This window comes from Lontra canadensis, unplaced genomic scaffold, assembly GCF_010015895.1.
Source record: "Lontra canadensis isolate GAN:19392208 unplaced genomic scaffold, GSC_riverotter_1.0 scaffold56, whole genome shotgun sequence".
In the NCBI taxonomy this organism is placed as follows: Eukaryota; Metazoa; Chordata; class Mammalia; order Carnivora; family Mustelidae; genus Lontra; species Lontra canadensis.
Genome location: NW_022631050.1, coordinates 1,812,808 through 1,879,538, shown reverse-complemented (window position 1 = coordinate 1,879,538; position 66,731 = coordinate 1,812,808). Strand labels below are relative to the sequence as shown.

Here is a 66,731-nt window from a genome sequence, read left to right as displayed (position 1 = left end):
ATTCCTAAAACACAGAAGACAGAGAACTAGACAAAATGCCAAGGAGGAGGAATTCATACTAAAAGAACAAGAAAAGCTCACAGCCAAGGATCTAATCAAAGCAGATATAGGTAATATGTATGATCCAGAATTTAAAACAACAATCATAAGGGTATTAGCTGAGCTTGAGACAAGCATAGAAGACATCAGGGAGTCCTTTACTGCAGAGATAAAAGGTGTAAAAACTAATCAGTCTGAAATAAAAGATGCTATAACCAAGATGCAAAACTGAATTGTAGTGACCACAAAGATAGAAGAAATGGGGGAATGAATAAGTGATATAGAAGATAAAATTATGGAGAATAATGAAGCTGAAAAGAAGAGCGAAAGAAAAATATTGGATCATGAATGTAGACCTAGGTAACTCAGTGACTCTATAAAGCATAACATTAATATCATAGGAGTACCAGAAGAAAAGAGTGGAAAGGTGGTATAAGGTTTATTTGAGCAAATTATAGCTAAAAACTTCCCTAGTCTAGAGAAGGAAACAGACTTCCAAATCCAGGAGGCACAGAGAACTCCCATCAAAATAACAAAAGCAGGCCAACACCAAGATATATTGTAGTAAAATTTGCTAAATATAGAGTTAAGGAAAAAATCCTAAAATTATCAGGGGAAAAGAAATCCCTAACTTACAAAGGAAGACAAGTAGGGGTAGCAGTGGATCTTTCCACAGAAATTTGGCAGGCCAGAAGGCAGTGGCATGATATATTCAACATACTGAGTGGGACACATCTGCAGCCAAGAATACTCTATCCTGCAAGGCTGTCATTCAGAATAGAAGGAGAGATAAAGATTTTCCCAAATAAACAAAAACTATAGGAGTTTGTGACGACTAAACTAGCCCTACAGGAAATATTAAAGGGCCTCTGAGTGGAAAAGAAAGACCAAAAGTAGCAAAGACGAGAAAGAAACAGAAAATCTCCAGAAACAGTTACTTACACAAAGTAACACTTTGACAGTAAATTCATATCTATCAATTATCACGTTGAATGTAAATCGACTAAATGCTCCAATCAAAAGACATAGGTTATCAGAATGGATTAAAAAAAAAAAAAGAAAGATCCATCTATACTCTGCCTACCAGAGACTCATTTCAGACATAAAGACACCTGCAGATTGAAAATGAGAGGATAGAGAACCATTTGCCATGCTCTGCTAATGGACATTAAAAGAAAGCTGGGGTAGCTATACTTATATCAGACAAACTAGATTTTAAACTAAAGACTGTGACAAGGTATGAAAATGGGCGCTGTATCATAGTAAAGGGGTCTATCCAACCCTTTGGTTGGAAGTAATCCAACAAGATCTAACAATTTTAAATATTTATGCCCCCAACTTGGGAGAAAACAAATATATGAACAATTAATAATGAACAATACAGAAACTCATCAATAATAATACAATGATAGTAGGAGACATTAACAACCTACTCATATCAATAGACAGATCATTTAAGCAGAAGATCAACAAGGAAACAATGGCTTTGAGTGACACGCTAGACCAGATGGACTTAACAGATATATTCAGAACATTTTATCCTAAAAAAGAATACACATTCTTTTCAAGTACACGCGGGACATTCTCCAGAATAAATCACATACTGAGTCACGGATCAGGCCTCAACAAGTAAAAGAAGATTGAGATCATACCATTCATATTTTTCCTACTACAACACTATGAAACTTGAAGTCAACCACAAGAAAAGATTTGGAAAGACCACAAATACTTGGGGGGTAAAGAACATACTACTAAAGAATAAATGGGTTAACCAGGAAATAAAAGGAGATTAAAAAAAAATACATGGACACAAACGATGATGAAAACATGACTGCCCAAAGCCTTTAGGATGTAACGAAAGTGGGCATAAAAGGGAACTATACAGCAATACAGGCCTTCCTAAGAGGCAAGAAAAGTATCAAATGCACAACCTAATCTTACACCTAAAGAAGCTGGAAAAAGAACAACAAATGAAGCCTAAAGTCAGCAGAAGAGAGGAAATAATAAAGATTGGAGCAGAAATAAATGATATAGAAACAAAAAACCAAAAAAACCTAGTAAAACAAATAAATGAAACCAGGAGCTGGTTCTTTTAAAGAATTCATAAAATTAATAAACACCTAACCAGACTTATGAAAAGGAAAAGAGAAAGGACCCAAATAAATAAAATCATGAATAAGAGAGGAGAAATCACAAGAACACCACAGAAATACAAGTAATTATAAGAGAATATTATAAAAAATTATATGCCAACAAATTGGGTAATCTGGAAGAAATAGATAAATTCCTAGAAACATATAAACTACCAAAACTGAAACAGGAGGAAAATTTGAATAGACTGATAACCAGCAAATAAATTGAATCAATAATCAAAAATCCCCCAAGAAACAAAAGTCTAGGCTCAGATGGCTTCCCAGGAGAATACTACCAAACATTTAAAAGTTGAGTTAATATCCATTTTTTTTTTCAAGCTGTTCCAAAAAATAGAACTGGAAGGGAAACTTCCAAACTTATTCTACAAGGCCAGCATTACCTTGATCCCAAAACCAGGTAAAGACCCAATAAAAAGAAGAATTACAGACCAATATCCCTGATGAACATGGATGTAAAAATCCTTAACAAAATTCTAGCAAATTGAATCCAACAGTACATTAAAAGAATCACTCACCATAATTAAGTGGGATTTGTTTCTGGGCTGCAAGGTGATTCAATATTCACAAATCAATCAACGTGATATACTACATTAATAAAAGAAAGGATAAAAACCACATGATCCTCTGAATAGATGCAGAAAAAAGCATTTGACAAAGTACAACATCTCTTCTTGATAAAAACCCTCAGTGAAGTAGGGATAGAGGGAACATACCTCAATATACCATTTACAAGAGACCTACAGCTAATATCATTTTCAATGAGGAAAAACAGAGCTTTTCCTCTAGAGTCAGGAAAAAGACAGGGATGTCCACTCTTACCACTGTTATTTAACATAATACTGGAAGTCCCAGTCTCAGCAATCAGACAACAGAAAGAAACACAAGGCATCCAAATTGGCAAGGAAGTAATCAAACTTTCACTATCCACAGACAACATGATACTCTATGTAGAAAACCTGAAAGACTTCACCAAAAAATTGCTAGAACTATAACATGAATTCACCAAAGTCATAGGGTACAAAATTAATGTACAGAAATCTGTTGCATTTCTCTATATCAAAAATGAAGCAGCAGAAAGAGACATCAAGGAATCAATCCCATTTGCAATAGCACCAAAAAAAATAAGATACCCAGGAATAAACCTAACGAAATAAGTAAAAGATCTATATGCTGAAAACTATAGAACGCTTAGGAAAGAAATTGAAGATGACACAAACAAATGGAAAAATAATCCATGCTGATGGATTGGAAGAACAAATATTGTTAAAATGTCTATACTGCCCAAAGCAATCTACACATTTAATGCAATCCCTATCAAAATACCACTAGCATTTTTCACAGAGCTAGAACAAACAATCCTAAGTTTGTATGGAATCACAAAAGACCCTGAATAGCAATCTTGAAAAAGAAAAGCAAAGCTGGCAGCATCATGTTTCCTAACTTCAGGCTATAGTACAAAGCTGTAGTGATCAAGATCGTATGGTACTGGCACAAAAACAGACACACAGGTCAATGGAACAGAATAGGAAACCCAGAAATGGACCCACAACTATATGGTCAGCTAAAGTAGGAACAAGTAGGAAAAATAGAAAAGTAGGAAATAATCCAATGGTAAAATGTCTCTTTAACAAATGGTGTTGGGAAATGGAAAGCAACATGCAGAAGAATGAAACTGGACCACTTTATTATACATTACAGAAAAATAAATTCAAAATGGATGAAAGACCCAAATGTGAGACAGTAAACCATTAAAATCTTAGAGAAGAACACAGTCAGCAACCTCTTTGACACTGGCCGTTGCAACTTCTTACTAGACATGTCTCTAGAGGCAAGGGAAGCAAAAGGAAAAATGAACTGTTGGGACTTCACCAAAATTAAAACCTTCTGCACAGTGAAAGAAACAATCAACAAAAATAAAAGGCAAACTTCAGAATGGGAGAAGATATTTGCAAATGACATATCTGATAAAGATATGACATACTGATAAAATGGACAGAAGACATGAATAGACATTTTTCCAAAAAGACATACAGATGGCTAACCAACACATGAAAAAATGCTCAACATCACTCATCATCAGGGAAATTAAAATCAAAACTACAATGAGATGCCACCTCGCTCCTGTCAGAATGGCTAAAATTAATAACACAGGAAACAACAGATGCTTGGGAGAACGTGGAGAAAATGGAACTCTTTTACACTCTTGGTGGATATGCCAACTGGTATAGCCACTCTGGAAAACAGTATAGAGTTTCCTTAAAAAGTTAAAAATAGAACTACCCTATGACCCAGCAATTGCACTACTAGGTATTTACCCAAAGGATCCAAAAGTACTGATTCAAAGGGATACATGCACCCCAACATTTATAGAAGGGTTATCTACAATAGCCAAATTATGGGAAGAGCCCAGATGTCAATTGACTGATGAATGGATAAAGAAGAGGTGGTATATATACACATTCAGCCATAAAAAAGTGAAATCTTGCTATTTGCAATGACATGGATGGAGCTAGAGTATATTATGCTAAGTAAAATAAGTCAGAGAAAGACAAATACCATAGGATTTCACTCATATGTAGAATTCTAGAAACAAAAGACATTAATATAAGGGAAAGAAAAAAGAAGAGAGGGAGGCAAACCATAAGAGACTCAACCAGAGAGAACAAACTGAGGTTTGATGGCGGGAGGTGGGTAGGGGATGGGCCAAGTGGGTATTGGTTATTAAGGAGGCACTGGTTGTGTTGAGCACTGGATGTTATACATAAGTGATGAATCACTTAATTCTACTCCTGAAGCTAATATTACACTGTATGTTAAAGAACTAGAATATTAAAAACTTGAAACATTGGGGCGCCGGGTGGCTCAGTGGGTTAAGCCTCTACCTTCGGCTCAGGTCATGATCTCAGGGTTCTGGGATCGAGTCCCACGTCGGGCTCTCTCCTCCTCAGTGAGCCTGCTTCCCCTCTCTCTCTGCCTACTTGTGCTCTCTCTGTCTCTCTTTAAAAAAGAAAAACTTGAAACATTGAAAAATAACTTTTAAAGGGATGTGTCATTGATTTGCTCATAAAAATGATGAGGTTTGGTATATTCAAAGGATAATTAATTTGGATGAGAATCTCATTTAAATTTATTTTTCCATTTTTACTCTGCATACTCTTTTGGTATTTTTCATAGCTTTTATAAACGTTTTCAAACATACACTAGAGAAAATAATAAATGAACCCTCATATACTCAGCATCTCATTTTCAATAATTATCAAGCCATATTTTACTTGCTTTCTCTTCTCTTTTTCCTTCTGCTCTCTCACCCTCCCTTACTTCCTTTTATCCTTTTCTCTATTGTCTTAAGCATTTTAAGAAGATCGCAGGTCATTTCACTCCTACATAATTCTCTATAGAACATGGGCATTTTCTTACATGAACATATCATTTTCACACCTAACATAAAAAGAACATTAATGCCTCGATATCATCAAAGACACACATTTCCATCTCCTAAACATCATTTTTCAGTTAGTTTTTTCAAAAACAAGATCCAAACAAGGTCCATGATGAAAACTAATTGTCATGTCTCTTTAGTCCCAATTAAGCTCCAGAAATCCCCTTCCCACACGTTTCATATCATTGATTTATGGAAGATGAATTTGTTTTTTACTTTCATATATTCAAATTTTGTTAGAATCAGATCTCCAAAAACTTGCACTTTACAGAAACTTTTCTGCTCTTAGTCTTTGCCAGTTTACAAAAAGCAGGCAGAGTTTCAAAACAAAACAGCCAGCCTTATAGTGAGAGGGGTAATGGGGAGGGGGGAGGTGGAAATTACTCTGTTTTTATTAACTTATTTGGCTTCATGATAAAAGCAGATTCAGAAATCTCATTTTCCAAGGAGAAACTAAACATTATTGGGTGCAACATAAGTAATTCATTCCCATTTCTGTCCCATTTCCCCAGCTGATCACTATTAACATTTCTTGCTTCTTTGGCTCCTTCACTTTTTTATCTCAGTAAGGACCTTTGAAAATGAAAGGTTAAATGGAAATCAAGATGAATTGGAACTGAGATGTTCAATTCTCTATCTTGCCTTCTTCCTTATGAACTAAAATCCTTGACTCGACTTGACTTGAGTTCGAAATGTGTTTTCCAGCTCCTTCCTTGAAGGCTCCTTCCTTCCAGCTCCTAGTATCGTGAGGAGAAACAAGAAAAGTTTTTAAGAAATGGAGACAGAATGGTTCACAGAGAAAGAAGTAGAAATGGTCTTTAAACATATAAAAAATGTTCAAATTAAATCATAACAATATAAATACAAATTAAAATTACCTTGAGCTATCATTTCTCACTGTGAGATTGGTATAAATCCAAAAATTTGAAAGTAAACACTTTTGGAGAGGTTTGTAAGGAAACAGGCAATTTCATGAATGCAAAATGATACAGCACCTGGGGAAATATCTGGACAATATTAGCAAAATTACAGATAAATTTGCGATTCAGTTGATAAGTTCCACTTCTAGAAATTTACCCTTAAAACATACCAGTACAACTATGAAGTCACATATGCACAAGGTTTGTTTGTATGTGTGTGTGTGTGTGTTTGCGCTAGCCTTTTCCTAAGTTTCTTAAGTCATATTTGATTATTGAACCAAAAATCATAATATTATCTAATGTGGTGCATATTGTATATAAAGGAAATACGTAAGATTTACTATATTTAAATAGTGGAGAGGGTAAAGGGACCCAAATGACATATGGTTTTTACGTTTCCCCCAAAGTGGAAAACATTCATACCAGTAGGCTATGGTAACTTGCATATGCATATTCTAATACACAGAGCAAACACTAAGAAAACCATACAATGCAATATACTAAAAAAATATTTCAAATAAATCCAGATGGAATCCCATGTGTCCAAATAATCCATTGGAAGGTAAGAAAAGGGAAACACAGGAATGAGAAACAGAGGAAACAGAAAACAAATAATACAATGACATACTTAAGCCCTTATATATCAATATTTACTTTAAACATGGGCGGTTTAAAAATATCATTAAAAGACTAGTGGGTGGCTTCAAATTGTTTTTGATCCATGGGGAGTAGGATGATCAGCAAAATGAGTGAAGGGGAATGGGAGATACAGGCTTCCAGTTATGGAGTGAATAAGGCCCAGGAATAAAAAGCACAGCATAGGAAATAAAGTCAGTGGTACTATGATAGTGTTGCATGGTGACAGATGGGAGCTACAGTTGTGGGGAGCATAGCATACTGCATAGAGAGTTGAATCACTATGTTGTACACCTGAAACTAATGTGATATTGTGTGTCAACTATACTAAAATAAAATAAAATTTGATCCAACAAGATGTTGCTTATAAGAAACTTACTTCAAGGGGCGCCTGGGTGGCTCAGTGGGTTAAAGCCTCTGCCTTCAGCTCTGGTCATGGTCCCAGGGTCCTGGGATGGAGCCCCCGCATCAAGCCCCCGCATGGGGCTCTCTGCTCAGCAGGGAGCCTGCTTCTCTTTCCCTCTCTCTGCCTGCCTCTTTGCCTACTTGTGATCTCTGTCTGTCAAATAAATAAATAAAATCTTTAAAAAAAAGAAAAAGAAAAAACTTTTAGATGTTGGAAAGGAGGCTCCAAGGGAAATAGCTGGGTCCCAGCCTGATCACCCTTTAGTGAAGCCCACATTTAGCTTCTAACGAGGTTTTTTGTTTTATTTTATTTTTATTTTTTATTTTTTTGTGCCATACTCTTAAACAGGGACAGAACCTGAGGTTCATGAGAGATTTAAGAAAATAATTTAATATGAAAGAGAAAATGAAACATTCAAGAAATCTAGAGGAAAAGAGACAATCCAAGGTGAAGATATTATTGAATCCATGCAATAAGAAAAGGGTGCCCTGAAAATGAATATTCAGTGTTCAGGAAAGAGGTTTTTAGAAATTAAACACGTATTAGCTAAACTAAAAATTAATAGAAGCTTTGGAAGATAGACTTCTCCTGAGAAAAGTGAGGGAAAAAAGAGTGGGAGAAAAAGGGGTAAATAAGGAGAGGAAATATAAGAAAATAAGTGAGTTCTCAAAAGAAGGAACATTAGAAAAGAAAAGAGAAAAGAATCAAGGAAAAAAGTACAAGAAAATTTTTCAGAACAGAAGTGTGTGAGTCTCCAGATTGAAAGAGTCTCTTGAGGACCCAGCAAATTGAATGAACAACAACAATAAAAATCCCACACAAAGACAAAGCATTGTGAGATTTTAAAACATTAGGGTTAAAAAGAAGATTCTAAAACTCTAGGGATGAGAGGGGAACAGATCACAAACCAAGGAGATGGAAGTTGCACCACTGTAAAGCAACACCTTCAAAATTCCAAGGGAAAATGAAATCCAATCTAGAATTCTACAGCTACCAGACAAATGTGAGAGCAGACTTAAGAATCTTTACTCCAATGTGCTCCTCTTCAGGAAGCTCTGGAGATGTACTCCATTAGAACAAGTGAGTGAATCCGAAGTGAAATATGGGGGCTCCAGTAAGTCAGGAATACAACATAAGGGAAAGGAGAAGGATGATGGGATGGGTGTTGGGAGAGATAATCCCCAGAGCACTATAGCATAGCAGGCCTAGAATAGAAACAACTCAGATTAGAGCAGGAAGGGGGAGAAATTGAGACAAAAGTACATTTAAAATTAAGTAAGTAAACAGATAAACTAGTAAGTAATTGTATTTTTAAAGATTTGTTTATTTATTTGAGAGAGAGTGAACGGGGGGAAGGGGCAGAGGAAGAGAAACAGAGTCCCTGCATCAGGCTCCCTGCTCGGTGGGGAGCCTGCTTCTCCCTCTGCCTGCCACACCCCCTGCTTGTGTTCTCTCTCTGACAAATAATTATGATCTTTAAAAAACAAAAACAAAAACAAAAGGATATGGAGAGGGGTGAAGGAAAGTAATGCAGTTGTATGTTAGAAGCCTAATAAAATGATTTAACTCTTAAAAACATATACATATATTACTTTGATAAGTAAAACATTATTTAAAAAAATCACAATAACTTATACACATGAAACTAATATAACACTGTATGTTAATTACACTGGAATTTAAATTAGAAAAAAATAAAATCAGGAAAACAAATGCAGCAGGAGAATTAAAAAAATAAAATTGGACTGGCAGATTATCTCTTATGTTTGAACACATTGAAAGAGTTTTCATAGTTCTGAGATTTTGAAATAGGTAAATAAGAAATTTCTAAACAAACATTAATGGTTGTTATTCTAAATTAAACCCAAAGAATGCATATATAATTGTGGTACTTTTTTCTCAGCATATTATCACAGTATGTTATTCAGTATCAGAGAATGTTATTTAATCATAATAATGTAAACACTGGAGAGTGAAATTTTTTAACAATGATGTAATTCTTTCAAGAGGATAAGGAGAGGTAGAAGTTATGCATAGTGAAATGAGTTTTTGAGTGCTGAGTCCTCATCCATTGCAGAAAGTTAATAAATAACCTCTAAAACTGATTCAAAGATGGTAGTCTAAATATATAGAAAAAGGGAGGTAAAAAATAGATCAAGTAGTGAAAAGGCAATAAGGGATGGGCCTTCGAAGTGGGGCATGGCAGAGCAGGGATTGCTATTTTTCTGTTTTTAAATCTAAAGTACTATTTGATCTTTTAGGGACATATACATCTATCACTTGGGTAATAATCAAAATTTAAATCAAGTCTAATAATTGCAAGAATCAAAACAAAAATAAGTATTGAAAATAATTGAGGACTTAACGTAAAAATAAAATCATAATAACTGAGAAAGGAAGGTAGATAGGAGAAAGCAACTGGACCCACGAAGCCATCTGTGTCCCTGTCTCTCTCTCTGGTCTGATGCTGTCTGTGGTCTCATTCGTTTTCGCTCACAGCATATCACAGTTATTGGTGCTCAGTGGGGACAGAGGTGGCTACTAGACAGGGGTGTGGCTATTAGCAACCACATCCTAGCTAGGGATGGCTCCTAACAGTTCTGGACTCATTATTTTCAGAGTTTTGCTGATTGAGAACAAAGGATTCCTCCAAGTCTTGTTAAAGAATGACTTATGCTTTTCTCTCCACAGCTCTCTTCTGTATCTGTGAAGGCTATTTTAGTGTTTATGTGAATATATAAACACTAGTTTATTCACATAAAATCACTAGCGATTATGGAATTATTTGTAAATAAAGATTTTACTTCTTATATTTGCAAATATATTTCATTTTTCATAACAGCTCAAAGTCTTCTTAATGCTTTCCAGTATTAGCTCTTGCTATTACCACTTTGGTGAGGAGATAAAAAAGAAAATAACAGAATTAGTAACTAGTTTTCTTGAACATAATAACCAAAGCACCGACTTGGGCGATACCACATCTTTTCAGTCTTGTGATGCTCCTTTCTTGGCAGAAGTTGTTTTTTGCTGCTGCTGAGATCTTGTAGAAATGCAGAATCTTGGGACACCTGGGTGGCTCAGTTGGTTAAGCAGCTGCCTTTGGCTCAGGTCACGATCCCAGCGTCCTGGGATCGAGTCCCACATTGGGCTCCTTGCTCGGCGGGGAGCCTGCTTCTCCCTCTGCCTCTGCCTGCCATTCTGTCTGCCTGTGCTCGCTCTCTCTCCCTCTCTCTCTGACAAATAAATAAAATCTTAAAAAAAAAAAAAAGAAATGCAGAATCTCAGGCCCTAGAATCTGAGAATTGTCGGGTCAGAATCTGATGTAGTTAGCCTGGGCTATTTTTGTTTTGTTTTGTTTTTTTGCTCCCCAGGTAACTAGGTTGCTAACTAATGTTCTGAACAAATCACGATTCTATTCGTGCCTATTTAATATTTGTGACTCAGTTAGCGGAGTCAGTGCTTTTCAAATATTTGTGTTCATATAGGTCACCTGGGGGTCTTTTTTTTTTTAACTTTTTATTTTGAAATAGCTGTAGATTCACAGGAAGCTGCAAAGACAATACAGAGAGGGCCTGGACCTCTCCTTCAGGTTCCCCCAATGGTTACGTTTTGTGTAATGTTAGTATAGTAGCCAAACCAGGAAATCCGTATTGGTACAATGTATTTGTGTTGTCCCATGCCATTTTGTTACCTGTGGAGACTCCTGTAACCATCTCTGCAGTAAAAATAAAGAACTGTTCCAGAATCCCAACGATCTCCCTTATGCTATCTCTTAATAATCACATGTCCCCCTTTTCCTACATTTACCATTAATCCTCTGACAACTAATCTGTGTTCCAGCTCTATATTTTGGTCAGGTTGAGAATGTTGTATAAATGGAATGATACAGTGTGTGGCCTTTTGCGTTTGGCTTTTCTCACTCTGCGTAATACCCTTGAGACCTATGCAAACTGTTGTATGAAGCAATAGTTTTTCTTTTTCTTTTTTCTTTTGAAATTATTATAGATTCACAGGATATTGCAAAAACAGTGCAGAGAACACCCGTTTCCTTCAATGGTACTATCTTAGATAACTATGTACAATATGAAAACCAGGAAACTGACACTGGTACAATCCACAGACCTTATTCAGATTTTACCAGTTTTCTGTGCACTCATTTGTGTGCCTTTGAGTCCATATATTTCTTTTTTTTTTAAGATTTTATTTATTTATTTGACAGAGAGTGAGAGAGAGAAAGCGAGCACGTGCTGGGGAGCAGCAGGCAGAGGGAGAGGGAGAAGCAAATTCCCAGTAGGCAGGGAGCTCAAAACAGGGCTTGATCCCAGGACCCTGGCTGGGATCATGACCTGAGCTGAATACAGACACTTAATGGACTGAACCTTGCAGGCACCACAAGTCTATGTAATTCTATGTAATTTTTTTTTTTTTTTTTTTTTTTTTTTTTTTTTAGTGCATGGTGGGTGGGAAGGGCAGAGGGAGAAGGAGAGACAGAGAATCTTATTTTTAAAAAGTTTTACTTATTTTTTTAAATTTCTTTTCAGTGTTTCAGAATTCATTGTTTATGCACCACACCCAGTGCTCCATACAATACGTGCCCTCCATAATACCCACCACCAGGCTCACCCAACCTCCCACTCTTCTTCCCTCCAAACCCTGTTTGTTTCTAAGCCACAGTCTCTGATGGTTCATCTCCCCCTCCAATTTCCCCCAACTCCCTTCTCCTCTCCATCTCCCCATGTCCTCCATGTTATTCCTTATGCTCCACAAATAAGTGAATCCATATGATAATTGACTCTCTCTGCTTGACTTATTCCACTCAGCATGATCTCCTCCAGTCCCGTCCATGTTGATACAAACGTTGGGTATTCATTCATCCTTTCTGATGGAGGCATAATACTCCATTGTATATATGGATCATATCTTCTTTATCCATTTGTCCATTGAAGGGCATCTTGGTTCTTTCCAGAGTTTGGCGACTGTGGCCATTGCTGCTGTGAACATTGGGGTACAGATGGCCCTTCTTTTCACTACATCTGTATCTTTGGGGTAAATACCCAGTAGTGCAATTGCAAGGTCATTGGATAGCACTATATTTAATTTCTTAGGGAATCTCCACACTGTTTTCCAAAGTGGCTGCACCAACTTGTACTCCCACCAACAGTGTAGGGGGGTTCCCCTTTCTCCACACCTTCTCCAACACTTTTTGTTTACTGTCTTGTTAATTTTGGCCATTCTAACTGGCATAATGTGGCATAATGTGGTTTTGATTTGAATCTCCCTAATGGCTAGTGATGATGAACATTTTTTCATGTGTCTGTTAGCCATTTGTATGTCTTCTTTGGAGAAGTGTCTCTTCATGTCTTCTGCCCATTTTTTGACATGATTATCTGTTTTGTGTGTGTTGAGTTTGAGGAGTTCTTGATAAAACTTGGATATCAGCCCTTTGGATATCAGTGTCATTTGCGAATATCTTCTCCCATTCCATGGATTGCCTCTTTGTTTTGTTGACTGTTTCCTTTGTTGTGCAGAAGCTTTCCATCTTGATGAAGTCCCAAAAGTTTATTTTCACTTTTGTTTCCTTTGCCTTTGGAGACATGTCTTGAAAGAAGTTGCTGTGGCTGATGTCAAAGAGGTTACTGCTTATGTTCTCCTCTAGGATTCTGATGGATTCCTGCCTTATGTTGAGGCCTTTTATCCATTTTGAGTTTATCTTTGTGTATGGTGTAAGAGAATGGTCGAGTTTCATTCTTCTATACATAGCTGTCCAATTTTCCCAGCACCATTTATTGAAGAGACTGTCTTTTTTCCACTGTTTATTTTTCCCTGCTTTGTCGAGGATTATTTGACCATAACGTTGAGGGTCCATATCTGGGCTCTCCACTCTGTTCCACTGGTGTATGTGTCTGTTTTTGTGTCAATACCATGCTGTCTTGGTGATCACAACTTTGTATTAAAGCTTGAAATCAGGCAACGTCATGCCCCCCATTTTGTTTTTCTTTTTCAACATTTCCTTAGTAATTCAGGATCTCTTCCGGTTCCATACAAATTTTAGGATTATTTGCTGCAACTCTTTGAAAAATGCCAGTGGAATTTTGATCGGAATGGCATTGAAAGTATAGATTGCTTTAGGCAGTATAGACATTTTAGTAATGCTTATTCTTCCAATCCATGAGCATGGAACGGTCTTCCATCTTTTTATGTCTTCTTCAATTTCTTTTATGAGTGTTCTGTAGTTCCTTGAGTACAGATCCTTTACCTTTTTGGTTAGGTTTATTCCCAGGTATCCTATGGTTCTTGGTGCTATAGTAAATGGAATCAATTCTCTAATTTCCCTTTCTGTATTTTCATTGTTAGTGTATAAGAAAGCAACTGATTTCTGTACATTGACTTTGTATCCTGCCATGTTGCTGAATTGTTGTATGAGTTCTAGTAGTTTGGGGGTGGAGTCTTTTGGGTTTTCCATATAAAGTATCATGTCTTCTGTGAAGAGAGAGAGTTTGACTTCTTCTTTGCCAATTTGAATACCTCTTATTTCTTTTTGTTGTCTGATTGCTGTAGCTAGGACTTCTAATACTATGTTGAACAAGAGTGGTGAGAGTGGGCATCCTTGTCATGTTCCTGATCTCAAAGGGAAGTCTGTCAACTTTTCCCCATTGAGGATGATATTCGCTATGGGTTTTTCATAGATAGATTTTACGAAGTTGAGGAATGTTCCCTCTATCCCTATACTTTGAAGCATTTTAATCAGGAATGTATGCTGTATCTTGTCAAATGCTTTTTCTGCGTCAATTGAGAGGACCATGTGGTTCTTTTCTCTTCTCTTATTGATTTGTTCTAATCACATTGATTGATTTGCCAATGTTGAACCACCCTTGCAACCCATGGATAAATGCCACCTGGTCATGGTGGATAATCTTTTTAATGTACTGTTGGATCCTATTAGCTAGGATCTTGTTGAGAATCTTAGCATCCATATTCATTGGGGATATTGGTCAGAAATTCTCTTTTGCCTAGTTTGCCTGGTTTGGAGACCAGGGTAATGCTGGCTTCATAAAAAGAATCTGGAAGTTTTCCTTCTTTTTCTATTTTTTGAAACAGCTTCAGGGGAATAGGTATTATTTCTTCTTTGAAAGTTTGGTAGAATTCTCCAGGGAATCTGTCAGGTCCTCAGCTCTTGTTTTTTGGGAGGTTTTTGATCACTGCTTCAATCTCATTACTAGATATTGGTCTATTCAGGTTGTCAATATCTTCCTGATTCAGTTTTGGAAGTTTATAGGTTTCCAGGAATGCATCCATTTTGTCTAGATTGCTTAACTTATTGGCATATAACTGTTGATAATAATTTCTGATGATTGTTTCTACTTCTTTGGTGTTAGTCGAGATCTCTCCCTTTTCATTAATAATTTTATTAATTTGGGTCCTCTCTCTTTTCTTTTGGATTAGTTTGACTAATGGTTTATTGATCTTATTGATTCTTTCAAAAAACCAGCTTCTAATTTCATTGATGCATTCTACTATATCTCTAATTTCTATCTTATTGATCTCTCCTCTGATCTTGATTATTTCCCTTCTTGTGTGTGGGGTTGGCTTAATTTGTTGTTGATTTTCCAGTTCTTTAAGGTATAAAGACAGCTGGCGTATTCTGGATTTTTCAATTTTTTTGAGGGAGGCTTGGATGGCTATGTACTTCTCCCTTAGGACCACCTTTGCTGTATCCCATAGGTTTTGGACCGAAGTGTCTTCATTCTCATTGGTTTCCATGAATTGTTTAAGTTCTTCTTTGATTTTCTGGTTGATCCAAACATTCTTAAGCAAGGTGGTCTTTAGCTTCCAAGTGTTTGAATTCCTTCCAAACTTTTTCTTGCGGTTGAGTTCCATTTTCAAAGCACTGTGGTCTGAGAATATGGAGGGAATAATCTCAGTCTTTTGGTATTAGTTGAGACCTGATGTGTGACCCAGTATGTGGTCTTTTCTGGAGAAAGTTCTATGTGCACTCAAGAAGAATGAGTATTCTGTTGTTTTAGGGTGGGATGTTCTGTATATATCTATGAGGTCCATCTGATCCAATGTTCTTTCAATGCTCTTGTTTCTTTATTGATTTTCTGCTTGGATTATCTGTCTATTATTGAGAGTGGTGTGTTAAAATACTCTACTATTAATGTATTTATATCAATATGATGCTTTATCTTCATTAACAGTTGCCTTATGTAGTTGGCTGCTCCCATATTGGGAGCATAAATATTTACAATTGTTAGGTCTTCTTGGTGCATAGACCCTTTAAGTATGATGTAGTGTCCTTCTTTATCTCTGACTACAGTCTTTTTTTTTTTTTTTAAAGATTTTATTTATTTATTTGACAGAGAGAGATCACAAGTAGGCAGAGAGAGAGAGAAGGAGAGAGGAAAGCAGGCTTCTCGCTGAGGAGAGAGCCCGATGCGGGACTCGATCCCAGGACCCTGAGATCACAACCCGAGCCGAAGGCAGTGGCCCAACCCACTGAGCCACCCAGGCGCCCCTCTGACTACAGTCTTTAGTTTAAAATCTAATTTATCTGATATGAGAATCACTACCCCCCCTTCTTTTGAGGCTCATTGGCATGAAAGATGTTTCTCCATCCCTTCACTTTCAGTCTGGATGTATCCTTAGGTTCAAAATGGGTGAGAGAGAGAATCTCAAGCAGATTCTGTGCTGAACAAGGAGCCAGATGGGGGCTCAGTCTCACGACCCTGAGATCATGACTTGAGGTGAGATCAAGAGTGGATCCTTAACCGACTGAGCCACACAGACATCCACATTATATGCAGTTTCAACATGTGTAGATTCATGTGACCAACACCAGAATCAAGATGCAGAACTACTCCATCACCACACAGATCCCTGTGTTACCCCCCTTATAGCCACACCTATTCCCCTTCCCTCTTCCACCCCATCTCTAAGTCCTGGCAACCATTCATCTGTTCTCCATCTCTGTAATTTTGTCATCTTAAGAATGTCATACAAATGGAATCATGTACCTGTAAACTTTTCAGATTGACTTTTTTCCCCCACTCAGCATAATGCCCTTGTTGCTGGTATCAAGAGATTGTTCCTTTTTACTGCAGAGTGATACTCCATGGTATGGGGGCACCACAGTTTATTTAACCATTCGTGCATTGCAGGACATTTTGCTTGTTTCCATTTTGGGACTATTACAAATGAATCTACTATGAACACTCATGTACAAAAAGTTTGTTTAAAAAAGAAAAAGAAAAAAAAAAAAGCCCAGGCTGCAGACTAAGTAAATCAGGATCTCAGGGGTGAAGGCCAGGCATCAATTTTTAAAAAGTTTCCCAGAGAGTTTCATGTGTATCACAGATTTCTGGAACCTAATTTGGAACTTAAAACCAAAAACCTAAAACCAAGTTAAGTTTTAGAAATCTGTAAATTCTGTAGAAATTATTTTTCGTGACAGTAGCATTATTATGCACCTATGAGATGCTAGGCATTATATGCATTTAAGCCTCTTAACAACCATGTGGGGTGTATATTATTACTCTCTCTTTACATATGAGAAGGCTGAAGGGTGGGTAAAATGGATAAATGAGGTAAAAGGGTATAAACTTCCTACTATGAAATAAGTAGGTCCTAGGGATATAATGTACAGCATGGTGACTATAGTTAATTATATTGTATTGTATATTTAAAAACTGCTAAGAGAGTAGATCTTAAAAGTTCTTATCACAAGAAAAAAAATTTGTGACTTTGTGTGGTGATGGATGTTAACTAAATTTACTGAGGTGATCACTTTGCAATTTATATAAATGTCAAATCCTTATCTTTTATATGTGAAACTGATATAATACATGTCAATTATTTCTTAAAAGAAAAAAAAAATCTTTCCTTAGAGATGTCTGTTAAACATCCTGTATCATAAATTAGTTGTGGTTCAAGAGAGAAAATTTTCAAGAGATATTTTCTTTTCTTCTTTTAATTCAAGAAAGTATTTTAGGATAAGACTTCAAAGAACTTTACAGGGAAAAAAATCCCACAACTCATACGTTATAAAGAAAAAAGAGAACTTTGTCTTTATTTTATTTTTTAAAAAGATTTATTTATTTATTTTAGTGGGGGAGAGAGAGAGAGAGATACAGCAGGAAGGGGCAGAGAGAGAGGGAGAAAGGGAATTCCAAGCAGACTCCCTGCTTAGCCCAGAGACCAAGGTGAGGCTTGGTCCCAGGACCCTGAGATCATGACCTGAGCTGAAATTAGGAGTCCATTGCTTAACTGACTGAGTCACCCAGGTGTCCCAAGAAGGATTTGACTTTAAAACAGTATCTTATGCATTTTGGAGCCAAGTAAACTTAATTACCATGTGAATGATCCAGAGAGGCAAATTAATTGCAATAGGATAAATTTTGCTCTATATCCAAATTTTGGCTCTCTGTATCCATGCAACTCAAATGATATGTGGCAGGGGCGGTGGAGGGGGAGAAATGATCTCTGTCTGGGGATAGCCATATTCATTGACTAAGCTTACTAAAGTGTGTGGATCAGAAGAAAGTGAGGGAGATAGACTCACAAATTTCTTTGAGGGGTGCCTGGGTGGCACAGTTGATTAAGCAACTGATTCTTGATTTCGGCTTAGGCTCAGGGTAAAGAGATTGATCCCAGACATGAGCTCTGTGATCAGGGGCAACTCTACTTAAGACTCTCTTTCCCTCTGCCTCTGCCTCTCCCCTCCCCTTCCCTCTGTGTGTGTGTGTGTGCTCTTTCTCTTTCAAATAAATAAATCAATCTTTAAAAAAAGAGAGAAATGTCTTTGAGTTGAAATTTTTTTTAAAGATTTTATTTATTTATTTGACAGACAGAGATCATAATTTGGCAGAGAGGCAGGCAGAGAGAGAGAGAGAGGAGGAAGCAGGCTCCCTGCTAAGCAGAGAGCCCGATGTGGGGCCTCATCCCAGGATCCTGGGATCATGACCTGAGCGGAAGGCAGAGGCTTTAACCCACTGAGCCACGCAGGCGCCCCTATGAGTTGAATTTTTGAGAAGGTTGTTCTAGTGTTTGACAATAACAAATGCCAGCATGGAATGTCCACTGAATAATTTGATTAGTGAGATGGCCTGAGAGAGAGAGAGAGAGAGAGAAATTATGGCTTCAGCCTGCACCTATGGAGTTCAAAGTTTGAGCCTGCCAGATCTTCCTTTTCTGACACTCTGTCTTGTAGATTTTGCATCTGCTTTGATAGCCCTCATAATCAAATCAGCTAATTCCTTGTGATAAATCACACACACACACACAGAGAGAGAGAGAGAGAGAGAGAGAGAGAGAATCAAAGGATTGTATTGGGCTGGAAACATAAGTTTTGGGAGTCATGATTATAGAGATGCTTATTTTAAACCATAGATTTCACGAAGTTGGTTGGGGTCACTGAAGGAGAGAGTATATATAGAGAAAATATGAGGAACAATGATTGAGCCCTGAGTGGTCCAACATTTAGAGCTCTAACAGAACAAGGGAAGCCAGAAAAGAGCGTGGAATAGGAGAGGTCCTTGAGGTAAGAGAGAATGAGGGGAGTATCATGTCACAGAAGCCACTAGAAGACAGTGTTTCAAAAAGGGAGAGGCCAAATGAGTCTAGTGCTGGTCAGCTGTTGAGTAAAATAAGGTGACCATTGGATTTGATAATAACAATGACTCAGTGTTTGTGTAATACATTTTGGAGCACATTTATGGAAACTGGAATGTCAGTTTTTTCTCACATGAGTCATTAGGAGGTCATTATGGTCATTATTATCTTTTTTTTTCTTAATGAGGAATCTAGGCTCAGATTTTGGGGAACTGTTCAAGCTTAAAGTAGCTGGTTATGTCAGACCTGGTTGAGAACCAGATTTCTTTGTTTCAGCTCAGTTCTCTTATTCTAAATCCTGTTTAGCATAGGAATCACCTGTCAAACTTTCTACAAATGCAGATACTCTAAACCTACCACAAAAACGTCTCAACAAGAAGCTCTGGGATAAGGGCTGGGGAATGAGCATTAAAAAGAAAAGAAATACAATTCAATGAGAAGTTCTAGTAAGAGGCCAGGGTTGAGGATGTTCTGTGTTCTGAGCAACCTTTCAATTAGACTTCCTAGGATTAAAGTCTATGCAGGGTTTGGTTAGCCTAGTTCACAAAGATCAACTGAACTGTCTTTGATCTTCCTCAGGGTGGAAATGTTAATTAACCCAACATGTTAATTCGTCAGTTCAATCTGCTAAGGTGTTTTCTTCTAATTAGTCTCCTGCTTCTGAGTGGAGAAAGCACTTCCCCAAAGACAATTCTTTCCTTTGCAATTGAACTTCCAAATTAAACTTAGTTATCTCATCAGGTGAATTTCCATGACCAGGTTTTCCAAGTTAAGAATCATTTGGCATAAAAAATACAACTGATGGGAATGTGTGGAGATAACTATCTGCTATAAGTTTATGAAATAAGAATGGTTTCCAAAGCATGAGTATTTTTGCCTATTACAAAAGAGAAAAATATACTTTATAGGTAATTTGTTTTTAATTTATTTTTATTTTTTTATAGATAATTTAAAACAAGTACTCAAGCTGATTGCATTCTGAGGTATTTTTTCTAAAACTTTAGGAACCTATGCTTATTAGGCATTTCCAGCCCTTCTGTAAGGGGTCCTGCTGTACCTCTTCTTTTTCCTGGGTGTAGTCAGTCCACACTAGAGCAATACCAGAGCCAATCTTGTTTAGACATCATGCCTTAGAATGACACACTTGCCTTTGCCTTTCATTCATTATTCTGCAATGTCTCTTCTCATCTCTTCCTCTAAGGGCTTACTGCACAATAGAATCACCTGTGAGTTTAAGAAGGATTGATGCCTATTCCCCTACCTCCAGAAGTTTAATTTCCTCAACTGCTGTTTCTATTACCATGTGTTTGGACTTGTACAGTAGCCTCCCCACATTTAGTCTTTTAGACAACTAGTCCATCCTACATATTCCTGACAGGACAATCTTTCTAAAACCCAACTTGGTGCATTTAAAAAATTAAACATAAAAAAAAATGACCTCCTGCCTCTCCTCACCATGCACAAAAATTAACTCAAAATAGATCAAATACTTAAATGTAGGAGCTAAAGCCAGGGAGTGATGGTTAGGGGTGTGGGGTTTCTTTTTAGGGCAATGAAATGTTCTAAAATTGACTGTAATGATAGATATTCCACTGTAGGAATATATAAAAAGGTGCTGGATTGTACTTTTAAAGACATTACCTTCTGAGTTTTTTGAATGCCTTAGCCTGGTTTTCACTATTATCTATGGTTAGGGCTTCTACTCTGTTCAAACTTTCAGTTTCATCTCTTTTTATCCTTCTCCCAGTGCTAGGTGACAGTGAAACTAGTCCTCTCCAAGTTTCTCCAACAGGTCTGCTTTCTTCTTGTAATGCCCTGCTTGCCCTCTTCTGCCTGTCCTGTGGTATCATCGAAAGTCCGCAGGATGCCTTCCCCTCCATCTCTGCCCGTCTCAATTCCTATGCAAGTTTTGCTCAGTCTTCTAAGTGCTTAGTTATGGCAGAAGATGGGAAACCTTGCCTCCCCTCTTCCACCTTCTTATTCTCCAGGGTGCGTCCATTTAATTGCTTTCACTCTCCTTAATTATTACAAAATATGTGAGAAATAGAGTGCAAATTCCTTTGGCAGGAGAGGGGAGAGTTCAAAGTACATTTGAATTTTTTCACTTGTGAAGATGCCCATATGTTTGTTAGTGTGCATCTGGAAGCTGGCCAGGTCAGGTTGCTCCAATCAGAACATACCTGGGATGGAGAGAAAGCTGGGCGTGAGTCAAGATTCCAGATGTCAGCTTATAACAACCCCCACTCTTTCTGAAGAGAGTGGGATGGCGGGCACACAGAGACCATTCCTCAGCAAGGGTCCTCCCACACCATCTGCTGCGCCTGGTCACAGGAGGCCGTGGGCAGCTCCCAGACACAAGAGGGGAGCAAGAGGACTACCTCTCGATGGCTTTGCCTGTGGTGTCCTCTTCTTCTTTTATTCAGGACACGAGGGGTACTTCCTAGGTGGTGGTAATAAAGTACAAGAAGGACCCAATTATTTGTCTTTAATAATATGTGTTAACTGTGAAATTAGAAATTGAAGAGCAGAAGCAGGAGCACAAAACCCTGCTCAGGAATCAGAAAGAAAATTTGAAGTATGTCAAGTGTGCATTATGGCCCCCATTTTTACAGAAGCTTGAGAATTCAAGAGTTGTTTTGGTTGAATTTATCTTTCCATTCTTAATGTTCCTAAATTACGATTTTGGAAGATTATAATTTCAGGTTAAGGTAATCTAAACTGAAGTTTGCCCTACATTCCAAAGTCTTATGCTTTTTTCTCATTAAAAATTACTTAAGGAGAGCCCAGGTGGCTCAGACAGTTAAGCGTCTGCCTTTGGTTCAGGTCACGATACTGGAGTCCTAGAATCGAACCCCGCATTGGGCTCCCTCTCCCTTTGCTCCTCCCCCTGCTTGTGCTCTCACTCTTTCTGTCAAGTAAATAAATAAAATCTTGAAGAAAAATTACTTAAGTAATACATGGTGTAGTAAGAAATTCCATCATTAAGGAACTGAACACCCTTCAGTATCTGGTTTATATGTATGGCTTTAGCTTATCCTCTCTTGTGTCCTGTAGCCAGAGAAGCACCATATCATGTGTAAAAAGCATGGGCTGTGGGGTCAGCCAAGGCGAAGCTCTAGCCTACTACATGTTTTCCCTGGGGTAAATTGTTTAATCTCTCTGAGTCTCTTTCTGTATATGCCAACCTCCTGAAAGGATTGTTTATGAGCATTAAATGAGAGAATGATTAATGATTTAGCATATAGTGTTTGGCACTTGGTTAAGTCTCGATAATTGGGAGCTAACTACAGAATGCATACACATGTTCTTTTCTATTCAATTATAAGGCCTTTCAGGATAGCAACCAGGTTGTAGTCCCACAATGCCTAACAGAATTGAGACTCAATAAGGTTTGTTGAATGAATGAGTGAGCAAGGGAGTGAGTGAGTGGAGTGATCTTGGAGTCCCCGATGTAAATAAACAGTAAACTTTCAGTAGTGAGTTTTTGTTTTGCAATTTTTTCCCTTTTTTCCCCTGCATGGTTTTCTTTTTTCTGAAGTCAGTCTGCTTGCTTTTTTCTTTTTTTTTAAATAATTTTTTATTTTTTTATTAACATATAATTCTTTTTTTTTTTTTTTTTTTAAGTAATCTCTACCCCAAATGTGGGGCTTGAACTCAGACCCTGTGAAATCAAGAATTGCATGCTCTTCCAATTGAGCCAGCCAGGAGTTCCCGCTTGTTTGTTTTCATAAAAGATTTGATTGTAGTTTTTTGCTTTTTGAATGAAGTTTTATATGCTCTGAATGCTTCACTTGGAAGTGTTCTTTCCCCACTATTTTCCCTTACTGCTGAGTGATAGAGACGTAGAGAACACAGGGATTTATATCACAGACTTGACAATGAAATTAGCACTAGAATATTTAGGCTTCACAGTCATGGAATTAACTTTTTTTTTTTTTTTTGTATTCTGCTAAACTCTATTTTCTTCTGTTTTTCTATCATGTATAGATAATCTATTAGATAAAAATCATCTCTGAAGTCCTTATTTCTTTTTTTTTTTAATTTTAAACATTTTATTTATTTATTTGACAAAGATCACAAGTAGGCAGAGCAGCAGGCAGAGAGAGAGGCAAGCAGGATCCCCGCTGAGCAGAGGGGCTAGATCCCAGCACCCTGAGACCATGACCTGAGCCAAAGGCAGAGGCTTAACCCACTGAGCCACCCAGGCACCCCTTAAATTCTTATTTCTTCTCAAAGAAAGCACATCCGAGGTGAGAAATGGTATTCCAAATAAGAAATAACAAAATAAATAGACCATCCAGGTGAAAGGTGAGGGAGATGATTGATGGTGCTATTTAGCTTGGTTCCTCCCACCCCCTTTTAAAGCACTTTTATGGCAAAATACTGCACGTTTGTTCAGAAGCATGCAGCAATTTTTTTTAAATTTATTTATTTGACAGAGAGAGATCACAAGTAGGCAGAGAGGCAGGCAGAGAGAGAGAGGGAAGCAGGCTCCCCGCTGAGCAGGACCCAGGACCCTGAGATCATGACCGGAGCCGAAGGCAGCGGCTTAACCCACTGAGCCACCCAGATGCCCAGCATGCAGCAATTTATTAGCAAAGCTTAACAAGCATTTATAAAGCAAACCCCATGTAACTGGTACCAGGGTTATGAAGCTGAACATAGTGAACACTTCATCCCAACATGGATCCATTTCTGGCCTGAATCCTTATACTCTCCTCAGAGGTAACTGTCATCCTTCTTTTATGTCAGTCATTTCTTGCTTTTCTTTATCATTACACTGCATATGTGGGCAATATCCTTAAACAATATTGTGCAGTTTTTGCCTGCTGTAAGACTGTGTATAAATCATACTGTTTATATTCTTTTGTATCTTGCTTTTTGCTTAATATTATGCTGTAAGCCACCCATATTGTTGCATGTAGTTGAAATTCATTAATTTCGTTGCTGAGTGATATTCTTGCATGGATATTGTATATGTATGTGTGTGTGTGTGTGTGTGTGTGTGTGTGTGTGTATTGCATTCTGCTGAAAATAGATTGCTTCCTGTGTACATTTTCATGTATATGTACATTTCATATGTATTCTAGTTTATACGTATATACTTTTTCTAGGATACATACCCAGGAACATAATTGCTACATCCCTGGGTATGTAGATCTTCAACTTTACTAGATACTACCAAGTTGTTTTCCACAGTGATTGTACCAATTTACAACCTCACCAGCAATGTATGAATAGAGTTCCAGTAGCTCTGCATCTTTATCAACATTTGGTATTTCTTTTCCCTTTTCCCTTTTTTCTTTCTTTTCTTTTATTTCTTTTAGTAGCAATTCCAGTGCCAGTATAATGTATATCATTGTGGTTGGAATTTGCATTTCCATGATGACTAATGAAATTTAGTACCTTTTCATTGGCAATTTGGATTTTCTGTTTTGTGAAGCATCTGTTTAAGTCTTACTCATTTTATTTATTGGATTACATACCTTTTTCTCAGTAGATTTGGCCTGTCCTTCCTTTCATGAGTAATATAGTGGATGTTGACAGAGTGGAGTTTTGTGGTCATAGCCAACCTTTTTGAAAACTGCCCAAAGCAGTTTAAGTCATTGGGGAAGAGGTTGTAATCAGTTCTCCTTTTCAGATGTTACCTCCACGTGGTACATGAATTTTTTTCTGCCCTTGAGCCTGGCAAGTGAGTCTTGGTAAGATTTGAGTAAATGCCATCAAGAGAAGACTCAGGAAGGAAATTTCCTACTCATTGCTATCAGGGGATCATTTAATGGAGGGCGTCAAAGGATGTCCATTGCTTGGGGAAGGCCTCCAGTTAATTATTACCTAGAAGCTGAGGGCAGAGCATGGTCCACTCAATCCCCTAAACTGGTGAGTCCCCTTTAATCAGTGTTTTGAAAACATTTAAATTCCCATCAGGCTAATTAGTTCATCTGGAAAATAATGTTTACTTGGAAATGGGCCAAATGAGAAGGGGATTCTCTCAAACAATTTCCTGGAGGAATGTCTTCCCTCTCCTTACGGAAAGATAAAGTGAAAGATAGAGAGGAAAGCAGGAGAGAGTTTACTGCATTTTCTAACCAAAAGCTGCTGGAACATTTCTGCATGTGTTCAATGTTGTTTTAACAGCATAGATGGGCTGATTTTGCAATACAATGACTGGTAGTTTCTACATGTGAACATTTTAGTCTTTCCAGAGGATTAATCTTGTGAAGAGTTGTTTGTTTTTAAATAGTGCTTGAGGTGGTTGGAATTCTGCAAATCCTTATTTCTCAGACAAAAGTGGAATTACAGCTTTTGATAAGCTCCACAAGGGCAGGGATTATTTGGCTGTCTTGTATTCATCACTGTTTTTCCAGAACCTAGAGCAGTTCTGTACATGGCAGGCAGTCAAGTATTCATTAGATGAATGAACAAATGATTTTCTGGCACTAGAGGTGTACTGAAAGCTACTAGCCCAGTAACAGAAGGAGAAATGATGCTGCTTGTCATTATGTGAACATATGCAGGCACACACACTCACTGCTTTGATTTGACCATGTTTATGACTTACCAGGGAAAGAGGTGCACAATTTCTGCCCTTTTGAGGATAGTGTATATAAATAACTATTGAACATGAAAATAGTTTTATTGTCATAAAACTCAAGCAATAGACTTAAAGATAAGGTTTAGTTATGAGGGCAAAGACTGCTTTCCTCTCCTCTACTTCTAAGGATCCTCTGACTTAGAAATGACTGCCAAAGGCTCTGTACCTAGGAGGTTCTCAAAAAAGTGCGCAAAGTGTAAACATTGTTTCAACACAGTTTACCTGGAATTGTAATTTAATTTATTGCAAGTCAATACATTCTTTGCAGCATTTTTTGCTGGTTGGAAGTAAGCCCTGAGGCAGGAAGTGAATGGGTGGGGCAGCATCATCTTCCTCTGCACTTTCAGTGTACATTGCCAGGTATATAATAGGACGAAATCATGTTGGTTAAATGCATGAATCAATCCTATAGAGATGAGTTGAGGAGCAAGGAGAGTGTGAATTACTTGGAGAGGGAGAGGTCTTGGGGAGGAGACAAGATGGCTGTCTTTGGACGTCTGAAAGCCCAACCTGTGGCAGAAGGAGAGCCAAGTGAGGACACTGTGTGGAAGCGTCTAATAAGCAGATTTTTATTTGTCACATATCAGCAGAGGAACAGCTTGATCTTAAAAGCAAAAGGGAAGGGAAAACAATCGCATTTTTTTTTTTTTTGGCTTATTTTTTCCAAGGCGTTTTTATGAGGCACCTCATTTCCCCCCTATTAGTCATTCCCTTATTTTCTCCGAGGTTTGCTGTTTGAGTTCCTTGATTCTGCAGGACAACGCTGGCTCTCACTCAGCATATCTGCTTCTTGGGGAATGATGATTCTCTCACAGTCATTACATACAGATTTCAAGGCTTAGGGTTCCGTGGCTACAATCAGCTAGGAATGATACAGTCCTAACCTTGTCTAGGAAAATGAGATCTAAGACATGTGGTGAGATATAAATCAATTTCAGGACTGACTAGACCTCCAGACTGCTCCTGATAAGTATCATATTGCTAAGGATTCCCTTTAAGTCCACGTGAAAAATTAGTTTTTGTAGACAGCGCTCTGTCTGTTGTTCTTAGTATTATTTGTGCATTACCTTGTTATTAATATGCATGACATCTTGACTTAAATATGCTAATTTTACCTTGATTGATGTCGGGGTGATAAGAGTCTCAATTATTGGGCTATTACACATCAATCTCTTCTGCCTTAAATTCAGACATTACTCCTTGTTTGAAAAGTACACGTAGTTTAAGAGAAATATTATGACTTAGAGAGATAGACCCAGAGAAGAAACAGAAAGTGTTCCAACCTGAAGTCTGCTTCTGAATCCTTATATAATCTTAGGTCTATTGCCCAACTTCTTAGCATCACATTCTTCTATCCATAAAGTAATGTTAATAAGAGAAATTTACTATATTCTTCCTGTCGAAAGATGGAAGTATGCTTAGAAATTCTTGACGTGTAATACTAAATTGCCCCTGAAGAGAGTATTAAAATGACTACTTTGAAGTCATTAAGTCATATATTTAAAAAAAATATCTATTCATACTTTTAGCTTTCTTTACCAACAGGGCTTCATGGAATCTGGCTTTGGGGCAGTCAGTGGCTGTGGTTTACAGAGTGAGTTGTGGTGAGGAAGCAGGAATCACCTTGGTGAACTTACCAAGGAGGGGGAGGGATGGGATGGGAATGTGGTTCATTTGACAACCCCCAAAATGCCTGCAAATCAACCACAGCAGACTGTCTGTTCAATAGTGTCCATGGTGTGGAAGAAAGGTCTTTAAAAAAAAATTTTTTTTAAAGATTTTATTTATTTGACAGAGAGAGAGAGCAAGAGAGGGAATGCAAGCAGGGGGAGTGGGAGAGGGAGAGGCTGGCTTCCCGCTGAGCAGGGAGCCAGATGTGGGGCTCCATCCCAGGACCCCAGGATCATGAGCTGAGCCAAAGTCAGATGCTTAATGACTGAGCTGTCCAGGCACGCCAAGAAGGGTCAGTCTTAGGAAGCTTGCGGTGGTTCTGGCTCAGCTACCTTAGTAGCTGGCAGCAAACCTGAGCAAATCACTTAACCTCTTTGGGCTTCAGTCTTTTTGAAAGTTAATCTAGGGTGTTTGGGCTAGATCTACACTGCCCAGTAGAGTAGCCCCCAGTCACATGTGGCTACCGAACACTTGAAATGTGATTGATGGGATTGTAAACAAGTGAATTTTTAATTTAATTTTAGTGAATTTGAATTTAAATTAAAAACTAAAGTAGTGTAACAATTTTTTCTTTTAAATACAACTTTATAACATTGGTGGGGCATTTCATGTTAACTGTTGAAAATTTAGTGTCCTTATTGAGATGCATCACAAATGTAAGATATACAATATTTCAAAGTATGCAGAAGACTGTAAAATATCACATGAATAGTTTTTCTTTTTTTGGTATTGATTACATGTTGAAATGATAATATTGTGGGTATATTGGGTTCAATAAAATATATTATTAAAATGATTTTCACCTGTTTCATTTTTGCTTTTTAAAATGTGGCTACTAGAAAAATCTGAATCACATATATGCCTCATATTGTATTCAAATGAGTAGCGATGGGTTAGATGATTTAAAAAATATAGCCTGTTGTTCTAGGTTGCTATTGCAAAAGTTCAGCTCTAAGTGGCTTCGAGCATGAATTTCAAAGACTTTACTAAGAGAGAGTGTGAGTTATAAGCCCCACTTACTAGTTGTGTGATTTTGGGCAGCTGCTTAACCTCACTGGGCCTCCGTGTCCTCATGTGAGGAATAAACACATCTATCCACTATAGAGTTGTAAGGTTAAATGAGATAGTATACGCAAGGTGCCAAACCAAGTGCCTGTGACCCTGTTGAAATAAATTTTCCCCAATTTTCTCATCTCTCTGATTGTGATTTTTAATATCCGGGGTGGACCAAAAAAGGAAACCAGGACATGAGGGTTTTTCTTTTTTTTTTTTTTTAAATATTTTATTTATTTATTTGACAGACAGAGATCACAAGTAGGCAGAGAGGCAGGCAGAGAGAGAGGGGGGAAGCAGGCTCCCCGTTGAGCAGAGAGCCCGATGTGGGGCTCCATCCCAGGATCCTGAGATCATGACCCAAGCCAAAGGCAGAGGCTTAAACCACTGAACCACCCAGGTGCCCCAGACATGAGGGTTTTAACACCAGCTCCAACTCTTACAAAGAGCCAAGGTGCAAAGAGGTTTAGGTGGCCCAGGAAATGGGTGGCTTTGGAGACAGGAGTCTGCTATCCTTGGGTTTGATCCGTCATGTGATCCAGGAGCTCACTTTCTAACCATGCACATTCATGTCTCTCTCCCTTTACTCTTGCCCTGATGGTCTTTCTAGTTAGTCATAGTCCAGGTTTTTGATGCTTTCTGCCCTCAGGATATAGGAATGTTGAAAGACATAATAAGACTGATTGGGAAAGAAGATATGCCTCCCTCCTTTCCTGGGTACTGCTGTAGACCATGAAGGTTCCCTAGGAAACAGGTGAGAGAAAACACTGTAGTGGGTGCTACAGTCATCTTACTCCTCATGTCTACCCCACAACCCTAAATGCCAACAGCGTTCTCCAAGCAGAATGATGAAAAAGGCAAGGAGTCTACACACTTTTTTAAGGAAATGAGGCAATTTGAAATGTTAAGGATAAGAAATTTATGGTGCACTCTAGTTTTATTTCACCAATATTTATTCATCACAAGTTTTAATTTTATTTTGTCAATATTGATTATTCATAGTGATGAGGAAAACAAGCTCTGGGGTCAGAAAAACCTGGATTTGGATGTTAGTCACAATACTTACTACTGTGTGTTCTTGGAAAGTGACCTTCCTTCTCTGAGTCTCAATTTCCTTATATGATGGTGAGGGCTTGAGAAATGGTAGTTATTATTATTTTGATCTTGTAATATTTACTTAAGATTATCATTAATTATTATTTTAAAAAAACACATAAAACTAGTCTTTTTTGGAGTGGGTTTTCATCTCTTGCCTGATTTCTGTTAGAGTTACTTTGTTTCTTTGTTATCTGTATAACCTGTTTACTTTGATGTGCAAAGCAAAGAATTAGAATATAAATCAGGAAAGAAAATATTATCACCTGTGACTTATAACTCTAAATATTACCTTGTCTCAGAGGGTGCTTATTGCAGTTACATTGCCCCTGTAGGTGGTTGAAGTGGGATTTTCTATGTGTCCCCTGAATCAGCTGAGGCAAACTGACATTATTTGATGTCCTCAGCCTTCTCCACCATCCCCAGCAGTAGAGAGGCTCAACAGGTTCTGACGAACTTGGCACTAAAGTTTCCCTTCTAGCAAATGGGGAGAAATCACCAAAGGGATTAAATTTAAAAAACATTTAACCACCTGTTGCTTTTACTCTTTAACACTAGCCAATCAGTGGCAGAATCCTGGGAAGAAAAGGCAAAAGGAGTAATCAGAGTTTTGGATTTTTGAGTCCCCCACTCTGTGGGCTATGGAGCATCTCAAGTCAGCTCCACACCTCACCAGTTGCCTAGGATCTGTGCTTTGGGAGGAGATCTGGATGCTAAGAAATCTTCCTCTCCTCTGGTACGAATTGCCTTCTAAAAGCTCTTCCTAGATGCACAGGAATGCACCAGGCAGGGAGGCCCAGAGCATCCCAACCCTGGGCCTGCTGCTCTTTAACTTGGGGAACGCTGTGGATGTGGAGCAGGAAGGAGAGAGCCATTTCCTTACTTGAGCGGGTTCCCACAAACCCTCGCACATACCTTTATTTCTACACTTGTCCCACATGATTTTTTTTTTTTTTTTTTTTTTTTTTTAATAGCTTTGTCCTCCGGAGGAAGACGAATGCCTCTGATAGTGTTGTAAACTCCCAGGGGCACCATTCATATGGTAGCCGATGTGAATGGCGCCTCCTGGCGGTGTGCTATGCACCGCCTGGGCGGTCCTGTGGCGGCTCTGCCTGGGGATGGGTTGGAACAGAGAGTGAGTAGATTGGCCTTGTCCATCTCTGATCCTGGCATCTAGTACATGGCAAATAGTCACTCAACAAATTTTTTTTTAGTGAATGACATTGGTTCTACCATTTATTTTAATTTTGATGTGACCCATTTTTTGGATCCTATTTTTAGGATCAGAACCCCCTTCTCTCCATCCTGAAAGATTGATATTACTGGTATTTTTTTGTGCAGAGAGAGGTAAGCTCACGCCTGGAGGGAGCCCAGGGTATTCAGGTTCCTTGATGCCCTTGGGGTGTCTCCTGCTGGGGTGAGTGGACCTGGAGGGCTAGTTTGGTCTATGCTTGACCCACTTCTAATGCTGAGAAACTACTCAGTGACCTTCTGGCCTCATTTTCAATGTCACAGATGTGGCCCTGGAGAAGGACCAAGTTTATATCTTCAGAATATAATAGCACAGAGTTTGGGTCACAGCTGCAGCAAAATCAGCCCAAAACAGACACACAGGATGTAAACAAAGTGGGAATGAATTCCGTCCGTTTTCCAAATTTGGAGTTTGGAGCTGAGGAGTGAGATTGTGGGTGGATGGTCTGTTTTGGATTCTTCTGACTTCCTGGATTCATACTTCAGTGAGGAGAAATTTAGCCCAGAACACTAATGGCACCAGGATGGGAAAGCCCTCGGATTGTGCCCTCACCCCTGAGCTGCTCGGTTCAGGAAAGTAAGAAGTCACTGAGCACTCCCCAGGGCCCAGGCTCGGGGCAGCCGGTGGGATTTCCGCTTCCTCTGCTCCCCTCACCTCACACTGCCAGCCTTGAGTTCTAAGGGAAAAGCAGCCATATTCTCCTAGGGTTTTGAAGAAATTAAGCTTCTGAGTTGAAATTAAGTTAGAATTTAAGCTGAGTTAGAAATTAAGCTTCTAAGCTTCTGAGCTTCTGAACTGCTTCGTTTTTGTTGAAAAGGAACATAAAGGTATTTAGGAAACCCTTTTGTCCGGACAAAGGCTGGCTTTCCAAATCTAGGTGCTGCAGCCGATCCCAAATCACATAACTGGATGTCAGAGTCTCAATCCTGAGTCTTTCCTCTTGCCCCTCCTGTTGTAAAAACCCTCTCCTTCCTGCTCGCTGCCCAGGATCCCCAGAACACGGGTAGAGTGATCACGCAGGTGAAGATGCCACAGAGGAGCGTCCATTACTGTGTTTTCAAAACGTTTCCTGTAGGAACATAATCCATGTCAGGGCAAGGGGCTCAACAAATCCTTGGCTTCTTAGAGGACAGGAAACGTTTCATGAAGGAAATGGAAAGAGACCCAGTACCAAGAGTCAGGACGTGAGAATATGGTTTCCCTTCAAATTTCTCAAGTAATTTGTGCTGTTGTCCTGCCCTGACCCCTTCTCAGTTACCTCACCTGACATGGAAGCAGAGCCAGGCACATACCAGGTTTGTGAGATCCAACTTCTATAGTTCTCTTCCTGAGGAGCCAATGGAAATTCATTGAGTTTATCAATAAAGTGTTAGTAAGAATCGACAGGCCCTGCTACAAAAGGCAGTTTGGAAAAGGGTGAGTAGATCTTTGCATTTGGTGCTTGCGACCCAGTCCGAGACTATGACTTGTGGGGTTTCCTTTGCAGCTCCTCCCACTTAATTTTTTTTTTTTTAAAGATTTTATTTATTTATCTGACAGACAGAGACCACAGGCAGGCAGAGAGGCAGGCAGAGAGAGGAAGTGAAGCAGGCTCCCTGCTGAGACGGGGCTCCATCCCAGGACCCTGGGATCATGACCTGAGCAGAAGGCAGAGGCTTTAACCCACTGAGCCACCCAGGTGCCCCTCCCACTCAGTTTTTAACTTGGAAAAGAAACAGGGCCTGGATTTCTCAGCTGGGGTGAATGAGTTAGGGTAATCTGTGAAGTTGCTACTTCTTTTTGCCCCTGTGGCTGCAAAGCCAGGCACCTAATTGTGTGCTTTGGAAATCATCATGGTGTAATATGTCCTTAGAGGGAGACCTGTTTTCTTGTTGCCAAAATCATGGATGTCTGATAATTTAACTTTGCCAATATTGGTAAGGAGTTATGAGCTTTAATTTACGATTAATAATTGGCACAAAGAACAAGTTCATTTGCTCCTTTGGAGAGCATTAGGCATGTAAAATGGGTAAGCTGGGGCACCTGGGTGGCTCAGTGGCTTGGCCTCTGCCTTTGGCTCAGGTCATGATCTCAGGGGATCATGGGATCGAACCCTGCATCGGGCTTTCTGCTCAGCGGGGAGCCTGCTTCCTCCTCTCTCTCTCTCTGCCTGCCTCTCTGCCTACTTGTGATCTCTGTCTGTTTAAAAAAAAAAAAAAAATCAATAAAGTGGGTAAGCTGACATGCTCTCTTCGTCATCTTTACCAGTTTGTGAATAGGTTGGGTCTTCCATAAAGGAAAGCAGAAAATAGGAATGCTTACTTTAAATGGCTTTCTAAGTAGCTTGGAAATTGGCAGAAACTCAACTCTCTAGCTTTCCGTCAAGTGAACTTATTGACTCATATACTGGGAAAATGTAGCCAGGAGTGGATAGCTTCAGGCACAGCTGGATCTTGGGGTTCAAACCCTATCATCCAGACAACTTTCCTTAATCATTTTGCCTTGTCCGTTACAAGCTGGTTAGAGGGTAACAATAGCTTGAGGCCCATATTCTCCAGCTTAGCAACTCTGAGTGAGTATAGAACATTTTTCTTCCATTGTCCTGACATTATTCTCAGAGAAAACATTCATGTGCTCAGATTGAGCCTTGTGTTCATCTTTGAATTCATCTCTGTGACCAGAAGGATAGTACATGTGAGCTGGACTGCCTGGACCAAGTACTGATCCCTGTGGTAGAAATGACAGGCACTAACTCCAAAAAAATTCCTTTTGTCTAATTGGATCTAACTTACTCACAAGCCCACCCCCAGTCACATGCCTGACCAGAGTGTGTTGTTCTGATTGGCCAAGCCTGAGTCACCTGGGTCACCTCTGGAGACAGAGACATAGGATAAGAACTGAGAGTGAAAAAGGGGTGGTGCCACAAGAAAATTGGGGCACCGGCAGAGGGGAGACTAGAAGTTGACTAGTTGAAACAACAAATATTAAGAGACTTCAATAAAAGCTTGCATTTTTAAAAGTAAGCTCAATGCCCAATGTGGGGCTTGAACTCATGACCCTGAGATCAGGAGTCACATGCTTTACTGACTGAGGCAGCCAGGTGCCCCAGAAGCTTGCATTTATTGTTTAAAACTTTTGAGGTTGGGTTTCTTTTCTTTGCAACACTATCTTGAGACAGAAGGAAACTTAAGTTTGCCCTGACTACAAATACTTACATAATAGAACTTAAAAAAAACATTTTACACAGTTCTTCCACCAATCCTTATAACAACCCCTTGTAACTGAAGCTTGTAACTGTTCCCGTTCCACAGGTGAGGAAAGGAAGGTACAGAGAGGTTAAGGAACCAACCCCACATTACGCTACTATAACCAGAGGGGCCAGCGCTCAAACCCAGGCCGTCTGACTCTACCTCTGCCTTTTTTCTCTGCCCCGTGAGAAAGAGAGAATCAACAAAGCATGTCCGGTGTGAATGGGAGCAGGGCACAGATTCTAGAGATCATTCAGAGGAGTTAGCAGCAGGCTGTAGTGACTCACTGATGGTGGGTGGGGTGGAGGTGGAGGTGGTGGTGAGGGACAGGAGATGACTCAGCCTTCCAGCTCGGATGACTGATGGGGTAGATACTGCTGCCATTAATTCAGATAGAGCTCTCAGGCAGAGATGGTGCCCAGCCTCTTAGGTACATCCTTCTCACGTCAGCTCTTGAGCCTCTACTGCCGAGACCGGGGCAATAACCATCCCCCTTTCTCCAAAGCCTACCCCTATCTGGTGGGATCCAGTGGTCTGGCTGGATCTAGCTTTTATAAGGGTCTAGAGGTCTAGCCTTTATGTCTTCTCTCAGAGTGCCGCTGGGACTCAGGTTCCTTTGCTGCCAGTTTGGACTTAGGGCTTGCTGACCCTGGGAATGAGTCCTGGGGTTTGGGTGGCCTGAGTTTCAGAACACAGTAAGCTACCTCAACTTCTCCTCCCTAGTCCTCATACTCTAGTGCTGCACTAAGAACTGGCCTAACGGCTGGGCCCTGGTGTCCTACTCACCTTTTAAATCCCCTTCTGTCTGACTTTCTGGCATGTTGATTAGGGCCACACCTTACATGGACTAAATCCCTCCATGATGAGCTATCATCTTGACTCCTGGATATTGGCCACAGCTGGGATGCCCCAGAGTGTTGCTTTGCTTGATTCTTTGCGTGGCCAGGAGCCAGTAGGCTTGCCTCTTCCAAGACTCCGACATCCTGCTTCCCTCACTTGGGTGTCTGGCCATAGTCATCCGGTTTATTCTTGTTCCTGTTTTGAACAAACTTTCCACCATCTCTGAGCCTTTGTACAGGCTGTGCCTCTGCTTGCCATGCTCTGCTTTCTGGCCTGCTTGGCTTCTCTTTGCTTCAGATCCCAGCTTAAATGCCGTGTTCTCATTGAATGTGGCCTGCTCTCTTCCCGTCTCTTCCTACATCATCATCCCCATTTCTCTTTCACCATCACACTATTATATTTGGAATTCTTTCATTAGGGTTCTTGTTTCTAGGGTTCTTGTTATCTGTTTTCTCACTAGACTGAAAGCTCCCGGAAAGCTGGGATCTCCCCTCTCACGCTCACTGTTACCTTGGAGGGTCTGGAACTGCACCTGCTACACAGCAGATGCTCCATAAACTATTCATGGAGTGTTACTGAATGATTCTTGATTGTGGAGACCACACCATGTCTGGTCTGTGCCAGGGAAGAAGGTATGATGGACTTTGTGCTGGCTGAACTTGGAGGGCTGTTCCCTTGGAACTGTCCAGTTCCCTCTGCCAAAACTGCCCACCTGGTCTGTCAAGCAGACTCTTAAATTCAGTTCAGAATTGTCATCTTGAAAACCTTCCCTTGCTCTGACCTCTGAACACTAGTCGTTCCTCTTCCTTGCTCTCATACCACCTCTTTCCAATCTTTAATTATTCCCCTTCACACAGCATTGTGTCCTTGTTTGTGTACCTCTCTTTCTTCCCAGTTAGGCTGTGAGCTTTTTGCCAGCAGGAGTGCTTCAGGGTTTGTCTTTGGATCCCGGGTGTCTGACACAGACTTATTCAATCCCATAATTATTTGTGTGCAATAGACAAGTTGGTGGGCGCATTGGGAAGCTGGATGTGTGAATCTGATATGTGGGAGTGGAGTCCAGGTTAGTGATGCAATCATTAAATTAACTGATTTAACAGCCATTTGTCCCAAAACCACCTCACTAAAGAAAAAAGTCTTCGACACTTGGGCCAGTCAGTTGTGAAAGAGCTCATGTCATCCTGATTGTGTCACATTGAGTTTATCTGAGCCATCCTCCCATTCACATCCTGTTCACATGTTCCTGGTCACAAGCCTGGGATAGAAGAGGCTCTCTTGGGATAACTCCAGAGTCATGGTTCTGACGTTCTTAGCTCTTGAATGACTCTATTTTCACCTAACCTGAGTTACAGTCACTAGCTCCTGTGAGACCAGCCTCATTAATCATAATAGTATCTGTGCTGGGGAGGATGCCTACCTCATTCTGCCCCCAGGGAGATCCAGTGACGTACAACAGGAGGGTTAGCTCACTCAGGCTGATTCTATTCACTTTTGATTCATGGCCTCCTTTGGTCTATTGTGTTATCACAGATTTGAGATCCACAACCATGATCCAGTTGGTAACTTTATATAACATCATCCCTGGGGTGAAATTTTAATTGTGAAAGAAAATTAGTTGTTTATTCACTAACCATGTATAAGTTGTGGATTGCATGGCAGGCCTTGTGCTGGGGGCTGAGGACAAGGATGAGTAAGATCAAACCCTTGTCTTTGAGGAGCTGACAGTCTAAAGGGCAACTCGGGACAAGAGGGCAGATGATTTCAGTCTGATTTGTGAGGGCCACAGGATGGGGAAGGCTTGGGGGAGGGACGCAAGCTGGCCAGACAAAGGATGGGGTCAGAGCAGGAATAACAAGAACAAAAGACAGGAAAGCACGGACATGGAGCGGCATGGGACCAAAGCAGAACAGTCTCTGGGCCATGCAAGTCTCTTGAATTTTAACCTACAGACTGACTGTTTCTCAAAATATATTTTAAAAGATACTTGTTCTGTGTGATGATAATGGCTTTTGCATAGTAAAAGGGTTTTATGAAGAGCTAATTTTGGGGAACACTGACTTGCAAGGCAGTATTAATACTGTCCAGTTGGTACCTGTTTTTCCCGAGTCTCATTCTGTGCATCATCCTGATTAAGGAGGGGAGGACACAGGGAGAATGATCCCTACTGTCCCACGCTCAAGGGGCTTGCAGGCCAACAAGGAAAGTAGGGGTTAAACAAAGAGCGACAAATGGTTTGTCAAATATTTACAAGGGAGAGAAGTCCCAGAAAGAAGAATGTGTTATATGATAGATTACAGGATAGAATGGTTAATAAAAACAAGATTGACATTCTTCTAACCCATGCTTTGAACCTGACATGGGGTTAAAGGCTTAACAAGCATTATTACATTTAAGCAAAACTAATTGGGACCATTTGCTAATGTGCATTTTGCATTTCCTAATGTTGGACATAGTAATAGGGCATTTCCCAAGCAGATTTGACTGTGGGATGGTTTTTTCACAGAACAGACTTTAAATTCTAAGGCAGTTTTGGCATGAGGAACTGTTGAGGGCTTCTCAACCAGGGAAAGATATGGTCAGGTTTCATTTTCCAAATGGTAGAAAACATTTACCTTATGATCTTGATGACTTAAAAGGGGCCAGGAATTTGAGAAAAAGTTTAGGAATCATCAACCTTGCCAATAAAATTGAATTGCCTTCACTTTTCAAAATACTACCCTGTTAGGTCTGAGTTTCCTAGATCCGTCTGTATTTTGTAAAAGCTCCTGGGTACACAGGAAAGTGGTAACACTTGTTGCCTCCGGGGAGAGGTCCTGGGCGGCTGCATGATAGGGACAGGAGGAAGAATCCTTATTGTAAAGTGGTGAGCCACGGTTACATACTACCTGTTACAGAATAAATGTGTGAATTAAACAGATCTTTATGGGTGATCCAGATGTAGACAGGATGGGGAACTGCTGGTTGAATTAATTAGTGAATTCAAAACAAAATGAGGTGAAACAAGTGATTAAAATTTCCTATTACAAGTAAGATGTGCTAGATAGAATTGATCATTAACTCTATTTATTTATTTATTTTTTAAAAAAGATTTTATTTATTTATTTGACAGAGAGAGAGAGGTCACAAGTAGGCTGAGAGGCAGGCAGAGAGAGAGAAGGGGAAGCAAGCTCCCTGCCCAGCAGAGAGCCTGATGCAGGATTCGATCCCAGGACTTTGACATCATGGCCTGAGCTGAAAGCAGAGGCTTAACCCACTGAGCTACCCAGGCACCCTGATCATTAACTTTAAATGATTAAAAAAAGCAACTTTCTAGGAATGGGAAAGGGAATTCAGACCATGAGGGGTTAAAGAGACAGAAAAAGGGGGAGCAGAGACTGAAGACTAAAATTCTCTTGTGGGCAGCTACAGGTGGCCCCTCTACTCACTAATTAATGAGCTGTGGGACTTGGGGTGTTTCCTAGTCCTCCTCTCCCCCATTCCTCACCGTAACATAGGAATAATATTACTGCCTTAGTGGGTGCTTGGAAAATCAAAGGAAACAATGAATGATGGTTTTACACACACACACACACACACACACACACACACACACACACACGCACACAGAGTATTTAGCATAGTGCCTGGTACAAAGTGAGAAGATAGGGTGGACCTGGACATTTTTGTAGGAAGAGTGGGAGATGGAAGTTTTAAAAGTGGAGACAGATCAAGATCCTGCAGGGATTGGAAAGGGAGGAGAGTGAAAGTGCAGGCGAGGAAGGTTTCTTAGAAAGGTGGAGAACCTTTTCCTTTGGGAAGGAAGGGAAGGAGTGGGCGGGTAGGTAAAGAGGTGGCAAGAGACATTTCAGGAGGGAGGAGGGAAGCCAAAGGAGATGAGGGAAGAAATCTTATTCCTTATCTCTGCGAAGAGAGAGGCAAGGTGAGAATTTCATAAAATGTTTCAAATACAATATTTGATGCACAAAAGCCATATTTTGGGGTTAAAATAAATTGGTTCCAATCTGCATATCTGATGAAAATATAGGCAGCATCCCTACTGTGTTACCTCCCTGCTTCTTCTTTTTTCAATGCATTCTCTCTGGCACAAATACCATCAAGAGGCCATTTATTCATTCAAACCTTTTATTTTGAGCCTACTGTGTGGCAGGTCCTGGAAGACCAGGGAGGTCCACACAGTGAGAATAGGACAGGATGGTGGGAATGAGGAGGGGTGGGGAAGAAAAGCACAGTATAACTCTTCCTATGTCTGGTGTGTGAACTTAGAACCTCAGAGAAGGCTGCATGTTTGCATTGTAGGAACTGGGTGGGTTTCTCTTTGTAGAGCATGTTGAAACTGACTTATTTCCCCAAATGAGCCAATTGACATGGGATATGAATCCACATTTGGCCCAAGAAAGATGCTGGCACACTACCAAAAATTATGGAAAGGAGTATGTTTCGTCAAGCTTAAAAAATAATTTCTGCAAACAAATTGCCCACTTTCTTAGCAAGGACCAGAGTAATGTTCAATCCCTTCGGAGCCAATGCCTCCTTCCTAGCAGATAACTTTACTATTCTGAAATGAGATTCATAGATGGTGACATAACCTACCAATACATTTAAAAAAGAACATAATGCCCCAAATTTATAATATAGGAAAATTAAGGTTAGGTAAGTTACCATTAAATATGTGATTCTCCATGCAAATCCTTGAGCATGGCTACACCAGGAGTACAATGAAGGCCACAGATAGTGACTCTACATGGACAATCACTGTGGATGTGGTAGCTGAAAACACAGGCCAGGTTGGAGATTTTATTGTATTAGTAACTCAAAACCAACTCAAATAGCTTTGCTGATGGTGATGTGATTTTCTAAAATTTGAAGAACTATTTTTAAAAAAATTGATTTCTTTATTTGAGAAAGAGAGCAAGACAGAGCGTGGCGGGGCGGGGGGGCGGGGCAGAGGGAGAGAGAGCATCTTGAGCAGACTCCCTGTACCGAGTACAGAGCCTGACACAGGGCTCAGTCTGAGATCAAGGCCCTGAGAGCATGACCTGAGCCAAAATCAAGAGTCAGATACTCAACCAACTGAGCCACCCAGGTACGCCTAAGATGTGAAGAACTTTTGATGAAGTTCTGAACAAAGCAAGTACATATTTCTCTTAATTTATACAGTAGATGCATTTTTGGGAAATTAACTGGGTATTAAAAAACATGCAAATATACTCAAACATAGATACTTTGTATTTATATGTAAAATGAAGTTAGGTTTTATTTTATTTTTTTATTTTAAATTTTTTGAAAAAGATTTTATTTATTTATTTGACAGACAGAGATCACAAGTAGGCAGAGAGGCAGGCAGAGAGAGAGGGGGAAGCAGGCTCCCTGCTGAGCAGAGAGCCCAATGTGGGGCTCGATCCCAGGACACTGGATCATGACCTGAGCTGAAGACAGAGGCTTTAACCCACTGAGTCACCCAGGCGCCCCTGAAGCTAGGTTTTAGCTCAGATCATTATGAGCAGGCTTATTCCCAGTGGGACCTGGACAGTCCCATGGCCCTCAGGGCAATTCTTTGTTGTGTGGGACATTCCCGCAGACTACAGGGCATCTGGCACATCTGGCTGTCCACTCCTATCATGGGGACAAACAGGAAACACTCCACAGCTTTCCAAAATGCCCACCAGGGGGTGACACCATCCCCTTTGTGAATCACTGTTGTGGGATAAGTGAATGTAATTGAACTCTGCACTAGGAGAGCCTCACAAAGTGCTTGTTGAATAGAATGGTTACATCTCTTGCAGATCCTCACAATCATCATTTGGAACTTTAATTCACACTGTGGAGAGGCTATAACTATACATGGAAGATCTACACTGGGAGAGCCAAATGGTCTGGTCTTTCAAGCCTACCCCAGTTGGTTGGAAGTAATTGCCCTTAATATCATATACAGAATAATATTGGGGGTAGTGTCCAGCTTCTTCAATCATGTCAGCTCTATTTACTGGGCATTTAAGCTAGGCACTGTTCTAGGAGCTAGAGATATAGTAATGGCTAAAACAGACACAGATTTGTCTGTGTCTCCCTCATGGAGAGCTCCCTCATGGAGCTAATATTTTGAGCTTAGGAGGAGCTGACATTAAACATCTGTTATGAGATCAGGAACCTACTAGCCACAAATGTGTCTTACCTGAAACAGAAGAGTTACCCGAATCACTACTAGCCCAGGAACTCTCCTGGAATTTTATTTTTAGAAAATTCAATTTCTAATACTGGTTCATTTTCCTATCATTTGTCTTTTTCTCCTCAGAAAGAGAAATAGCCAAAACAAAACAAAACAACCCAAATAACTTCTGGTTAATTGATAATTCTGATTGAATTCTCATGAGGATTATTTTATAATTTGTAAGGTGGTATTAGAATTAATGAAGAGATATCACTTGCCAAGAAATGGAGACTTGGTCAAGTCAGAAACAAGAATTGATCTGAAAGTAATTAGGACACCCCCAATACCTAAAAAAATTTATGAATATCCTATCTCCCTGAAGACCTGGTCACAATATTCCTGGGCAAACCTCAAGAATAAGACACATATCCCCGGCCACTAGGTGATGACCTGCCCCTCATTGCTATGGTTTTGTGATTTGGGGCAAGTTATTCAGCCTCTCTAGGCTCTGTGGCCTCTCCTGCAGGGACATGTGAAGGTGATCTCTTTGGGTCACATGACTGAGCAAATAATGTTCTCAAAGCCCTGAGCATGATGCCTCGTGCAGGGTGATCATTACTCCTGGCAAATGCGGGGTGAGTGTGGGTGGTTGGTTCTCTTCTTCCTAGGGCAGTGGGGCTGCTTATCAGCTCACATGGGCACTTTTTATAGTCTCATAACTCCAGGAGAGGAGATCACATTTTCTTGCAAACAAACTTATGGTTTATTAGATTTTATTGAATCTTTAAAGTGAAAAGTGCATTAAATCATCTCTAACCGCCACACTATACTGAGGGAAAAGCTGAGCACCAGGGAGGTCGTGTGATCTGGTACTAGACACAATGTTTAGTTTCCTTTTCTTTCTTTTTCCTTCCTCCCTTCCTTCCTCCCTTCCTTCCTTCCTTCCTCCCTTCCTTCCTTCCTTCTTTCCTTCCATCCTTCCTTCCTTCCCTCCTTCAAAATTTTATTTATTTGAGAGAACAAGAGAGCATGCACATGAGCAGAGGGGAGGGCAAAGGAAGGGTAGAGGAAGAAGGAGAGCAGACTCTTTGCAGAGAGCCTGATCTGGGGCTCCATCCCAGGACTCTGGGATCATGACTTAAGCTGAAGGCAGAGGGTTAACCAACTGAGCCACCCAGGCACCCCAATGTTTAGTGTTCTAAAGTCAGGCCTCCAAGACCTAATTAACCCATAATGTGCTGTGGGGTCTTCCAGGGTACGAATGTAGGACTACCTGTATTAGAATCATATGAGGAGCTTTTTAATATGCAGGCTCATGGGTCGTATGCCCAAACTATTTTATCAGAATAGCTAGAGATGGGGCCTGGGAACCGCATTTCATAGCAGGCCACGCTTGAAATCAAGTGCCACTCATGTAATGATCAACATTGATCATTTACGGTATTATGAAGTATGCTCATACCCAGTGCCACCTGAGGACTTGGTCACAGTGGATTTGCAATAAGAACATAAATCCAGGGCTGTTGAACTATCTAACAGTTTCAGCTATTGTTTCTATTAGTTTCTGCCATAATTATCCAATAAATTGTCTCTATGCCAGGATAAGCTCAGCTCTGTGGCTCTTGTGAAATTGCATAACTCAGTGTGGCTCTCTGCTCTTGCTCAAGAAATGACTCAAAAGATATAAAGCCTTAGAATCGTGCCGGGCTCATACTAAGCACTCAATAAATGTTAGTCATTAGTATTATTTCTCATCAGAGCAGGATGAACATCTGAAGAGGGGTGATGCTGGTTTCTCAGACCCGAACTTAGATCATAGGATCAGCATTCATTTGACTAGTAAAGATGGTTGGAGACAGTCATTAAGATAAAGGAATGGAAGATCTCATTAAGACTCTCTATGTGGTACAGATCATACTCTTGTTGTTTTTGTTATTTTTATCTGTGAAGAGAATGTAGGATCAGATATGACTTTACTTTTGACAGTTTAAATTGTTTGCATCAGCAGAAACTACTCTTATTGGAATGATGGTTCATTTAGGGATTTATTTATTCTCCTACTGACAAATACACAGAGAACACACAAGTACATAGACTGCCGTTGCATACCTTTTAGGCTGCTGTAAATTATTTGTGTATGTGTCAATTTGAAAAGAGATACAGTTTTCAGGAACATGGAGAATTTTAGCCACAAAAGAATTCTTAGCTGTCACAGGTAGTGTGTAATTGAGAGACTGGGAAAAGAATGAGGAAGTAGTTTCTCCAGCATGATGAAAGGGAAAGGTGGTTCTTTTTTCCTTGAACAAAACATTTGTTAAATGCAAAAGAAAATTACCATGGACTCTGGAGCCAGGAATCCACAATGCTAACATTTTGCAACAACATCTTTTATCTATAGATCTCACAACGGTTTATGGACACTAATTAAGTCTGACTGTACTCATACACTTCACAATGAGTTTTCTTTACTTCTTTTTTGCTGAGGAAAACCAGGGCAGTGAATGTTTAAACTCATTTGAAGTTACAAAGCTGGGATTTGAACCAGTGCTTCTGGCCCAGAGAGGAAGGGGACCCACCTGGTGGGTTTGACAGTTGACGCATAGCTGGATATTTTGTGGAGCAGAGAGGGATCTCCAGTGACTCTGAGAGGAATGAGCATGGTAGGAGCTCAGGGATGGTCTAGGGGACCAAGATTGGGGACCAGAGATCTTGATGGACAGGGAAGGCGCATGTACCTGGTGTGTCTAATCTTGATACTCCTTCTGCCTTACTTGCTATGCTCCTGAACAGACACACTGGGATTGCAGTTCCTACTGATTGCTCTAGTTTTTTGAGACTGTGAGCCTTGAGGGAAGTATGTGTGTGCCAGAGGGGAGTGGCCTGGTATTGGTGGGCAGAGGTGAGTCACTTACCAAGTGAAGCCACAGTGGGAGGGAAATCAAAGGGCAACAGGTTATGTTACTCCCTCTTACTTGTAATTTTGGCCCTCTTTAAAAAGGAAGAGAAAACAAAGCACAGGCTAGGTCTGAGATCAATCTCAGATGGCCAATTATGACAGCTACACCTTAGATATATTCAGGCCCTGACTTGTCCAGGACCCAAAGTAGATGTCTGGGTCTATCAGAACTCTTGAATGGAGACTGGAAATAATTTGCAATAACTCACTTTCTCTCTCTCTCTATCCTCTCAAGGGGAATGTTCAAAGATTACACAGGAGGATGCCTGGGTGACTCAGTGGGTTAAGCCTCTGCCTTCGGCTCAGATCATGATCTCAGGGTCCTGGGATTGAGGCCTGCATCAGGCTCTCTGCTCAGGGGGGAGCCTGCATCCCACCCCCTCTCTGCCTACTTGTGATCTCTCTCTGTCAAATAAATAAAAATCTTTAAAGATTATGCAGGAATATTTTCATATAAATGGAATAAGAGTCAGAAAACAGGGATGACCAGAAAGCCCCAGGAAAGACAGATGCAAGTGCTGGGAGCCAAGTAGGAATCTCACAGGCTCAAACACTATTATATTTCTGAGATGTAGTCAAATGTGTAAAAATAGTAGCAAATTATTTACCGCTTTAAAGAGAGTTACATACCAAATTGCAGGGGAATTTATTAGCACATCTAAATCTGAAAAGGAAAGGTTATAGACTTACAAGGCTAAGTTGCAAGTAGGGAGCAGAAGGGAGAAAAATTTTAGTTGCTATTAGTTTTTATTCCAAATTGCATCAGTTCATTAGAAACAAATAGTTTATAAAGGACTTAGTCCATACTCTAGTAGAAAAATAATACAGGGGTGCCTGGGTGGCTCAGTTGGTTAAGCGGCTTCCTTCAGCTCGGGTCATGATTCCAGGGTCCTGGAATCGAGCCCTGCATCGGGCTCCCTGCTCAGCAGAGAGCCTGCTTCTCTCTCTCCCTCTGCCTGCTGCTCTGCTTACTTGTGCTCTCTGTCTCTCTGTCAAATAAATAAATAAAATCTTTAAAAAAGAAGAAAAATAATACAAATCGGAAGTATATCATTTTTTTTTCATTCAATAATATTAAAATATCTATAGGTAGCAGTTAATCTGGCTATATATATGTGGATGTTTACAAACAAGATTATGGTTACACTGTGTTTTGGAGAGTGGTAAGATGATATTACCTTTACTAAAAACAGACAGCAAAAATGGTCTATCTGACATTCTATTATCCATGTTTTAATAAGCTACAATGTAATGGTAATTGATGTTCATGATTTGAGGGTACTGAAAGATCTCCAAATATCCTCTGGGTTATCAAGGAAAGATAAAATGGTATTTGATACAGTTCTCTACAACTTTGATATAGTTTTAATGGTGAGTTATTTTATGGCCCTTGAATATTTGGGACGTCACATATGATATAAAAACGAGTTCTCTTAACCAGAACATGCAATTAACTGGAAAAATCTCTAAACGTACACTCTAAGAGGCAATTTGTGAAAAAGGAAACGTGGTTAGGGTAAAACATTTCCTTTTTTTATAAACCTTGACCTGGGTATGTCCCTCACCAATTACATAGGGTCCCTTGGGCCTCAACTTTCCGCAGGCGGTTGGGTCTCTATGGTAATGCACCCGGCTGCTGAAGCGGAACACAGGTGACAAGGCGGAGGCAGGCGCTGGGTGACTGTGGGGAGAAGGTCTGGCTGCCCAAGGCTATGCGGGGTCTTCTTGAGCATCTAAGATTGCTCTGCCTTGCCAAGAATCTGCAGAACCTCCTCCTGCCAGCCTGCCCTGACTTCCCAGCTCTCCTGGTAAACGCGCTCTGCACACCACTCTGTGGCCACTCAAGAGGCCAGGGTACTTCTGATGCCTGGCTGCGCTGGGACTGGTGGCTCCCGGTGGGACCCCACTTCCGTTGTTGCGTCAGCTTCATCCTTCCTGCGCGCTCAGAGGCTATGACTCAGGTGAAAGGAGTCCATTTTGCCAGCCCCCCGCTGTCATGCAGCCGTTCAGCATCCCCGTTCAAATTACACTCCAGGGTGGCCGGCGGCGTCAGGGGAGGTAAGTCGCCACCAGAACCTCTCTTGCTGATTAAATGGCTGAAGGGCAGACATAACGACTTGTCAAGGTAAGGTTTAGGTTTGGTCTTCATCCTCTGAGGATGCCCACTTGCCAGGCCTTCTCGGGGATCCTGGGGGCATCTTGGTGTCTTCCCCAGAAGTCCTGGCATCAGGAGGCTGCAACTTTTCTTGTTGGTTTCCTCCTCCATTTGGCTTGCAAATCTTGAGGCCAGGGACTTCTTCTTCTTCTTCTTCTTTTTTTTTTTTGACTCACCTGTGCTTCCCCGGCACTAGAACATGGCCCAGAACATGTTAGGTGCTCAGTAAATATCCCTTGGTTGCATGAAGGGTCTAGGAAACTACCACCAGCACTTGGTTGCCTGGTGAAGCATGCTTGGGCCCTGGAATCACAGGCCTGGATTCAAATCTCAGTACCACTCCTTAACTAGCTATTTAACTGTGGGCAAGTCATATAATCTCTGTCTGCCTCATCCCCTTGTCCATAAAGTGGGGATAGTAATAGTCTCTACATGCCTTGGCAGGCTTTCTATGTACTACTCTCGACACTATCCCATTACCCTCTAAGGGAGGAAGTGAGATAGGCTATCTTTTCTTTCTTTTTTTTTTTTTTTTAAGATTTTATTTATTTATTTATTTGTCAGGGGAGAGAGAGAGTGCGCACAAGCAGGCAGAGTGGCAAGCAGAGGCTGAGAGAGAATCAGGCTCCCTGCAGAGCAAGGAGCCTGATGTGGGACTCATCCCAGGACCCTGGGATCATGGCCTGAGCGTAAGGCAGAGGCTTAACCAACTGAGCCCCCCAGGCGCCCTGAGAAAGGCTATCTTAAGGAGCTTTTTTTTCTCCCCAGAGGAATGCAAAACAGGGGGGCTGTGAGCCTTCAGTGAAGTTACAGTTCTGTCTGCTTCTGGGTTTGGGTGGGTGGAGCTGTTAGAACTGGATGCTGATATTGAAAGAGGATCCTTGCTTCAGGGTGTTTGAAAAAGAGCATACTAAAAGCTTGTCAGGGGTACATTTCTCAGCCAGGTTCACACACTTTATCTGGAAATGTGGATGGTTTGTTAGTAGCTCAAGTGGAGTCGGGAGCTGAATAATTGGAAACAGTAAAGACCACAGTGGTCATCACATCACCCACTTCCAACATCCTGTAATGACAGGCATGGGTGTTCAAGAAACAAAGGAAAGTGAGATTAGGGGTTTGGGCGGTGGTGGGGGTTGGAAGAGGAAGACACAGACAGAACAAGGGGGAAAGAGATAGAGGCAAAAACCCTTCTCTCCTTGAAATGCACTAATGCTTTTGTGAAAAGACAAAGCGAATTACTATGTGGCAGGAAATCAAATGACGAAAGGCAAGGGAACAAGTTTTAATGCCCTATTCATAACACAATTAACTAGACATAAGAGCAGTTGTGTTCTCCCCAAAGCAAGACGGTCTCCCATTTTCATTGGTGAGATGCACAATCAGATGATTGCCCTAGCCTTTTGCTGAACTCTATGAACCACACCGACTTTACTCAACTTCATTTGGTGCTTCAAAAGAAGTTGTTAAACAATTTTGTAATTAAAAAATAGAAGGATAAAAATGATTACCCACAGCTTCTCTGTAACACAAACAAATTACAGGGAAATACGAATTTAACATCCCCATGCTTTGAAGTTACATACACATGTGAAAGGAGCGTCAGATGAATTACCAAACTTTGAGGAAGAGCAGCATCTTTCTAAGGAACCCTTCTTGACAAGCTACAGTGTTGGAGGGAGAGGCTCCTGGCTTCTGCAGCGTATCTCAGCCAGAGGAGCGTGTTCAAGCTCTTTGAAATCAAGTTTGCCTGAGGCTAAGACAGAAGGTGCCTGGAGCAATGGGTGAAAGAGGGCTGGTGGGAAAGTCTGTTCAGTTCGCTGGGAAGCCACAGAAGGGGGAGGGTACTGCCAACCAGTGTGTTACCTGGAGATATCTAATTCATAGACATCTCCAGGTAACACACTGGTTGGAAGTGGAAATGTATTGCTGGCAAAAGGAAATAAAAATTATATTCTTCTTTCTTTTTTTGACAGAGAGATTGAGAGAAAGAGAGAGCACAAGTACGCAGAGAGGTAGGCAGAGGGAGAGGGAGAAGCAGGCTTCCCACCAAGCAGGGAGCCCGATGTGGGGCTCGATCCCAGGACTCTGGGATTGTGACCTGAGCCAAAGGCAGACGCTTAACCGAATGAGCCACCCAGGTGCCCCCCAAATTAGGTCATTCTGAAATACTTTGAGGTCCTTGGATGAAAGGCGCTTATAATACTACAAAGTTAATTACAGGGATGTTTATGGTCTCAGAGAACTGGAAAAACCCCAATATTCAACTATAAGGAACTAGGTAAGGAATTGATGGGATATCCAATTGATGGAATATTATGGAGCCAGTAGAAGGGTCACAAAGAATTGCTTGTGACATAAGAAAGGGCTTACTATGTTAAGTGAAAAGACGAGATTAAAAAAATCCCACTATGTCCAGAATGATCTTGTTCTATTTAAAATAATAGAGAGGATGGGGAATAACACAGTAAGTGAGTAGAAATTATCTCTGAGTGGTAGAATTGTGGGTGATTTTTGTTCTCTTCTCTCGACTTTTCCACATCTTTCAAGTTTCGTAACATGAGCGTGCAAAAAGTACATTACTTTCATGAATTCTTTGACATTTCTTGAGGCTTTCTTTATGGCTCGGTTTGTGGTTAGGTCTCATAACTGTTGCTTATATGTTTGAGAAGAATATATATTCTGTAGGGGATAGTATTCTGTATTTTCATTTAGATAAAGCCCGTTACTTACCTTGCTCAAATCTTTTCCTCGCTAATTTATATGGTTGAGCTGTCAATCACTGAGGGGTTATGCAAAAATATCTCCTCATTTGTCAGTGGATTTTGTCTGTTTCTTCCTATAGTTCTTCAGTGAGGCAATGCTATTAGGTACATGTAAATTAGTATTGTTAGCTCTTCCAGGTGACTCTTTAATCAATATTATCACCTTCTTTACTTCTAAAAGGCTTTTTAACCTGAAGGTTCACATCAGCTTACTTTTCTTTAAACTGCCTGACAAACTTCAACCTTTTTACATCTGCGTGTCTCGTGTGACTTTTTTTTTTAAGATTTTAAAAAAATTTTATTTTTTTTTAGTGTTCCAGAATTCATTTTTTATGCACCACACCCAGTGCTCCATGCAACACTTGCCCTCCTTAATACCCACCACCAGACTCACCCAACCTCTCACCTCCTCCCCTCCAAAACCCTCAGTTTGTTTCTCAGAGTCCACAGACTCTCATGGTTTGTCTCCCCCTCCGATTTCCTCCATCTCACTTCTCCTCTCCATCTCGCCATGTCCTCCATCTCACGTGATATCTCTCAGTCTATTGACAATATTCCTGTCTTCTGGTTTCCATTCCTGTTATGGAGAAGTTACATCTCAGCCTGTCATTCCTCTGCGGTTGATCTGTCTTTTTTGGGGGCTGCTTTTAAGATTTTCTGTTGTGGTGTCTGTGTAATAACTCTGTGATGTGTCTAGGTGTAGATTTCTTTATTTTATCCCACAGGGTTTATGGAATCTGAGGACTACGTTTTCATCAATTCTGAGATTTTATTATCTTTTTAAAAATATTGCTTCTGACTTATTTCTCTTATTCCTGGAATTCTGAATAGATCTTACTTTAGAGCTTTCCTATTTATTTTCCATGTTTCTTCACTTCTCTTTAGTATTTTCCTTTACAGAAACTCTGTGTCCTATACTCTGGCTGTTTTGCAGGTCCATCTCTTTGTTTACTAATTATCTTTTTGGATGTGTCTAATCCACGGTTAAATCTGTCAATGGAGTTTTTATTTAAATTTTTTTATTTTTCATTTCCAGAAATTATATTTGATTCTTTTAAATATTGGCCTGGTCATATTGCAGAGTCTTGCTCTTTTTGATATTTGTAATCCTTTCTTTCTTTCTTTTTTTTTTAAAGATTTTATTTATTTATTTGACAGAGAGAGAGATGACAAGTAGGCAGGGAGGCAGACAGAGAGGGGGGAAGCAGGCTCCCTGCTGAGCAGAGAGCCCAATGCGGGGTTCTATCCCAGGACCCTGAGAATCATGACCTGAGCTGAAGGCAGAGGTTTTAACCCACTGAGCCACCCAGGCGCCTCCCTTTCTTTGTTTCTTTAAACATATCACAGATACATTTTTTTAAAATATTTTATTTATTTATTTGACAGACAGAGATCACAAGTAGGCAGAGAGGCAGGCAGAGAGAGAGAAAGGGAAGCAGGCTCCCTGCTGAGCAGAGAGCCTGATGCAGAACTCGATCCCAGGACCCTGAGATCATGACCTGAGCCAAAGGCAGAGGCTTTAACCCACTGAGCCACCCAGGAGCCCTTCACAGATACATTTTTATATACTGTCCAAATATATGAGGTTTTTTGTGGATCTGAATCTGTTTTTTCTCACTCAAAGGCCCTTACTGTGTTTTATGACTTTTGAATGAGAATACATAGTCCTTGAAACTTCATAGGATTCCTTTGGGGCCTCGATTCAGTAGACTGCCTTCTCATTTTGTTGATGGTTTCCTTTTCTTTGCAGAAAGATTTTAGTTTGATGTAGTTGTATTTGTTTATTTTTGCTTTTGTTTTCCTTGCCTTTGGAGTTAGATTCAGAAAAATATCATTAAGACGCATACTAAAGAGCTTTTCATCTATGGTTTCTTTTAGAAGTTTTATGGTTTCAGGTCTTATATTGAAGTTTTTAATCCATTTTGAGTTAATTTTTGTATATGGTGTAAAATAGTGGTCCAGGTTCATTCTTTTGCATGTAGCTGTCCTGTTTCCCAATACCATTTGTTGGGGAGACTGTCCTTTCTCCACTGTATATTCTTGTCTCCTTTGTAATAAATTAATTGACATATAAACATAGGTTTCTTTTTGGGCCCTCTATTCTGTTCCATTTATTTCTGTCTGTTTTTATGCCAATAACTTCAGATGTGCAGTATGGTTTCAAACCAAGCAGTGTGCTACCTCTAGTTTTGTTCTTTTTTCTCAAGTTTGTTTTAGTTATTCTGGGTCATTACGTGTGGTCCTATGTAAATTTTAGAATTATTTGTCTTATTTCTGTGAAATATGTCATTAGAATTTTGATAGGCATTGTACTGAATCTCATTGCTTTGGGTTTTTATGGACATTTTGACAATATTAATTCTTCTCATCCATGAGCACAAAATATCTTTCGATTTGTTTGTTTCTTCTTCAAGTTCTTTAGTCAATGTCTTATAAGTTTTCAGTGTACTGGTCTTTCATCTCCTTGGTTAAATTTATTCCTAATTATTTTATTTGTTTTGTTGTGGTTGTAAGTAGTATTGTTTTCTTGGTTTCTCTTTCTGGTAGTTTGTTACCAGTGTATAGAAACAACAAATTTTTGTATATTAATTTTGTATCCTATAATGTTATCAAATACATTTAATCGTTCTAATAGTTTTTTTGATGGTCTTTAGGGTTTTCTATATATACTACCATGTCATCAGCAATTAGTGACAGTTTTACTTCTTTTTCTCCAATTTGTATGCCTCTTATTCTCTTTCTTGCCTAGTTGCTGTAGCTAGGACTTACAATATTATGTTGCCTAGAAGTGGGCATCCTTGTTTTGTTCCTGATCTTAGAGGGTTTTTTTTTTAATATTTTTTAAAAAGATTACTTATTTATTTGACAAAGATCACAAGCAGGCAGAGAGGGAAGGGGGAAGCAGGCCCCCTGCTGAGCAGAGAGCCCAATGCGGGGCTCAATTCCAGGAATCTGGGATCATGACCTGAGCTGAAGGCAGAGGCTTTAACCCACTGAGCCACCCAGGTGCCCCTGTTCCTGATCTTAGAGAAAAAGGTTTCAGCTTTTCACTATTGAGTATGAGGTTGGCTGTAGGCTTGTCATATATAGCCTTGATTATGTTGAGGTTCTCTCCCTCCATATCTACTTTGTTGAGAGTTTTTATTGTAAATGGATTTTGAATTTTGCTGGATGCTTTTTCTGCATCTATTGCGATGATCGTATGGTTTTTGTCGTTCATTATTTTAACATGGTATAGCATATTGATTGATTTGCAGATGTAAAATCATCCTTGAATCTGTGGAATAAATCCTCCTCAGTCGTGGTGTATCATCCTTTTAGCGTTTTGTTGAATTCAGCTTGCTAATATTTTGTTGAGAATTTTTGCTTTTATGTTTATCAGAATATTGGCTTATAATTTTCTTTTTTTGTGTGGCTTCCTTGTCTGGTGTTGGCATCAGGGTATTGCTGGCCTCGTAAATGAGTTTGGAAGTATTCCCTTCTCTTCGATGCTTTGGAAAAATTTGAGAAAGGTAGGTATCAAATCTTTGAATGTGTTGTAAAATTCACCAGTGAAATCCTCTGTCCATTTCTGTGGAACCCCAGACTTTCGTTTGTTGGGAGGGTTTTGATTTCTGATTCAATCTCTTTATTAGTAATTGATCTATTCAGATATTTTATTTCTTTATGATTCAGTCTTGAAAGTTGTAAGTATTTAAGAATTAATACATTTCTTATAGGTTGTCCAATTTGATGGCTTCTAATAGTAGTAGTGGCATAGTAGTCTCTTATGATCCTTTGTATTTCTGTAGGATTGGTTGAAACTTTTCTTCCATTTCTCATTTATTGGAACCTTCTGTCTTTTTTTTTGTTGTTGCTAAAGGTTTGTCAATTTTGTTTGTATTTTCAAAGAGCCAGCTCTTATTTTCATTTATCTTTGTTATTGTCTTTTTAAAAAAAGATTGCACCATGTGGAGGGGAGGGGCAGAGGCAGAGGGAAATAAAGAATCTACAAGTAGACCCTCACTGAGCACAGAGCCTAATGTGGGGCTGGATCCCAAGACTTTGAGATCATGACCTGAGCAGAAACCAAGAGTCTGCTGCTCAACTGACTGAGCCACCGTGGCGCCCCCTTTTTATTGTCTTTTCTGTCTTAATTTTATTTATTTCCACTCTGATATTACTTTCCTCTTTCTACAACTCTGGGCTTCATTTGTCCTTTTTCTATTTCCTTCAGGTATAAAATTATATCATTTGTTTCTTGTTTCTTGAGGTAGGCTGTATTGCTATGAACTTCCATCTTAGAACTGCTTTTGTCAGCATCCTGTTGATTTTGGTATGTCATATTTCTGTTTTCACTTGTCTGTAGGTATTTTTAAATTTTTTCCTTTTATTTATTCTTTGATCAGTAGTTATTCAGTAACATATTTTATCTCCAAGTATGTGTAGTTATTTATTTTCCTCTCGTGTTGAATTCTAATTTCATACCATTGTGGTCAGAAAAGATGCTTGATATGATTTTAGACTTCTTAAATTTATTGAGACTTATTTTGTGGCTTAATGTGTGATACATTCTAGGGAATGTTCCATGTGCACTTGAGAAGAATGTATATTTTACTGCTTTGGGATAGAATGTTCTATATATATATATATTAATATACCTATTAATATATATATATAAGTCTATGTGGTCTAATGTGTTGTGTAAGGCCAATGTCTTCCTGCTGATTTTCTATCTGGATGATCTAGCCATTGATGTAAATGGGGTGTTAAAGTCTTCTATTATTATATTATTGCTGCCAATTTCCCCTTTTTAGGTCTATTAATATTTGCCATGTTTTGGTGCTTCTAAGTTGGATGCATATGTATTTATAAATGTTGTATCTTCTTACTGGATAGACCCCTTTATCATTATGTAGTGCTCCTTTCTGTCTTTCATTACAGTCTTTGTTTTAAAGATTTTTTTTTTTTTTAATTTATTTGACAGACAGATCACAAGTAGGCAGAGAGGCAGGCAGAGAGAGACAGGAAGAGGAGGCAGGCTCCCTGCTGAGCAGAGAGCCCGATGCGGGACTCGATCCCAGGACCCTGAGATCAAGACCTGAGCCAAAGGCAGAGGCCTCAACCACTGAGCCACCCAGGCGCCCCACAGTCTTTGTTTTAAAGTTTATTTTGTCTTATATGAATATAGCTACAACAGCTTTCCTTTTATTTTAATTTTTATGGAATATCTTTTTCTGGCCCCCACTTTCAGTTTGTGTGTATCCTTACTTTTGAAGTGAGTCTCTTGTAGGCAGTATATAAATGTGTCTTGTTTCTTTTTTTTAAATCCATACAGACACCCTATATATCTTTTTTATAGATTTTTAAAATTTATTTGACAGACAGAGATCACAAATAGGCAGAGAGGCAGGCAGAGAGAGAGAGGAGGAAGCAGGCTCCCTGATGAGCAGAGAGCCCGGTGTGGGACTCAATCCCAGGACCCTGGGATCATGACCTGAGCTGAAGGCAGAGGCTTTAACCCACTGAGCAACCCAGGCACCCCCAGACACTCTATATTGATTGGAGAATTTAATATGTTTACACTTAAATTAATTATTGATAAGTGTGTACTTATTGCCATGTTGTTAATTGTTTTCTGTTGGCTGTTTTTGTAGTTCTTCTTTCTTCCTTTCTTCTCTTTTTCTCTTCCTTTGTATTTTGATAATTTTCTTTAGTGCTGTCTTTAGATTCCTCTCTCTCTCTCTCTCTTTGGGGTGTGTGTGTGTGTGTGTGTGTGTGTATTTACTATCAGTTTTTGCTTTGTGGTTACTAGGAAGTTCACATATATCATATTATGAATATAATTCAAGTTTTTAAAAAGATTTTATTTATTCATTTGACAGAGAGAGAGTGTGTGCACACAAACAAGAGGAGTGGCAGGCAGTGGGCAAGAGGGAGGGAGGCTCACCGCTGAGCAGAGAGCCTGATGTGGGCCTCCATCCCAGGAGATTGGGATCATGACCTGAACCAAAGGCAGAGGCTTAACAGACTGGTCCACCTGGGCACCCCTCTAATAGTTGATTTTAAGCTGATAGCAACTTTAATTAAATTTGAACACATTCCAGAACTAAATTTTTACTCCCCTCTCCAGAGCTGTTTTATGTTTTTGATGTTGTATTTTATTTGTTTTTATTTTATGTATCTCTTAACTAATTATTATAGTTTTAGTTCATTTTATTACTTTATAAGTGGCTACTTCACTACCTATACTATATATTTACCTGTTGCAGTGAGATTTTTCATTTTTATGTTTTCTTGTTATTAACTAGTGCCATTTCTTTTCAGCTTAAAGAAATCCCTGTAACATTTTTTTGTTAGGCCAGTTTAGGAGCAATGTACTTTAGTTTTGCTTATGTGGAAAACTTTTTATCTTTCCTTCAATTCTGAATGATAACCTTGCTGGATAGTATATTCATGGTTGGAATTTTTTTCTTTTCAACATTTTGACTATGTCAGGTGACTTCCTCTTGGCCTGCAAAGTTTCTGCTGAGAAATCCACTGATGGCCTTATGAGGTTTCCCCATGTACATAACAATTTGTTTTTCTCTTGCTGCTTTAAGATTTTCTTTTTACTTTGAACTTTTTATATTTTAATTGTAATGTGTCTTGGTGTGGATCTCTTTGGGTTCATCATGTTTGGAACTCTCTGGACTTCCTAGAGCTGGATGTCTGTTTCCTTCCCTAGGGAGGTTTTTAGCCATTATTTCTTCAAATAACTTTTCTGCCCCGTTTTCTCTTTCTTCTCCTTTTGAGACCTCCTATAGTGTGAATGTTATGCTATTTGATGTTGGTCTCTTAAGTTGTCTTCAATTTAAAAAAATTTTTTTTCTTTTTGCTGCTCTGTCAGGGTGAGTTTTATTGCTTTGTCTTCCAGCTTGCTGATGTGTTCTGTTTCATCCAGTTTGCTATTGAGTATTCAATAGTATATTGAATTCTTCAGTTCAATTCTTCAGTTCCATTATTATGTTCTTCAGTTCTGTAACTTCTGTTTGGTACTTACAGTAATCGCTCTCTTTTTTGAAGTTTTCACCATGTTTACTCATTCTTCTCCTGAGTTTGGTGAGCATCTTTATGACTATTAATTTGAATTCTCTATGACAATTAATTTGAATTCTTTATCAGGTAGCTTTCTCATCTCTTTCTGAGGTTGTATTTTTTGTTTTTTCCCATTGGGAAGTATTTATTTGTTTCCTCATTTTGCTTCACTCTGTGTTGGTGTCTGTGTATTGGGCAAAACAGCTCTTTCTCTCAGCCTTGAAGGAATAGCCTTGGTTAGGTGATGAATCCTCTCATTCACCCTTTCTCTAGCTCTTGGCTATCTCTTTGTGGTTGTCTAAACTGCCTGATTTATTCTTTATGTGTCCTAGCAGTATGTCAAGACCTGTTAATGTTCCAAGGGGAGGGATTTCATTTAGCACTTAGCTTAAAGCTGATTAGAAACCAGCCCCTCAGGCAGCAGCTGTCAAAGTATGCAAATTTTTACAGTCCTTTGGGGCTGCAACTGAAAACCTAGTTGGCCTTTAGACCAGGTGATCTAGAGTTGTCTCCTGGATGAGAGTTACAAAAATTAGGGCTCTAGACAAGTGTATAAGCTCCTTTATGGGAGGTCTTATTGAGCTATAGCAAGACCAAGAGGGTGTGCAAGGATTGTGTCTCCCTGCCTGTGTTCCCTGGGAATGCCTCTTAGTCTCTAGATGTAGGGGAAACCTGAAGCCTGTACTTCAGGCTGGAGCTCCAGGCTAAGTAAATAGGACTTTTAATAGGACAATTGTGTGTTTTAGTCTGCTATCTGTGCATTGCCCTGGGGTGGGTTGGGAGGTGGCCTACCAAGAATGGTCTTTCTAACTGTTACATTCCTATGGAACTTAGGAACACCAGCATCTTGGCCACTAGGGTTAGATGATCAAAGGTTTTCCCCTGTGTGGATGCTGTCCATGCACACTGAAATTATGCCAGTTTTGCCTATCAACAATTATACTTGGGTCTATTAAATCAATATGTTGCAAGCGCCAGAGAGACCTCATAATAAACCTCTTCATGCATGGATTCCATAGGTATCTCACAACCAACCTCCAGGATGACTTAAAGTCCAGTTTCAGTACATGAGGGAAAAGACAGGGTATTGGGTACTGGAAACCTACAAAATATCTAATCTTACTTTATGGCTAAAACTCTTCTCTTTATTATAATTGTTTATGAGTTATAAAATGTACTGCCTCAAATTTCATTTAAAAAGTTGTTTTTCCTGCCTATTCTCTGAGGGTGGGATGATAGAGGGTGAGTAAAATATCAAAAGAGATTAAAAATCCCCAAACCACATCCTTGATTCCCAAGGTAGTATTAACCCAGGAGTGCTGCGATCCTCTGAGACCAGTGTTTCCCACCACAGGCTCCTAGGACATCCTGGATTACTTGACCTTCCCCTCACTGTCTTTGAATTTTGAAGATTTTGCCAGGGAGAAAAGCAGCTAGGGAGAGGAAGGGGAAGGATGTGGGGTAAAGTATAAAATATATTTTTGGAAGAAAACAACTAACAATTCCCTTGACAAAATGTTGCTTGGCTTTACATTTTAGTAAGCTTTTTATTCAGTTTGATGGTGTCTGAGTTTCTACCATTATAACTGCATTTGTTTGACTTAAGATTTTGCTAAGACTCTTAAAGTGAAACTACCTCTGGGACTGCATACACCTAATGAGCAAGGATCTGCAAATCAATGACATTGACCATAGGAAGTGGTAAAACTATGGCAAATTGGAGAATACATGCCAGTCCATAGGGACAGCCTCTGCTTGGCTTGGCCAGCTGTTCATTGACAGGAGTGTGGACCTTATGATTGTTTTCAAAAGTCAGTAATCAGCATTTTTATGAAAAATTTCACAATTTTTAAAGTGTTAACAACTAATCCCACATTAAAAAAACACACAGAGGGTTAAAAAACAAAACAAAACAAAACACTTATCCGTGGGCTGGATACTGTCCGTGGGTCCCCAGTTAGCAACCTTCTTTTTGGTTTTTACTGTTCACTGGACCCCTACTGTGAAATAACTTATCACATCCTTTGCTGGTATAGAGTAGAGAGAGGGAGAGAAGAAATGTAGGGCCATTCACACAGATCTGTGAGTGAACAGAGAGGAGAAGAGCAGAGAGGAGAAGAGAGCAGTGAAAACTTCCTTATTCTGAAAGGACTGGCCATGGGCCACCAAGCCCCATGGTAGATATACTGCCTTTCCCTGTAAAAGAACAATATAAAAGAACAAGTCAAATCCTACTATTTCTGGATGTTGTTAATTCTGAATCTGAACTTTTTGAGTCATTCTTTACATATGGAACTCACTGAAGAATGTAAAAATTATTTTCAGGGGGAATGTGCAGTATCCCTAACTGATAAACAAGTTCATAATACTTATTTACATACATATATATGAAAACTATACAAATGAAAACTACTTATAGGTAATTCTTTTCTATGCATTGATTAAACAGATATCTAAAGACTTCTTACTATTGTTATATGTAAAAAATATTATATTAATTATATTTTATAACACATAAATTTAGCTTGTTTGGGTGGGTTTTTAACCAAGCTCTGAACATGGGATTTTATTGTGTTGCTCTGAACCTGATCACAACCCCTTCAGGTGGATGGCAAATGGGATCATCCTTCCACCCACCATGAGTTGGTAAATGTTCCCATTTCTCTGTGAGTTTATTGAAATATCTTCTTTTTACTTCCCCCAAAGGACAGCCTTTTCTGCCTCAGGGAGGAATAGAAACATAGACCACAATGATGGAGACCTCCCAGATGTGCACAGGAAGCTGCCATCCAGTGCTGGAGAGGACCGAGCCATGCTGCTAGGGTTTGCAATGATGGGCTTCTCGGTCCTCATGTTCTTCTTGTTTGGAATAACCATTCTAAAGCCTTTCTTGCTCAGGTAAGAAACAGAGAAAGGAGACCCAGAATTTTCAATTCAGATCAGCCCAAATACAGTGGTGGAGAAGAGGCTGGCTTTGGCTTCTTCAGCCCTCCTCATCTTTATCTAAGGGAAGATAGAAACACCTGTTTGTCTCTCAGTGCTGGGAGGCAGTTGAGGGTGGAGAAAGGGGTGGTAAAAAAGTGGAAGATAGTCCTTTGCCACTCACCTTCTTCGATCTGAAAAATACTTTCAACAACTAATCCATACATTAGATATGCATGTAGGTAATAAATTCTTCTTTAACAAGCTGATATCAGGGGTGCCTGGGTGGCTCAGTCAGTTGAGTGTCTGCCTTCTGCTCAGGTCATGACTCCAGGGACCTGAGATTGAGCTCCACATTGGGCTCTCTGCTCAGTGGGGCATCTGCTTCTCCTTATCCCTCTGCCTGCCATTCCCCTGCTTGTGTTTGCTCTCTCTCTCTGTCAAATAAATAAATAAATAAAATCTTAAAAAAACCCCAACCAAACAAACAAGCAGATAGCACAGAGAATGGTTAATTTAAGTCTTTTACATGAGCACATAAAAGTTATTGAGTTTTTTGTTTGATAATGTCTATCTAGCACATAGTAGTAGCCCAATGTTCGTTTCCTTCCTTTGTTTTAATTGGTTTCCTTATTAAATATATCTAATAACAGCATTTATCAAACATATATATTATGCCAAAATATATTTTATCCTATTTAAGTTTATAGTCTAATGCTAATGGTAGCATTATTTTATCATTTTAATTTTCCTTTTAAAAATGAGCAAGCTGAGATTCAGAAAGGTCAAGTAACTTGCCCAAGGTCACTTAGCCAGTAAAGAAATGGCCTGTTATTTTGATATAAGACTCCTTGCCTCCTAGTACTTAAATAAAGTTTGCAGCCATAGGAGGGATGGGAGATTTCATTAGGGCAGGGGAGCACAGGTTTAATTTTGGAAGATGGCTTACACAACATGGGGGTACTTTGAGGGAGGGCAGTATGGGGTAGGGGAAAAGCAAGGGACACTTTCCCTTTGGTTAGCCAAAGAGTTACAGAAGTTTGGGAGAATGGGGAGAGAGAGGCCTAAGAGATCAATGGGGAAAAAGGGTCATAGGGCAAGAAATAGGCGGTCTGCTTTTGTTATTTATCAGATTCATCTCTTGCCATTCCTAAGTTACATTATTAGGGCAATAACGTGGAGGTCTCCCTCGCTACAGCATACAGTGCTATAATTAGAAGTGCCCAGAATTTTCCCTCTAATATTAGCACCAGGAGAATATGTTCTGCTTCTGATCAACCAGCTTTTATTCAGTGGACACCAGGAATCTTATATGTATTTGTATTTCCTTCATTGCTTTGGCTGCTAGGAAGCTCAGAGTCAAATTTGTGGCCCAGTTCTCATAACTGTAAGGGATCTTATGGTCTGCAGGATACAGGATTGTATCCTTACTTTCTACTCCCTCCCTTTTCCTATTACTCCTATATCTATATCTGTATCTGTATCTGTATCTGTATCTGTATCTGTATCTACCTGTCTAGCTAGCTACATTATACATATTTATGTAAGCTGAATAAATTGTGTGTGTGTGTGTGTGCACATGTATGTGCACTTGTATGAAAGTCCAGGTCAGATTATTTTTTAAATGTGATAATTTGGGAGAAGTTTCAAGGATACCTTCTGCAACCTGACACCAAACTGTTGCTCATATTTAAATTTTACTTTTCTAAGCATTTCTAGAAATTGTTTGTTTAACTAATTACATGAATGCTTAAGAGTGGTTTGTTCTCCTCTGTCTCTTGTGATCTTGTGCTACCTCAGAGACTGGTTTTGCTTCAGGGAAGATGACCTGAGTAGCTAGTACCTGTTCCCACTCCCTTAGACTCTAATCTTTCAACCAAATGATGGACTTTGCCTACTTGTAGACATATAGACACACAGTGTTATCGAAAGAGCATGCTCATGTTTTCAGCTCTAAATATATCCATGGTTCTACTGGAGAGGCCTGACCTGGTCCTTATGCATGGAAATTCGGAGAGCTTGGCTCTAACACACACAAACAGGGGCCTCTAAAGTATGATTTTAAGGTTCTTGGTCTAAATAAGTACAGAATTTAATTTTGTGAGAAAGAAGGCTAGTATTAAACGTGTGGAAAGAACCTTATTTTCCATATTTGCATTTTTCACTTGCCTCAAATTTTATTCTTCTTAGGCTCCATCCAGTGTTTGTTTTTTATGCCCTTGCCTCAAGATTATTTTGAATGGCCCCATCTCCCAAGTTTATTAAAGAAAATGTTTACTCATGACCAAAGATCTCAATGGAAGTGTAGTGTGACCCTAGTTTCAATGAGGCATTTCGAACATTGACTTTAGAATTTGCTTATCTTACTTCTTGTATTTAAGTTGCCAGGAAATAAACACAGGGACCCATTTACACGTGTGAGGGTGCATGAGGAGCTGTACATTCAATCAAGCATTTCCTCTGACCCTCATTTACTTTATCTAAAACTTATCCTCTAATCATTTCATACATATCTGTCTTTTCAACACCACCACAAAATCTTCATGGGCAGGAATTTTGCCTACCACTTCTCATAGCACCTAGAACATTCTGTGTGTGTAGTACATAAGAAAATTCTCAAAGGAACATTTTCTAAGTAAAATTTAATTCACTGTAACACTTGCTGAGCCTCTACTATGTGGGAGGCATGGTGCTTCTTGCTTTGAGGAACATAAAGAAGAATAGGATGTACCTCCTGACCTCAAGGAACTTACTGATAACAAAACATAGTAAGTTTTCGAATGAGATACTCCTTCTGTGATTTGTTTGCTCTTTGGAAGTAGACAGAGACCATGGAAAGTACCTTGTTACTAGGCTATATTGACCCAGGGCCACACTGACTGTGGTAGGACTCCATCCAAAGGCACATTTCCATAGGACAGGAAAATGGGTACATCTTGAGATGACAAAGCATGAGAAAGGATAAGATTTCTGACTATGTGATTACAGTAACATTTGTCAAAGCATGGTTTGCTAAATACCTGCATCTTAAATATGGCTAAATATAGATTTTTGGGCTTCAACTCAGATCAACTGAATACAAATCTTGAGGAGTGAAGCCATAGAATCCACAAATTCTTCACTCTAACACACTTGCTCAGTTGATTCTGAAGTTTGAAAACCATTGATCAAAGGGTTGGTGTAGTTAGAAATACACCAAGAGGGTCATAATTGAGATGAAACTTACCAGTTTGTTGTTTATCCCCTTTCTCAAAGTTCTCCATGATTCCTAACCACTATGTACCTTCTGTAATGGTTCTACATTACCTTTAGATATACAAATGCCTTGAGCTATCACATTAGAAATATAAAACTGGGGAACCTGGGAGGGTCAGTCGGTTGAACATTGACTCTTGATATTGGCTCAGGTGATGATCTCTGGGTCTTGAGATCAAGCCCTGCGTTGGGTTCCATGTCGGGTGTGGAGTCAGCTTGAGATTCTCTCTCTCCCTCTTTCTCTGCCCCTCCCTCCCTCCGCTTGCTCTCTCTCTCTCTTAAAAAAAGAGAGAAATAAAAAACTAAATTGTAGAGGGTGAAGATCATTTATATTTTTCCAATTGAAGCACTCAGAGAGAAGAATCAAACTGTACTATCATCCACGCTCATATCATGGATGACTGGATGGACTGTGCTTTCACCTGTGGTGTGGACTGCCGAGGGCAGGGCACGTATCCATGTCTTCAGGTGTTTGTGAACCTCACCCATTCAGGTCAGAAAGCTCTCCTACATTATAATGAAGAGGCTGTCCAGATAAATTCCAAGGTAATGTAAAGTTCATGTAATGAAGGAGTTCTAATTATAGTGCTCCTTTCTGTGCCAGACTGTCTCCAGCAGAGTGCAGTACCCCAGACCATCTCTAGGGATAAAGCTCTTTCCCTCCAGTGAATGCCTTTACAGGATAAAGGAAGCTAAAAGCATTCTTGGAGGAAAAAATGGGGTATATAGAATGGAAAGTAATTATTCCAATTTTGCGAACTGGTGTCTAGAATTTTCCAGCTGAGCCAGTGAACAGAGTCAATTGTAGGCAGTTTTACTTTTGGAAGTCCTACTCCCTATCATATAAAAAATGTGAAAATGTACTCGCAACACATCTTAAATCAAGTAACAATTTTTCTTAAATAAATTTAAAAGATTATTATAATTTTGATTTTAATAGGTTACTAAATTGGTTCATATGTTTATAGTGTTTATTTACACCTAACTATGAAAAAGTTAGCTTGTATTAGATTAGTTAACATGCTATACTTTGTTGTCTTTACTTGGGCACTAATCCATCTGATGATTTCTGTTTTGGATGCAATAATTTTTAAGGTCTCAAACATTTCTGTAGGCCTTAAGCACAGTGCCATGAGTGCCTAGTGAATATGCTAAAAAATCTAAAGTTTTTTTGGGAAAAAAAAAAATCACCAGCTGACAGATCCCATCACTGGTTCTGCCCTCCGCGAACCAAAGCCTATGTAGGAAGGCTTTGTGGGCCTAGGGCAGAAGCCTCAACACGCTATCCCTTAGGGAAAGATTTTCTATGGGAAATCAAGACAACTAGGCTAGAGGCATTCATAGGTGTTGAAAGCACATAGTGAGCTCAACAGATATTTTTTGAGTGGACAAAGACCAAGTGCCTGTATGTAGAGAAAGCATGGTCCTTACGATGCTGGTCACTGCCTCTTCTGCAATGTCTATATTCTAAGAATACCTTCTCCCATTTCTGCCTAGTGCCTGGAAATGGCCATTTCACTCTGTGCCCTCCTGTCCACCCTTCCCCATAGGCTGTGCAACAGGTTTCATCACCTTCTGAGATCGAAACTCTCCATGAATAGCTTCGGTTTGAAGCCTTTTCAGAATTAAAACTGTTGCTTAAATGCTTGGTTTTGGGGACAGTGTCCTCATGTTTCTTCCTCCTTCATACTCCTAGTGCTTTTACACACCCAAGTGCCACCGAGACAGGAATGATTTGCTCAACAGTGCTCTGGACATAAAGGAATTCTTCGATCACAAAAATGGGACCCCTTTTTCATGCTTCTACAGTCCAGACAGCCGATCTGAAGATGTCATTCTCATAAAAAAGTACGACCAAATGGTTATCTTCCACTGTTTATTCTGGCCAACGCTAACTCTGCTAGGTGGTGCCCTGATTGTTGGCATGGTGAGATTAACACAGTACCTGTCCCTATTGTGTGAAAAATATAGCCCCCCCCACAGAGACGAGGTAGGTGGCAAAGTACCTTATATGGAACAGCATCGATTCAAACTGTGGAGCATGGGGAGGAGCCAAGAAAGAAGCAGAGAAATCTTACATTAAGGTTTTGGCCTTTGGATGCTTGGCAATTTTTGCGCCTGAGGACCTAATGATGCCTGCTTGGAGACTAACCATGTAGAGGCCATTCAAAATAAGGATGATACTTCACACAGGAAGAAACATTTTTAAAAAGCCTCATTATGTAGTCTATCTATTCTATAAATAACCACAAACTCACCGTCTTTTCCTCTACCCCACATATTCCACGTGAGCCAAGGCAGTGCTTTTGTTCCCTCATGGCAACACAGGCTTCAGGTAGTTGTGCTTGATCTAATTTCGGCTCTTGTGGAACCCGTTGGTGTGGAGTACACGATGAGGGCATCTACCTGCTGACCACTGAATGGCCAGTCTCTTTGTTGGCAACATAGTTCACCTCAAAATATTTCTCAAAAAAAAAAAAAAATCTTAGGGGCACCTGGGTGGCTCAGTGGGTTAAAGCCTCTGCCTTCGGCTCAGGTCATGATCTCAGGGTCCTGGGATCGAGTCCCGCATCGGGCTCTCTGCTCAGTGGGGAGCCTGCTTCCTCCTCTCTCTCTCTGCCTGCCTCTCTGCCTACTTGTGATCTGTCAAATAAATAAATAAAAATCTTAAAAAAAAATCTTAGTGAAAATCAAGTCATTCACAATCAAGTTAGGAAGAGAATAATCTGTAATTTCAAAAAGATGTGGGCTACCATTCTACCTCCCCATTCATGATAAAGGAGGAAAGCTGCTGCCTAGCAAATTCACTAAGTTTGGAGCTTTTCATACTTAACCTTGCCATGTACCATGTAATTTTGCTTTCAGCCACATTTTTCTAGTTAATTATGCTTTCCATAAGCTCATTTTATTCTCTGTGCACATTCTGGTGGGAGTGGGAGAGATGGCCAGAAATGTGAAGCAGGGAGAGGCTGTACTAGATGGAATTGAACATTCATGTCAGATGATCCACATTGTAGACAGGTCCCCCATGGTTAGTCAGCAAATGTCCGAGCTTTAATTAATGACTCAACTATGGTTACTAACTAATGAATGTCACATGGCTCTCCCAACAAGTGCTTTCCAGAGTAAGCTGAATATGAGTTGAAAAGAGTTTGTTCTGAAAACCAACGTGCCTTAAAGTATCTTTAAATTTTACTAAAAAGTCATATATCATGGACAATAGAAAGAATGAGACTTTTGAAGCAACTTTTATATGCAGATGCAATCAAAACAGAAAATTTGCTTCTAAGTCAATATTATGCTTTTTCATATGAATTCAAGTCACAAATGACTAAATAGACTGGATAATTAGAGCAATATTGACTTCACAAAAAATAAAAAAATTTAAAAAAATAAATAAATAGAAATCCTGTGGTGGGGGGGGAATATTGACTTCACAAGTAATGAACAATTTTGGTGCTTTCTCATCTTTCTAGTGTGGAATGGTAGAAAAAACACATCTTAGAGGATTTTATGTGAATTCGTAGGCCATCATTACAGCTTTTCAGATATGTATCCTCGGGCAATTCTGCTCAACTGCAATGAATGTTCAAGCCTCGCTCTTCTCACTTATAAAATGATGACAATCTCTTCCTTTATGGGGTTAAGGAATAAACAAGGCAGAGTATATAAAATACCTCGCTCAACTTCTGGCATCTAGTAAAAGTGCTCAAAAACGTTAGTAGATAAAAAAATTGTTTTCTAAGTTTCAATGTTCAGCCAGCCTTATCCCTCTTTGGCTATGTACCCAAAGGAAATGAAATCAGTACCTCCAAGAGACAATCTGCACTTCCCAGTTCAGTGGAGCATTACTGACAGTAGCCAAGATATGGAACAACCACTGTCCATCAACAGATGAATAAATTGATCATACACATACACACACACACACACACACACACACACACACACAGAAAACACATATACATGAAGTGTATATCTACACACAATGGAATATTATTCAGACTTTAAAAAGGAGACCCTGCCATTTGCAATGATATGGATAAACCCAGAGGGCATTATGCTAAGTAAAATAAGCCATACACACAAAGGGAAAAAAAAAAACTGTATTTCACTTATATGTGGAATCCAAAAATGTCAAATACACAGAGGCAGAGTAGGATACGTAGAGTAGGATGGTGATTATTGGGAGTGGGGGAAATGTTGAGATGTTAATTGAAGTGTACAAACTTTGTTATCAGATGAATTAAGTCTAGAGATCTCATGTACAGTATGAAGACGATGACAATAATACTATCTTGAATACTGGAAATTTGCTAAGAAAGTAGCTTTCAGGTGTTCTCATCACACAGATACATAAGGTAACTATGTGAGATGATACATTGATTAGCTTGATTATAATTATTCGCTATACATAAATTCCAAATCATATTGTACACCTAAAATATATATAAATATTATTAAAAAGTAAAATTGAGTCAGCCTTGGTACCTTTCATTGGTTAGCTGGTTGTAGGGGCTAGTGTAGGGAACTGTAGGAGAAGATTC

The 66,731-nt window shown here is 39.6% G+C and overlaps 1 protein-coding gene across 1 annotated transcript; it reads left to right on the top strand.

Annotated features, from left to right (window-relative positions):
* Positions 1 to 45,880: 45,880 nt before the first annotated feature.
* On the top strand, positions 45,881 to 64,657 carry KCNMB3 (potassium calcium-activated channel subfamily M regulatory beta subunit 3). Its single transcript, XM_032875390.1, has 4 exons — positions 45,881 to 46,092; positions 58,714 to 58,905; positions 62,532 to 62,730; positions 63,881 to 64,657. The coding sequence occupies exons 1-4, from the start codon at positions 46,031 to 46,033 to the stop codon at positions 64,265 to 64,267; spliced, it is 840 nt and encodes a 279-aa protein (XP_032731281.1). The 5' UTR covers positions 45,881 to 46,030; the 3' UTR covers positions 64,268 to 64,657.
* The last annotated feature ends 2,074 nt before the right edge of the window (positions 64,658 to 66,731 follow it).

Bases quoted from the DNA above. Each gene is read 5' to 3' on its own strand.
- KCNMB3 (XM_032875390.1), top strand. From the start codon at position 46,031: ATGCAGCCGTTCAGCATCCCCGTTCAAATTACACTCCAGGGTGGCCGG. The intron at 58,906-62,531 runs GTAAGAAACAGA...TTCCAATTGAAG, and splicing joins CTAAAGCCTTTCTTGCTCAG to CACTCAGAGAGAAGAATCAA. The intron at 62,731-63,880 runs GTAATGTAAAGT...TCATACTCCTAG, and splicing joins CTGTCCAGATAAATTCCAAG to TGCTTTTACACACCCAAGTG.